Here is a 72,089-nt window from a genome sequence, read left to right as displayed (position 1 = left end):
ACGTCGTCAGGCCGATCCATCTCAGGTACTCGCCCAGCTCCCCGCTGTGAGGCCTCAACAGGAATAGCAACGGCTCTCGGGTCGCCCAACTGCGGATTCGGAGACAAAAACCTCTTCCCGTGCTGACTCCACCAATCCAAGAACTGATGCGACGGACCAGGGTCAGCAACAACATCGAATCTCAGCACGCTCTCCGTACGGTCGTCCCAATACTGATGCCACTTCTGCAAATGGGACGGGAACCATCGATCGCCGCCTCTGCCGTCCTTCGACATCAGAAAGTCGATGTTCAGGGCGGCCTGTGGACGGGGCTGCACCCCTCCAAACTGCGGAAGAACCCTGTCTACCTGATGCCACTCTATGACGGCAAAGTAGATAAGCAATGTAACAGACCGCCACAGCACCATATGCCGAGGCTCCAAAACCTCAGGATGCACTACCTGAAGTACGTTAGGGCTACTGTACGGCATCCAGATAAACTGCACCCAAAACGATACAATGTCAGGGCAACCCGTGATCCCAACTCGTAAATCGTGGTTAAATAAAAAAACTTATTAAGTAACATACTAACCTCTCTATCCTGCAACCGGTCTATCCAGAGCCTCCACGTCTGAACTCTAGGACCCTTCTCGCTACTAGAAGGGATGTAACCTGACCACCTGCAACATGCACATGTGTTACCGCTACTTATATGTGTGCTTAGGGTTTCCAATACATTATGAATGAACACGCGGTTATGTGTAGTAAATTGAAATAGACAAAGATTAGTAAAGTACCTCGAGGCCAATGGCCAGCTGAACGTCTCAAATCCTGCAGGCCTAAACCGAGGAAATCGCCAGAAAATCCATGACTGAAGTAGCTGAAGTGGGCCCGCTAGCTTGATAACATTTCTGTTCGCCACATGGCACATGCACCGGTACAACCATGCCAGTGCTGCAGAACCCCAGCTGTAGGTCCCCATCTCCTCCAGCCTAGCTACAAACGGAAGCCATCTGATGTGAACGCGGTTGCCCGACTTGTCCGCAAAAAGCTGCGTGCCCAACAACATCATGATGTACGCACGGGCATAACGACGCACAGTATCCTCATTAGCTCCCTCCGGGCACTCACCAAACGTCTCCTGAAACCAGCTGCAGTTGACCGCGTACTTCTGAACCTGGCTAGGAGGAGGTACCACTCCAAGCAACTCCTCGAACCAAACCCAGGCTGGACGGCCACCATCGATGTATACATGGAACTCTGATAGGCAGCCGCTGACGTAACGCCCGTCCACTGGCAAACCCAGCTGGTATGCCACGTCCTGCAGTGTGATCTTACACTCTCCGAACGGCATATGAAATGTGTGCGTCTCCGGACGCCATCGCTCAACAAACGCACTGACAAGGGCCTCGTCCAACCGGAACCATCTATCATTCAGCCTTGCAAGATGGTAAAGACCAGCCATCTGCAGGTACGGAATGTATCTGTCATCCAGGACCATGCCCTGCTGCCGCCGCATGCTCCTGATGCATCGCTGAGGCTGCGGAAGAAATGAACCGCATTATTAGAACCAACTTAATTACCGGTGACAAACATAATCAACACGATAATCCCTAAACCAAAAAATCTTACTATGCATAGCCGCTTAAAAATCCAAGAACGAGAACCATTTGCATAAGAAACTTAAATTAGAAACCACCATAGCCTACTGACATCAAAGATCTAACATTATAAAACCACAACTAAACCACTTACATAAACCACTAACATAAACCACTAACGTAAACCGTTAACGTAAACCGCTTACATAAACCACATACATAAACCACTAAGATAAACCACTAACATAAACCACTAAGATAAACCACTAAGATAAACCACCAACATAAACCACTAACAAAAACCACTAACATAAACCATTAACAGAAATCACTAACATAAACCGCTAAAATAAACCACCAACTAAACCAACATCTAACCCGCATGCCAAACCACTAACTCACATGTACCGGTAAAATAAAGTTATTTTCGTACTAACCTCTTCGTTGATGACCCCAGCTATATGGGCGACTCCGTCCAAGCGATATAACCGTGCCGGATCGTCCCCCATGAGCAGAGTATTCCGTTCAGGTCTTTCTCGGAGAGAATCTGTGTCGTTTTCTCTGAGATTTGGTGGGGCAGGGGAAGATGAGAATGGTTCGAATGAGGCTGATTCGAACTCCTTATATAGCACAATCACTAGTAATTCGAACCAGGGTGGTTCGAATTACTAACAACCTAGCTTAAGCGTAATTCGAACCAGGGTGGTTCGAATTACATGAAGACCTCATTTACCCATAATTCGAACTGGAGTGGTTCGAATTACTTGCATACCTAGATCGAACCAGTCTGGTTCGATTTACTTTCAATTTTTTCTTTAAAGTTCGAACTGCTCTGGTTCGATTTATTTGTAGATGAAGTTCGAACTAGCCTGGTTCGAATTACATAAAAATATGATCTGGCTTATTGCTGTATCGATTTTCATTTTGGCTCATATAGGTAAATTTGGATTCATGTTGGCTTATTATAGTATTTTGCCCTAATAAAAATTATAATAAAAAAAATAATTAAAAAATTCATCTGAACTTCAATCCCTTCGTATTAAAAGTTTTGAATCTTTCCCGAACTCAAACCAAATACCTTATCATAAAAAAATGTAACCTAACAATTTATTTAAAGCAATCAAATAACATTTTCTCAGATAAATAAACTTCTATTTTGATAAATTAGTATATTTAAAAATTATTATATTTGCAACGGATGCCAGTAATTTTTTTTGTATTTCATTCGTGTCCATTAAATTTATTAAAAACAGATAATTATTTACAATTACAGAAAATATTATTGGTCTATTGGATGGATTTACGTACGAAAGAGTTTAACTTTTAAAACCATATTTTTCTTGATAGGAAAATACATTTAAAACGAAATTCTTTATATATTATGACCACACTATATTACCACACGGCTACCCAAATTATTATTTTGTTTCATTAAAATAAAAAGTAAAACCTTTCTCGGTCCTAACTATTTACGAAATTAATCTGGCATTCTCTCACCATTAAAAATTAACAACGCGGTCTTTAATCATTCTCTCCGTGTGACCAAAAGAACGCTCTTACTGATACTTCCGATTAAGAGGGTCCTTTCGGTCACACGGAGAGAATGGATAAATACCATGTTATTATTTTCTAATGGTGAGGGAGCGCCAGATCCTTTTCAAGATGGTTAGAGACCGGAGTTGGATTTTACTTAGAATTGGAAAATAAATAAAAAAAGCATTGTTTTAAGTTTTGTGTCTAATGCATTCTGCCATATTTTACATGTGGACGGAAAGCAAACAACGTTAAACTTAATAGATAGCACGAAATCATTAACAACGAGACTTAACACAAAAGTGATAATTATTTAGGTTGATTAAGTATTATTATGTCTTGGATTCATGGTTTTAAGAATGACATGTATGTTCTATGTTGTTGAACCTAAAACAAAAAAAAGTTAGTTCAAGATTATTATTCCATACACTTTTTTCTAGAAAAATTAAACTACTTTTTTATTAGTGAAATTAAATTCATCAACTATAATTTTAATAGTAGAGTTATACATAGAGACTAAATATTCTTTTTAGATTTTTAGAAGTGATATTTGCTTCATCCAAATGTTCGTGATATGACGAATTAATTTTAATTTTAATTTAATTTTATGTATTTTAATTTTGTTTATTTAGTTTCTAATTTGAATTTTATGTAAGAGGATTTAGAATTTTCTTTATTTAACCTAAAGTTGAGTGAGTTTTTTCGATTTAATTTCCAAACCAGTGAATAAATTAGATTGAGGTATTTCTTTCTTGTTGCATCAAGAAATTGAATAAAAAATTAACTGATTCTCTTTGTATTCAATTTTAAGTAAAATCTCTCTCCAATCCTTGACTATTAAAAAATAACAACACGGTCCTTATCCATTCTCTCCGTGTGACCGAAAGGACCCTCTTATCGATTTTCGGGTAAAAAATAACCGGAAGTACCGATAAAAAGGTCATTTTGGTCACACGGAGAGAATGGTTAAAGACTGCATTATTAATTTCTAATGATGAGGGAGCACTAGGTCAATTTTGTAAATGGTTAAGAACAGGTGAAGAATTATATTCTAAAATAAAAAAGAACAGTTACCCTCCGTTAATGATATAAATTATTTTTTTAAAATTAATAATATAAGTTATTCAATTAATTTAAAAAAGATTAATGTACTGTTTCATATATACTTCTTGTTCATACCCTGGCCCAATAAATAGGACCCAGGATCCAAGCGAAGAAGCCCAACCCAAAGGGGTTGGCCCTCCCCCAGTACCGGCCTTCATCCCCAGAAGTCGGTACTGAACACGACCTACTCCAAAGAAGTCGGATACGAGGGTTAGCTGGCAGATAACACTCATTCGAATGAGTAACCGCCCCTAGAAACTCTCTAACCACTTCATAAAGCCATATCTTAACCTCCCTAAGATATGGGAACGGTTATCCACCTAAAAAGGTGGCACTACTTCAGCGGTGGTTATTGGTTCACCATTATAAATACCCTGACATCCCTCAGGTATCACTAAGTCCCAATACATTCTCAACTTGCTCACACTCTTGCTAACTTAGGCATTGGAGTGTCATTGCAGGTACCACCCCCCATTCTTCCAGACGCACAAGTCGAACGGAGGAATACCGAGTTTCAGGTGCACCAGCTGGCCACCTCCCTCACATGTTTGGGTCAACCAACGTCATCCGGCCCACTAATCTCCGGTTACCCACCGTAACATTGGCGCCGTTGCCGGGGACCCGAGAGATTGACCAGTGATGGCGGAAAGATCCCCTGAAGAAGGTCATGTGGAGACAGATTCTGATCAAGAGAATTTGAACACCGGAAACAATGAAGCAGATCAGAACCTCCACCAGGAAGCTAATGATCAAAATAAGGAAGGTACTTCCGGAATCAAAAATCCGAAGGCAAACTCCTCGGAGGGGCGCGAGTCAGAAAAAGAAGGACCCCCTCTCGCTAGTGAGCTTATGGGGCTAATTCATAGCCGCCTCGAGCAGCTAGAGCAGGAGCGGGAGCGACAAAGGGAAGCTGAAAAGAACCTAAAAGAGAAGATGGAGCGACGAAAAGAGTTAGAAAGAAAACTCTTAAAGTTAGAATCCTCCCTCAAGGGTCGGAATCCCCAAGGCGATAGAGAAGATTCTCCCTTAGGAGAGAAAGATCCGTTTAGCGAGGACATAATGAGGGCAAAAGTTCCGAGAAACTTTAGAAGCCCCGATATGGACCTCTACGATGGAACCACCGATCCAAAGCATCATCTGAGCAACTTTAAAAGTCGGATGTATCTGACCGACGCTTCAGACGCTACGCGATGCAAAGCTTTCTCGACAACCTTGTCCAAAGCAGCGATGAAGTGGTTCGACGGTCTCCCTCCGAGGTCAATTACCAGTTTTGAAGACCTCTCAAGAAAATTCTTGATGAGGTTCTCCATCCAGAAGGACAAAGTAAAACATGCACCAAGCCTCCTGGGAATAAAACAGGAGGTCGGGGAGTCCTTACGGGCCTATATGGAAAGATTCAACAAAGCATGTTTGGAGATTCAAGACCTGCCCACCGAAGCGGTCATCATGGGGCTAGTCAATGGTCTTAGAGAAGGTCCCTTCTCACAGTCCATATCAAAAAGACACCCCGCCTCTTTAAATGATGTACAGGAAAGAGCTGAAAAGTACATCAATATGGAAGAAAACGCTAGGCTAAGAGACCCGAGTTTGCGAATCGGGCCCCCTCCCTCAACGAAAGAAAGGGAGAGGGAAGCGAAGAAAAAGGAAGAGCTCGGCCTTGATAGGCCAAGAAAATATCACTCTTATACTCCATTGAGGGTTCCTGTAGTGGACGTATACAGAGAAATTTGCAATACTGAAAGGCTGCCTCCCCCCAGACCCATCAAGAATAAAAAAGGGGGGAGCCGCAGTGATTACTGCGAGTACCATAAGATATATGGACACTCCACAAACGACTGTTACGACCTTAAAAATGTGATAGAAAAGCTAGCCAGAGAAGGTCGGCTTGACAGATATCTCATAGAAAGGTCGGACGGTCATGGAAAAAGAAAGCGAGAAGATGCGGATAGAAGAGATCCACCACCACAAACTCCGGAGAGACATATCCATATGATCTCAGGAGGATTTGCGGGAGGGGGACTCACAAAATCCTCCCGAAAAAGACACCTCAAGAGAGTCTACCAGGTCGAAGAGGGGTCCCCCGATCTTCCAACCATTTCATTCACAAAGGAAGACGGGCGAGGAGTAATCCCTGGGCACGATGACCCAGTGGTAATTACTATGATCCTGGCAAATGCCCATCTACACAGAACCCTAGTAGACCAAGGAAGCTCAGCAGACATCCTCTTTAAGCCCGCTTTCGACAAGCTAGGTTTAGATGAGAAAGAGTTAAGAGCCTACCCCGACACCTTATACGGATTAGGCGACACGCCGATAAAGCCACTAGGATTTTTACCCCTCCACACCACCTTTGGAAAGGGGGAAAAATCAAAAACTCTGAGTATAGACTTCATAGTCATCGACGTGGGGTCGGCTTATAATGCTTTAATCGGCAGGGCTACCCTTAATCGACTTGGAGCGGTGGTATCGACGCCCCACCTATGCATGAAGTTCCCGACCTCGTCGGGAATAGCGACGGTGAGGGGAGATCAGAAGCTGGCAAGAAAGTGCTACAATGAAAGCCTAAACCTGAGAGGAAAAGGCAGAGAAGTCCACACAATAGAACTCGGGGGAGCAAGGGTTAAAGAAGAGCTACGACCACAGCCCGGGGGAAAAACTGAGGAAATTCAGGTCGGCGAAGAGGAAGGAAAAAACACTCACATAGGAGCCAACCTAGGGGAAACCCTAAGACAAGGGTTGACTAGGCTCCTAAGAGATAACTCCGATCTCTTCGCCTGGAAGGCCTCCGACATGCCTGGGATAGATCCCGAGCTCATGTCTCACAAGCTCTCGGTCTACTCAGGGTCTCGATCTGTACAACAAAGAAGACGCAAGCTCGGCCCAGAGCGAGCCCTAGTAGTAGAAGAACAAGTGCAGGCGCTCCTAGAAGCCGGCTTCATCAGAGAAGTCAAATACCCAACATGGCTAGCCAATGTAGTGCTAGTCAAAAAACAAAATGGTAAATGGAGAATGTGCGTCGACTACACCGATTTAAATAAGGCATGCCCCAAGGACCCTTATCCACTACCAAGTATTGATACCCTTGTAGACTCCAGCTCGGGATATCAATACTTGTCATTCATGGATGCCTACTCGGGGTATAACCAAATCCCGATGTACGAACCAGACCAGGAAAAAACATCATTCATCACGCCCAGAGCCAACTATTGCTACGTGGTCATGCCATTTGGATTGAAAAATGTAGGGGCCACATACCAGAGGCTGATGAATAAGGTGTTTGCCCCCCACTTAGGGAGCTTAATGGAAGCCTATGTCGACGATATGCTGGTAAAAACCAAGGAAGAAGTGGACCTCCTATCCGACCTCTCACAAGTCTTTGATACCATAAGGTTGCACGGGATGAGACTAAACCCTGCAAAGTGCGCCTTCGCAGTGGAGGCAGAAAAATTTCTAGGATTCATGCTAACACAAAGAGGGATCGAAGCCAATCCCGACAAGTGTAGAGCTATCCTAGAGATGAAAAGCCCGACTTGTTTGAGAGAAGTCCAACAGCTGAATGGCCGACTAGCAGCTCTCTCCAGATTTTTGGCAGGATCAGCATTAAGATCCCTTCCACTATTCTCCCTACTAAAAAAGGGGCACCAGTTTGAGTGGACCCCCGAATGCGAGGAGGCGTTCCAGGAGTTCAAAAAGTTTTTGAGCTAGCCTCCTATCTTGACCCGACCTATAGCCGGAAAAGACCTCATCCTATACCTCTCCGTGGCAGACAGGGCTGTCTCAGCAGCCTTGATAAGAGAAGAGGAGGTCAGGCAACACCCAATCTACTTCATCAGTAAAGTTCTACAGGGCCCTGAGCTAAGGTACCACAAATTAGAAAAGTTTGCCTACTCCTTAGTAATAGCCTCTCGAAGGCTACGGCCTTACTTTCAGGCTCACACAATAAGAGTCTGCACGAACCAACCCATGAAGCAGATCCTCCAAAAAACGGATATTGCAGGAAGAATGGTACAATGGGCAATAGAGCTCTCCGAGTTCGACTTAAAGTATGAAACTCGGACGGCGATTAAAGCCCAGTGCCTCGCCGACTTCGTTGCTGAATATGCAGGGGATCAAGAGGACAAACCGACTACCTGGGAACTCTACGTGGATGGATCCTCCAATAAAACAGGAAGCGGCGCAGGCATAATATTGGTAGATGAAAGGGGAACCCAGATAGAAGTTTCCCTCAAGTTCGAATTCCAGCTTCAAATAATCAGGCAGAATACGAAGCCTTGATCGCAGGATTGAAGCTGGCTGAAGAAGTCGGTGCTACGAAAGTGATGGTATACAGCGACTCCCAGGTGGTGACCTCTCAAATAAGTGGGGAGTACCAGGCAAAAGACCCAACTATGAAAAGGTACTTGGAGAAAGCCTCGGAGCTCTTGGGGCGCTTTGCAGAAACCGAGGTGAAGCACATAACTCGGGATCTAAACAGCAGAGCAGACGCCCTATCCAAGCTAGCAAGTACCAAGCCAGGAGGAAATAACAGAAGCTTGATTCAAGAGACCCTCCAGGAACCCTCAGTGGTAAAAACAGAAGACACACTAGAAGTCTTTGAAGTGGTCGGATTAAACCTCGGATGGATGAACCCCTTAGTCGAATACCTAAAATTCGACATCCTCCCTAAGGAGGAAAAAGAAGCCCAGAAAATCCGAAGGGAAGCACAACATTATACTTTGGTGAAAAATGTTCTCTACAGAAGGGGGATATCAACACCATTGTTAAAGTGTGTACCGACCTTAAAAACCACCGAGGTGTTGGAGGAGGTACATAGCGGAATCTGCGGGAACCATCTCGGAGCCAGGTCATTGGCCAGGAAAGTAATCCGAGCTGGATTTTACTGGCCAACCTTACAGAAAGATGCCACAGAATTTGTGAAAAAATGCCAGCCATGCCAAATGCATGCAAATTTCCACGTGGCCCCCCCAGAAGAGCTCATTAGTATCACTTCTCCATGGCCCTTTGCAAAATGGGGAATGGATTTGTTAGGTCCTTTTCCCCAAGCGCCAGGACAAGTTAAATACCTAATAGTGGGAATAGATTACTTCACAAAGTGGATAGAAGCAGAACCACTGGCCACCATCACTGCACAGAGGAGTCGGAGGTTCCTCTACAAAAATATAATCACAAGGTATGGGATACCTTATTCCATTACCACAGATAACGGAACCCAGTTCACCGACTCCACCTTTAGAAGCCTGGTAGCCAGTATGAAAATTAAACACCAGTTCACCTCGGTGGAACACCCACAAGCCAATGGGCAAGCCGAAGCAGCCAACAAAGTCATTCTGGCAGGGCTGAAGAAAAGGTTACAAGACGCGAAAGGGGCTTGGGCTGAAGAGCTCCAACAAGTACTATGGGCTTACAGAACAACTCCCCAATCCGCCACTGGAGAAACACCCTTCTGACTAGTCTATGGCGTAGAAGCCATGATCCCGATAGAGGTCAATGAGCAAAGCCCAAGAATAATTTTCCACGATGAGATCAGGAATATACAGGGACATAAAGAAGAACTCGACTTGCTCCCTGAAGTCCGAGAAGAAGCTCAGATAAGAGAAGCAGCATTGAAACAAAGGATAACTACAAGGTACAACAAAAAAGTCATTCGAAGGAGTTTCACCCCAGATGACTTAGTCTTAATCAGAAACGACATTGGGGTCAACAAATCTGGGGAGGGAAAGCTCGCCGCCAATTGGAAAGGACCATACAAAATCAAGGAGGTCTTAGGAAAAGGCTATTATAAGGTGACCGACTTAGGCGGCACCGAGTTACCAAGGTCATGGCATGCTTGTAATATGAAAAGGTACTACAGTTAAAAGCAAACCCTACTCCCTGATGTACTCTTTTCTCAGCTTCATGATTTTTTCCCAGAATCAAAGGGTTTTTTTTCTGAAGAAGGGTTTTTAACGAGGCATCACAGTAGGGGCTAAGGGAAATAAATTAGCAAAAGCCCTTAGTAGCAATAAGGTACCTCCTCAATTAATAAAGAACTCTTTCATTTTAAATATCTCTTTCAAAATTCCCTTTTAAGTTTTCTTCCTACGAAACGCGCCGATTTAAGCTCGACAAAACGTAAAAATCCCATGAACCAACCTAGATGGTCGTCAGGATAAAACGACGAGATACAAGTCGGTGTAAAGAGGCTATAGAAGTCGATCATGATAAACTCGGGATCGGTCCGACTCACAGAGCGGAATGCGAAACCGAGTACAATTAAAATGAATCGCAAAAGTAGCCTAAGTCACGAAAACTCAATAAAACAAAATTGAGTACTAGGAATACCAAAAGAGATAAGGAAAAACTAAGAAAAAGGCTGCTTTGAGAATCAAGGAAATTCAGAAAAGCAAGCAAGTCCCAAAGAAAAGGTTTTCTCCACAAAAGATCAAAGAGTCAAATAAACCACGAAAAGCATGTGCGCATAAGGTAACTCAAAACCCTTATCCAAAAAGGGCATTTATTTAACGCTAAATTAAACCCCTATTAAAAAGGGGCATCACTGTTTTGTTTACGGCCCTAAAAGGCCAAAATTGTTCAAAACACCAACAAATAAAGTTAAAGAGTTCAAAAAGAGGGGCCCACAAGCCGGGCCCCGATAGCCAAAAATCACTTTTTTAGATCACCACCAGCAGGATCAGGGGGAACGCCAGGGGTAGGAGTTGAAGAGGAAGTCGGAGGAACGGTAGAAGAACTCGGAGCGTCCTTAGAGCGAGGAGGGGACTCTACGATCCTCTGCCCCCGAGTCTTTAAATCAGACTCAGATTCCACTATGGGGACAGGAGGATTCACGATGGCACCATCAATAACAACCTTATCATGGTCCAAAGGAGAAAGGTCCAAGTCAGGAGCAATAACCCCGACCTGTTCCTTGAAAATCCTCCAGGCTTCATCAGCACCATCCGCAATAGAGTCCTCCAACTCGGTGTAGGCCTTCCGAGCGTTCAGTAAGTCGTTCTTTACGGACACAAGATCAGCAAATAAACTATTGTAGCTGGCTTGCGCTGCCTTCCTCAACTCCACCTCCATGTTGCATTGGGCTTGCAACTTCTGCCCCTTCTCTCGGAGGCTGTTCCTCTCCCCCTCCAGTTTGGCGACTTTCCCCTCCAACTCCTTCTCATGCTCCTGATATATACGGAGCCTACCCTCCAGCTCCTCGACCCTCGAGGTCGTCCCTAAAGAGCTGATGGGAGTCTTCTCAAATATATCCAAGAGTTTGCCACAAACCCCCGCCGTCCTGAGACTCTCCTCAACCACAGTAGTGAGGTAGTGCCGAACAGAAACATCATCCATACTCATACGAGCATGAGGATAGATGTTCTTTCGGACGAACGCAAGAGCGTCCGCCTCACCAGAAGCGCCAGACTCTAAGGTCTTGCGCTTCTTTGGCTCTGGTTCGGGAGTAGGTCGGACGGAAGGGGGTGGCAGAGAGGAAGCAGAGGAAGAAATTACAATAGGCTGAGAAGGAGTCCCAACGTTCCGAGGAGCAGGAGGAGGAGAGACAACCATCCTAACACCTCCAGACCTGGCTCGAGACTTTGCCTTGGCTTCCTGAATCCTCTGGTAAGACTCTTGAGCGTTTTTCTTTGCCATCTCTACAAAAAACAAATTGGTAGCCAAAATCAGACAAAGTCGGTAAAAGAAATTGCAAGTCGGAAACAAGCAAGAAACGCAAAAAGCTACCTAATTGTGACTGGACAAAGGACGGCGACCCCTGGAGAAATTTTTTAGTATCCAAGTATGGGGCCCTCCCCCACGCTTCTCGGAGGAACCCCACAATGGCTGCTTCTACCTCAGTTAAATCATCCAGACCATATTTCTCGCAAGGGGAGGCCTCCAGCCAATATAAAGGAAATCGGGGAGAAGAATGATCATCCAGAAAAAAGGGGTGGTGACCCTCTACAGCTTGCACTTTGAAAAAGTAGTTCTTGAAGTCATGAAAGGACTCGTCAAAAAGGGTAAAAAGTCTCCGACCTTGTATGGCTCGGAACGACACCCACTGTTGTTTATTGTTTAGCCCACTGAAGAGTTTTGTCATATGGAAAAGATGGAAGAAAATCTTTAAAGAAGTCGGGAACTCTAAAGCCTGGCTGACAAATTGATAAATTTTCAAAAAACCCCAAGAGTTGGGGTGAAGCTGGGTGGGAGCGACTCGACAGTGACGCAAAATAGATATCTCAAAATTCGAAAAAGGAAGAAAAACACCCAAACGGGTGATCATGCACTCATACATAAAGAAAAAATGAGGGGCCGCCTCATCGACTCTTCCAAAACAAACCCGGTCTTCAGGACCCGGGACTACCAATTCGTATTTTGGTTCGTCATCCTCAGAAGTACAAATTCTGTGATGAGTGCGAAGGTTGGTAATGAACTCAGAATCGACTGAGGGCTCCTCCCCTAAGACCGTGACATCAACCCAGTGAGAGAGAGCATCTACAGAAGCCATTTCTTTTTATAAAAAAGGGGGGTAACAAACCTACAAGGGGAAAAGAAATGTCACCAACGCGGTCTCTAAAGGGAGGAGGATGCGAAACTAAAGTCTACAAATCAAATTTATCTACAAAGGCATATTAAAGAACTAACCTTTATCCGGAAATAAGGGTTGGAAGCAAAAAGCCTTTGAAGACGCAAGAACGCAGCACGAACGAAGGCAAGGAAAATTCGAAAGATCGCAGAAACGAAACAACGAAAGAGAGGGAAAATATTTATAAGAACGTTAGGGGCATAACGGTAAAATCGGGGCAATCATTAATGAGGATGCACCGTTACAAGGCTATTAAATCCCTACGCACACCCCTAACGGACACGACGCTTGATTAGACGTAACTGTCAGAACCAAAAGGTCACGAAAAATCACGTCGGTTCTCAAACCATCACGTCGGTCCTCTCACAAATCGGCTACGACCCCGAGTTGAATACTCGAACCCAACTCTTAAAAATAAATTGGGCTCGAGTAGGGGCACTGTTCATACCCTGGCCCAATAAATAGGACCCAGGATCCAAGCGAAGAAGCCCAACCCAAAGGGGTTGGCCCTCCCCCAGTACCGGCCTTCATCCCCAGAAGTCGGTACTGAACACGACCTACTCCAAAGAAGTCGGATACGAGGGTTAGCTGGCAGATAACACTCATTCGAATGAGTAACCGCCCCTAGAAACTCTCTAACCACTTCATAAAGCCATATCTTAACCTCCCTAAGATATGGGAACGGTTATCCACCTAAAAAGGTGGCACTACTTCAGCGGTGGTTATTGGTTCACCATTATAAATACCCTGACATCCCTCAGGTATCACTAAGTCCCAATACATTCTCAACTTGCTCACACTCTTGCTAACTTAGGCATTGGAGTGTCATTGCAGGTACCACCCCCCATTCTTCCAGACGCACAAGTCGAACGGAGGAATACCGAGTTTCAGGTGCACCAGCTGGCCACCTCCCTCACATGTTTGGGTCAACCAACGTCATCCGACCCACTAATCTCCGGTTACCCATCGTAACACTTCTATTCATTAATTATAATATATTTGATTAGTATTACATATTTGTACTGTTAGAAGACAAATAAAAAACAATCAATTTAAACAACCTAAATTTATTTTATTTAATATTTATGTATCGTAATAAAATACATTAAATAAAATTAAAATTAATAAATTTTAATAATTTTTTATTAATATTTTTTAATTATAAAATATTTTCGTTAATTTATATGCTTTTGTCCAAAGTGACCTATAATCTATATTCATAAAGGAATGGAGTATTGATTAGTTTAATTGCTCTTTTAGAAAGAAATCGTAATCATAATTGTGATAGACTGATCGGCACACTGGCACGCAAAGACATTATGAAAAGGGTAAAATGGTCACTGAAGAGAGAGAGAAAGAGAGAAATGTCGCGGCTTTCTATTACTGGATTGATCGCAAATGCGCTTGCACGCACATGGTAGATGCAACACCCACTTCATTTATTGATTATTATTTCTATATTTTTTTTTATTATATATTGATTGAATAAAGAGTTTTTTTTCTATAATAAAATAAAAAAATATTATTTTTTAAAATATGATTTTTGGACTTTAATTCTTCAGATACAATTTTTTTTTGCATTTGGACAAGTTCGCCAAACCCCAACGAACTCTATAAAAATTGATAAGTTTGTCTTACTCCGACGAACTCCACTCAAGTTTTTTAAAAACAAATTTTTAACTTATATCATCGTCTAGAAAATAATATATAGATCTACAAACAGCATATAAAAGTACACAAAAATACACGAACAACAAGTATGACTTCTTCAAGTATTTTTTTAATTATAAATTAAGAAAAAAATAAGTCATATTTAACAATAGCAACCATTGAAGAAGTCATGTTTATTGTTCGTGTATTTTTGTATACTTCTATATACTATTTTTTAGATAATGATATGAATTAAAAATGGATTTTTTAAAAAACTTAAGTGGAGTTGGCCGTGGTAAGGCAAACTTGTCAATTTTTATAGAGTTCGTCGGGTTTGACAAATTTGTCCAAATACAAAAAAAAAATCATATTTAGAGAATTAAAGTCTAAAAATCATATTTAAGAAAATAATAAATTTTTTTATTTTATTATTAAAAAATGCATTAAATAAATCATATAAATATTATTATCCTCCTAAGATATTATTAATACTAAGATAATAGGTAGAACATTATTAATGTACCCATGTTTTAAGGGGATTTTAATTTTCATGGTAAAACTTGTTGTAAAATAAATAAAGATATATTAAATATAAAATAAAAATGAATAAATAGAAGACTTTAGTGTTAGCTCAATAACAATAATTCATATATGTATTTACTAATATTATATGTTGTAAAGAGAGAGAGAAGTATTCGTAAAGAGAGATAATTGATTTGTTTATTGTTGTATCTGTGTATATTACTTTATATCAGGTTCTCTATTTATAGGCATACATGGGCATTATTTTCAAACTTCATTAAATATGATTCCCCTTGAAAACCTGAGCTTTGTGGAAAATGGGCATCCACCTCAAACAATCTTATCACAACACTTCCCTTTGGATGACCATTTAGGAATATGCCTCATTAAAACCTTACTAAAGAAAAATTCAGTGGAAAAAAGCTTTAGTGAAGGAAAAAGATTACAATATTCTTTGTGATGGGGACTACCTCATTAAAAACTTTGTCAAGAAAAATCCAATGGAAAAAAACATGACCAAGGGAAAAAGAGTACAGTCTCCCCCACCTGTCGATATCATTTAATGTCTCGAAATCGGCGCATCCCAATCTCATGTACCAATCTTTCAAATGAGGATTTTGGAAGTGACTTTGTGAATAAATCTGCCAGATTGTCACTTGAGCGGATCTGTTGGACATCAATTGTCCATTGATTTTGAAGATCATGAGTGAAGAAGAATTTGGGAGAAATATGCTTTGTTCTATCACCTTTGATGTATCCGCCTTTAAGTTGAGCAATGCATGCTGTATTATCTTCAAACAGGACAGTTAGAGCTATCTTATGATCAATCAGTCCACATAATGACAGAATATATTGGATCAAACTCCTGAGCCAAAAACACTCGCGACTTGTTTCATGAATCGCTAGTATTTCAGCATGATTATAGAATGTTGCTGCAATTGTCTGTTTCGTGGACCTCCATGATATAACTGTACCACCATATGTGAATAGGTATCCTGTTTGATATCTCCCTTTATGTGGATCAGACAAGTATCCAGCATCTGCATAGCCAACTAATTGTGACTTGGATCCATAGGGATAAAACAATCCTATATCAACTGTTCCATGAAGATATCGAAAGATTTGTTTGATTCCACTCCAATGTCTTCTGGTTGGAGAGAAACTATACCTTGCTAATAAATTCACAGCAAATGATATATCGGGTTGTGTATTATTAGCAAGATACATTAGTGCTCCAATGGCACTAAAATATGGTACTTCAAGACTAAGGATATCTTCATTTTCTTCCTTAGGGCGGAATTGATCATTTTCCACATCAAAAAATCTTACAATCATTGGGGTACTCAAAGGATGTGATTTATCCATATAAAATCTTTTCAAGATCTTCTCTGTGTGTGTTGTTTGATGAATAAAGATCCCATTTTTTATATGTTCAATTTACAGACCGAGACAAAATTTAGTTCTTTAAAGATCTTTCATCTCAAACTCTTCTTTTAGAGTTTTTATAATTGTTGGAATCTCTTCAGGAGTTTCGATGATATTTAAATCATTAACGTACACAGCAATTGTAATGAATCCAAATGCAGTTTTCTTTATGAAAACACGCAGACAGATATCATCATTCTTGAATCTATTTTTGGCCAAATACTCAGTAAGATGATTATACCACATTCGTCCAGATTGCTTTAGACCATATAAAGATCTTTGCAATTTAATTGAGTATAACCCCTGCGAATATTCATTGGATGGTTTAGACATCTTTAGTCTTTCAGGGACTTTCATATAGATATCCCGATCTAATGAGACGTATAAGTAGGCTGTTACCACATCCATTAAATGCATATGCAGTTTATGATATGCAGATAAACTGACCAAATAATGCAATGTTATCGCATTTCGCATCTACTACAGGAGAATACGTTTCTTCATAATCACCGGGTCTTTCTGAAAAATCTTGTGCTACAAGTCGAGCTTTGTAGCGTACAACTTCATTTTTCTCATTTCGTTTTCTCATAGATACCCATCGGTATCCAAAAGTTTTACATCTTCTGGTGTATGGACTACAGGTCCAAAGAGTTCACGTTTTGCAAGTGAGTCTAACTCAGCCTTCATGGCTTCTTCCCATTTTGGCCAATCATTCTTTTGTCGACATTCTTCGACTGATCTTGGCTCAAGATCCTTACTTTCATGCATGATATTCAATGCCACATTATATGCAAATATTTCATTGACAATTGTCTTATTTCGGTTCTATTTCTCTTTTGTAAAGACATAATTTATCGAGATCGCGTCATTTTCACAATTTTCAGATACCTGAACGTCTTCTGGCGTTAAAATTATATCAGAATTTCAGTTGTCTTTACTATGTCTTTTTCAACAGGAATAGTATTTACCTCTTTTCGCTTTCGAGAATTTTTGTCTTTAGAATCGACATGCTTGCCACGCTTCTGGCGTGTATTTGCTTCGGTGGTAATTTGTCCAACTAGGACATCAATTCGAATTAGGGCATTTTCCACCGGTATATAAGATTTAGTTATCCTCTTTGTATCGAAAAATGCATCAGGCAATTCATTTTCTATTCTTTGCAAATGTATAATCTTTTGAACTTCTAGTTCACATTGTGCTGATCGAGAATCTAAATGCATCAACGATAATGCATTCCAATTAAGTTCCCTTTCAGGAAGCTTATTCTCTCCCCCTAATGTTGGAAATTTTGATTCATCAAAATGACAATCCACAAACCGGGTTTTAAATACATCTCTAATTTGTATCTCAAGATACCTCACTATAGAGGGAGAATCATATCCAACATATATTCTCAATTTTCTTTGGAGTCTCATTTTGGTGCGATTAGGTGGTGCAATAGGAACATATATCGCACACCCGAATATTCTTAAATGAAAAATATTTGGTTGCTGGCCAAAAGCTAATTGCATAGGAGAGAACTGATGGTAACTCGTTGGCCTCAAACGAATAAGTGCTGCGGCATGTAAAATAGCATGCCCCAAACCGAGGTTGGGAGATTTGTTCTCATAAGTAAGGGTCTATCAATTAATTGGAGGCGTTTAATAAGTGATTCTGCTAACTCATTTTGTGTGTGAACACGAGCTACTGGATATTCAACACTTATTCCATTAGCCATACAATAAGCATCAAATGCTTGGAAAATAAATTCACCAGCATTATCAAGACGAATTACTTTGATTGGATTTTCTGAAAATTTTGTTTTTAATCGAATAATTTGGGCTAGTAATCTCGCAAACGTCAGGTTGCGAGAAGACAATAAGCACACATGTGACCATCTCGAATATGCTTCTATCAGGACCATAAAATATCTAAAAGATCCACATGGTTGATGAATAGGTCTACATATATCGCCTTGAATCCTTTCTAGGAATTTACAGGACTCAAATCCAATCTTTACTGGTGATGGCCTTAAAATTAACTTCCCTTGAGAACATGCAGCACAACAAAATTCACTAGATTTAAGAATTTTCTAGTTCTTTAGTGAATGTCCATGGGAGTTTTCAATAATTCTCCGCATCATGGTTGTTTCCGAATGACCCAATCGGTTGTGTCAAGTTATGAATTCATTTGAGCTAGTAAACTTTTGGTTTGTAGTGGCATGTGATTCAATTGCACTAATCTTGGTATAATATAACCTAGATGAAAGTGAGGGCAACTTTTCTAATATAACCTTTTTATTTGAATCATGAGTTGTGATACATAAGTACTCATGATTTTCCTCATTCATAGTCTCAATATGATATCCATTTCGACGAATATCTTTAAAACTCAACAAGTTTCTTAGAGACTTAGTAGACAATAGTGCATTATTTATTATGAATTTTGTTCCTCCGGAAAACAAAATTATAACTCTTCAAGAGCCTTCAATCACATTGCCTAAGCCAATAATAGTATTAGCATATTCTTCTTTTGGCACAAGATGGATAAAATATATATCACTTTTGAGAATGGTGTGCAAACTTGCACTATCCGCAAGGCATACATCTTCATTATATATCATTGTCATTTTCTTCAAAGATAAATAATAATAAAATGAGTAGTAATACATGCACAGTCAAATTGAATTCTTTATTGAAATTATTTTTCTAAGAAACACTGCACATAATATCATATACTAAAATTTTATTTTAAAACTTGACACATTTAATGATTTCAAAATTCATAAACATTAATATTTCATTATTTATATACATCATATTTGGAACTTAAATATATAGAAAATAAAACTTAACAATAAGTTCTTTACATTATTTATTTACATAGATACTTAACGAACACATATTAAACTATTCCATCATTGATTAAATGACCAATATTTCCTTCAGGATCCTCAAAGAAATCGGATACATCATAATGAGTGGTGGAATTTTCAACATCATTTGAAACAAAATTCGACTCTTTTTCTTTGTCGTCATTTTTCAAAGATGCTTTATAAAGATCGACTAGGTGCCTTGGGGTACGACAGGTACGTAACCAATGGCCATTTCCATCACAACGGAAACACTTATCCTGTGTTGATTTATTTTGCCCAATATTTCTTTCTTTAACCCACTTATGTTGAGATCCTCTCTTTTGAACATAATTCCTTTTCCTTCCATAATTTTTCTTGTTACTAAAGCCTTGCCATTTACCTCTTATGGGGTAATGATTTGCCGCATTTACTTTAGGAAATGGGGCTGCACCAGCTGGACGTGCTTCATGATTCCTTAAAAGTAATTCATTGTTGTGTTCAGCAACAAGAAGGCAAGAAATTAACTCAGAATATTTTTTAAATCATTTTTCTCGATACTGCTGCTGCAGGAGCACATTCGAGGCATGGAAGGTCGAGAAAGTTTTCTCTAATATATCATTATCAGATATCTTTTCCCCACATAATTTCATTCGTGAGGTGATTCGAAACATTGCCAAATTATATTCATTTATGGATTTAAAATCCTGTAGACGCAAGTGCGTCCATTCATATCAGACTTGAGGAAGTATCACCGTCTTTTAATGATTATACCTTTCTTCAAGGTCTTCCAAATATCTGCAGAATCTTTTAATGTGAGATATTCATTTTTCAATCCTTCTTCAAGATGACAACGAAGAAAAATCATGACTTTGGCTTTATCCTTTTGGGATGCATTATTTTCAGCCTTAATGGTATTTCCAAGATCCATTGAATCAAGATGGATTTCAGCATCTAATATCCATGATAAATAATTGTTTCTAAATATATCAAGAGCATTGAATTCAAGATGAGAGAATTTCGATATAATGAAAATTTGTTACCTGAGTCTTCCTAAAAATTTGATCAGAGTCTCATGCTGATAACGTATTGTAAAATAAATAAAGATATACTAAATATAAAATAAAGATGTATAAATAAAAAACTCTAGTATTAGCTCGATAACAATAATTCATATATATATATATATAGAGAGAGAGAAGTATTCGTAAAGAGAGAGAATTAATTTGTTTATTGTTATGTCTGTTTATATTACTTCATATTAATTTATTTATTGTTGTATCTGTTTATTTATAGGCATATATGAGCATCATTTTCAAACTTCATTAAATATGATTCCCCTTGAAAACCTGAGCCTTGTGAAAAATAGATATCTACCTAGGTAATCTTATCTCAACAAAATTCACTTTACTATTTTCAATTTTAAGGGGCATCAGTTTGGAGGTTTATAAATTGGATAATTCTATAATAAAAAATTTTTGGGTGGAAAAAATGAATAATAGTGTATAAGTTTAGTTTAAAAAATTAATAAAAATAAAATAACATATTTTCCTAGATAAATTTCTAATTATCTATAAGAGTAAATTTTCATCTCTTTATTTTATTTTTATCACCATAATATTTATCTCAAAAGTTTGGAACAAATTTGTTATTTTTATATCAATTTAAAGGAAATATATTTTAAAATATAATTCAATAATATATTAATTAAAAAATATTAATGGGATATACTTTATTTGATTGGATAAAATATTTTAATTTTATTTTAAAATTTTGTCCAGCCAAACATATATAAAATATCCAATTAAGGTTCAATAACTGAAAACTTTAAAACAAAATATGTAATTACTAGTCTTTCTGTGTTTTTCAATATTTCTTTTTTCAAAGAAAAAGCGAGGCAACAATAACGATAATTAGAAAAAAGAATTATCAACTAACAGTAATATTAAAAAGATAATAAATTAAAATTATTTTATTTAATTTATTATTTATAATTTTATATATAATATCTAAAATTATATATTTATTATCTTTAATATTATATATTTATTTTAAAAATAATTAATGAATATAAAATAAACAATTTTAAATCGATTTGGACTTTTTTTTATTCTTTTTCAAACATTTCTCATCAACTAAATATATGAACTCATATTCATATACAAGAGTACGTAATTAATATATAACCCCAACCCAATGATCTCCCACAAACATTAATAATCTCTTTCTTTTATTTTAGTATTTTTTTTTCCCTAATGGCCCATCCTATTCTTAAGATTCATTCACTAACGTTTATTTAAAATAACAAACTAAAAGAAAAAAAAATGTAAACGAAATATTATTAGTATAAAAAATTATATAATCAATTGGATCCTATGTTGCTAAATGTACGACATTTAATCCTTGTAGAAATATATATATATATATATATATATATATATATATATATATATATATATATATATATATATATATACTAATTAATGTTGTTATTTATAAGCTCACATAATTAATAAAAAAATTTTGTAAATACTAAAAATCAATTATTATATTAATTCACAACATATTTATATATGTTATTTTACATATTATTCTAGCAAAATATTTAATTAATTATTAGAATAATCAAACTTTTCATTATTACTAAATATATATATATATATATATATAACCAAATAAACTATTGATAGAATTAGAAAATTAATTTAAAAAAATAAATAATCATTTATTAGCACTCTATAAAACACGGTATTTTAAATAAATGAATTTTACTAATAAGTGTTTTAAGAGTATTTTTTAAAGATACTAACTATTAATAGAAAAATAAACTTTTTAAGTTTTGAGTGCATTAAATATATTGATAATGTATTAAAAGAGTCACAATTCATTGTAGTATAGCTTCTTTTTTCTTTAATCCAAATATTTAAAACACTGTGTAGCTAATTTATAAATAAATAAACCGCAAATGTGGTTGATTATAGTATACTAGTAATAAAAAAGAAGAATCACATGCTAAACAGAAGTGGGAGGTGGCGCGTGGGTCCCGCCGTGCACATGCGACGGTGACGGCTCTGAACTTTGCGCCTCCCACTTTTGCACACACACAACATGGTCAAACCTCTTATCTCTATCTCTATCCTTACCCTTTCTCTGTTTTTCTTTGCCCTATATACACCACTTTTTTTACTTCGGGGCACTCTACTATACAGATTGAGATAGTATAGAAAGAGAAAATAATTTTTTTATAGTTATTTTTAATTATTTTATTACTATTCAAAGTGTAGGATTTACTTTTTTTAATTTATCTTTCATTCAATAAAAGATCTTTAAACTTATATCTTTACCATATAATTCATCTTTTACTTTACTCTTTATTTAATCTATATCTTCAACAACCTAATTTCAAAACTCCAATTTTCTAATGTATTTAGTTATTAATAATATTTAGATTTAATTATTATAATTTTATTAAATTTATAATTAAATTTTTATATTTTTTAATTAAATTTTACAATATTTTTAATTTTATAATTAAGTATTTTTCGTGTCAAAAATATTAAAAATAACATAATATTTTTTTATAAAAAATATGTAGTAAAAAATTTAATTAAGTTCTTAATTGTGAATACTTTCAATTTGTAAAAAAATATTCTATTAATTCTAACATATTTTATATTGGCAAGAACTTAATTATAAAATTAAAAGTAATATAGAGACTCAATTGTAAAGAAAAAAATATAAACACTTAATTACAAATTTTGTAAAACTATAATAAATAACAAAGTAATTAAATCTAAATATTAACATATTTATTAAATTATTTTTTATTTATTAAATTTTCCAAATAATAATAAATATGAAATTAGTTTAGATAGTTAATATCTTAAATTCTGACTAAAAGATTTTGGATTAAAATTTTATAATAACTGAAATTGAAAAGATTTTAAATTCAAGTTTTATAATACATAAGCAGTAATGTATATAATGAAAGATAATTCAGAAAATAAAATGTGTACACCGAATCTCTCAATTTTTATTATATACAATAGATTATAAAAGAAAATAAATTAAAATTTGCTTGTTATTTTAAGGATTAATTTCTTATTGTTTAGCAAGATTTTCTACATTATTTCAAAACAAAAAAATAATTTTACATTTTAATGTTTTATGTTCTATGTTATGAAATCATCACTAACACATTTTACTTTTGTTCAAGCCTTTTCTTTTGAAAATTATTAAAACAAAATTTTAGATATTTCAAGTATAAAAATTCTGATATTATATTTATATATTATAAAATTACTTACACTAAAATTTTCAATTAAGCTATTAATATAAGATAGTATTAAAATTCTGATATAAAATTACTTATATTAAATCTTTCAATTAAGGTTCTTAATCTTCTCTGATCTCTTTGTTGCCTGCGTAGCTCCCTCTTTCAATATTCAATATCTTCAATTTGAGGAGTGGGGTTGTAATAAAATAAGATAGTGTATATATATCGCTTATCATTTTGATAATAAAACCTCATATTGATGTCAAAATTTTTAAAAAAATAATAATAACTATTAAATGGTGTATATTTAAAAACCATGTTATTAAAAATTTAGAATAGTAAAGCACTCTACTTAACTTAAAGTAGCATTTATTTTTAAATACTAAAACTGAGACTAGTTAGAGGACTGAAATTTAGTATTATTTTTTATAGTAGTCTTGAAACACAAGATTTTAATGAGAATTCATAAGACTAAAATTTGTTGTGATAGAGACGAAACTTTTAATAACATTTTTTTAAAAAATATTCTTATTTAATTTTTCAAATTTTAAATTTATCTCTTAATTTTTATATTTATCTTAAACTAAATATAATACTAAAATATAACTTAATCTAATATATTTTACACCAAATAGCCAATGAGTTATAACTCAAATGGTATAGTCTTCCCATACTCAATTAAGAGGTTGCGGGTTCGAGTCTCCTATCTTTGGTAAAAAAAAATATTTTACATCAAATAAAATATAAAAAGAAAAGTATAGGGTACCAACATATTATATGTCAATTTATTGCCAACAATAATTAATTATTATATTTTAAACACATATAAAGAGATACATCCAGAAAATATATCTATAAAAACACTTCTATTAAACACAGCCATAAAAAAGACATTTTTATTAGACACATCCACAAAGACACTTCCATTAAACACAATTATAAATAAGAGTTGGCAAAAATTGACAGAAATACTGTTGGTAACGTAACATGATTGAATATAAAAACTTAGTTTAATTTCTATCTCTTACTTTTTATCTTCTAATCTCAGTCACTCAATTTTAATTTTCCATCCAAAGGCAACCTTGTGAATGTTTAAAGTGTGTATGTAAAGAACTAAATAATAGGAAGTAGCCTCGAAAGATAAATAATAGAGAGAATTGAGGGGGACTGAGGAGCTTGACCTAATTTGGATAACATTATTGAACGAAAACAAGACAAATAATAAACATATTGTCTTCTTGTCTCAACCCTGTCTAGATTAATGAATTTACTCACAAGAATATAGTACATCTTTTTTGTATAACCATTTGAAGTCTAAACATCTTAAAATTTTCCGTTAATCTTGTCAAAGGATGTGTGATATTTAATTTACACATAATAAAATGTCACAATCCATGATGAATTATTGTTAAATTGGTTGGCAAATATTAAATAAACACTCTGCACCACCGAATTTTGATATCTGGCTACTGTAATGATATATGATTTATCATCAAATTATCACATACTCAATTATCGACCCTTTTTTCTGTTGGTTCTTATTTGTATAAATCAATCTTTCTTTAATAATCATTCTCCATATTTAACTGCATATTTTATCTTTAAACTCATATTATAATAATGAACTTGCATATAATCAAGTTAGGTTGCATATAATATAACTAAATTAAGTTGGTTTAATAGTTAATTTATTAATCTGTTTAAGTAAGTGACGAAAGTTGAAATTCTATTTTATCTACATAATAAACTTTTAAATAAAATTTTGATATTAATTTTTGACTTATTAGACTGAAAAATACCATAAATAAATTAAACAGAAACCAATAATAAACTTGCATATTTAAAAAAGGTGAAAATTTAGGTGCAGTCACACGACTTCACGTAAAATTGATAGTTGAGAGTCGTTAGATGAAATTTAGTTAAATCAATCAAATAATCTAACGGCTCTTAGTTATCAACTTCACGTGAAGTCGATTGTACCTGAATTCTACCTTTAAAAAATGATATTATAATAAATTACATATTTAAAATGACAACATAATTTTTTCAACTTCTTACAACAATATAATTTCGTAATCAGTTGTATAACTTTGAATTAAAGATTCGAACCGCACGATTAAATATTGTTGGCTAGAATAGATACTCTCAAAATATCAAAAATAAAAATCCCACATCAAATAAGAACTTTTTAACCGTAATATTAAGAAGATAATGATTAAAGTTATTTTATTTAACATAATATTTATAATTATATATAATATTTATAGTTATATTATTCTAAAAATAATTAAATAATATATAAATACTAAATAAAATAACTTTTCAATGTAGGCTATTTTTTATTATTTCTAAACATTATTACTCCTGAAATATTATTTATGAATAGTTTAATGTAGCTTTGATTTTAAAATATCTTAAATCCTTATAATCATGATAGATCCATAATGATCCATCATGTGTATGTGGGTGGGGCCAAATGGGGGAGTAGAGATGCTGTTTTTGATGTTTAAGTTCAATAATTGGAGTTTAATTATGTATTGGGTTTCTTGATTTTTCTTTTTTCTTTTTATGTTGTTAGAGATGAATGTTTTTAGGTACACTCTTCCATCTTTGGGTATTGAGATTTTTGTCTGTGATTAAAATAGAAATGTCAAAATCATGATTTAGCTAAAATCTATATATCTAAAGGAAATGTGTTGAAACCATATAATTTAGAACTTTAATTGTGCACATGAAAAATTAAACGTACTAAAAATAACATCAAAATTATTTATTCTTATAGATATAATTCTTTTACTTACCGTTATTATTTTTACTTTCTTAATCGTCAGAATTTAGATTTACTTATTTTATTAGTCTTTATAGATTCACTGAATTTTTAATTAAACCTTTATAATTTTAAAAATTATAATTGAATTTATATATTAAATAAAATTTCCCTCAAACTATCTTTAATTAAAAGATACAAAAATCTCTTCAATATTTATTTCTCTGTTTGATGCATGTAGAATGAGTTATGAAATAATATTTTAAAAATAAATATTATAGGATTATTATATTTTTCTAAAAGCTATTATCAACTAATAAAGATCTAATTATAAAGTTTTATCTAGCATAATAAAGTCACAATGCAATTACAAATTTTTAAATTATAAGAATATAAGTAAAATTAATGAAATTGTAAAAATTAACTTCACCTTAAATTTATTAATATTGTGGACAACATATATCTAAGACAAACAATACAATAAATGAAAGAAATTAAATAATTAACAAAAACCTCTTATTATTTGAAAAAAAAATTTGACAACTATAAGTCAAACAACAACCAATAATTATATATAAAAAAAAGAGTTAACATTATTCTAATAAGTAATAACCATCATATTTTAAAATTCCACTATAAAAGCAATTTCATCTTTTTTCTCCCCTATAATTATTACAGATTTTCTCTTAATATACAATAATCTTCCCTCTTCAATCTTCATTAGAAGAGAGAAAGAAGAGAGGGTCCCAGTGCCAAAGGCCATGTTCCCTTCATGGCTGAGTTGTAGGTCCCAATGGTTTTTCTCCATCACAAGTTATAAATTGTGTTCGTGTGCTGTGTTTCCTCAATCACAAAGAATATATATATAATGCTACAACATATATATAGTCTTTAACTATATCAAAATTTCTGTGGTTTTTTTTATTTAAATAAGAAATGTTTTATTTTCCAATTTAAATCCTTCTAAAAGTAATTGTTATGTATTATGGGTTTGTTTGGATGAGAAAAGATCTTTTTTCTGAGTTATGTTTTTTTAAAAGATCTTATGAAAAAGTAAAAGTAATTTTATGTTTGGGTATTTCATATAAAAAGATCTTTTTATCTATCAATTATGTTTAGGTATAATAATATAAAAGTACTTTTTGTTTATTTATTATATGAAAAACATCTTTTTTTTAAAAGATATTTTAAAAAAAGATGTAAATTACAGCTTCTTAAAAAAGATGTCTAATTTTTCTAGTATTTTTACTTTTACTATTAGAAATTTGCCAAACACATTAAAAAATAAAAAATATCTTTTTTCATTGAAGGATACAATTGGTAGATATGGAATAAATTTCTTACCTAATTCCTCCAACGGTAATTAATCTTCCCAACGTGAACGCAGAAGCTTGAAATTTTAGCTTCACGTAAACATACGTTCAGAGGTGAAAACACTTCTATATTAGGGATTCTAAAAAATTGCCAAACATAACAATAGAACGTTCAAGACGCTCAAACAGACTTTTCTATTACCAACCTGAACCCCAAACACACCCTATATCTCAATTTCACAAGCAGTTTAATTTTGCATTGCAGGCCAAACCTGCAAAGTTAAGGAACAATTATGCTAGTAAAATCGTAAAAGAAAATGTGACATGAACAAATCTAAATTTGAGATCTTATGCCACTAAAATGATTATAGTATAGGATAATTTTTTTCAAAATAATAAATCTGATAATAGTTTCATAGATGCTAATAAATTAAAAAGTTATAAACTTATTAAACATTAGAGTGTCATTTGCTGATACATCCTCACCTTTTTTTTAGTTTGACTCTAATCGCAACTATTGAAGAACTTCCGATGAAAGACTTTTCAACTGAGTTATAACTCGAGTCACCTCTTCACTTCGGCTACGTACTCTATAAAAAAAGCTTCGAACAACAAAATACATTCTCAACTAACTATATGTAAGAGATCAGAAATGCATGTTACCAACACCGAAACAAGTATAAATACATGTAAACATACACATGACTTATTTATTTGTGCAATTAAAAAGTATTTTTTATGAATAAATAAAATTAAAAATAAAAAACTATTATATCATTATTTTTTATATAAATTAAAATTAATTAATTATTCCGATTTCACAAATATATAAATACTTTTTATATAAAATTACAATTATGACTATGAGGGAAAAAATTATTTTATATAAAATGGTATTTTTTAAAGTTAAAAGGTATATTATTTTATTATATAATTATTTATTGGTATATACAAAATAATTAATAAATAAATAACTCAAAAAATAGTATAGATATTTATTTTTTTTAATAAAAAATATTTCTTTTATATATCCTTAAAGAACAAATAAACAAACTGTCACGGCCTGGCCCAAACAGCATACGGGCCGACCCGACCCGTGGACCACCCGATCCGAACGGTCGGGCTTGAGCTGCTCAACCTCCTACCCGGACACGCGTCTCTGACAGTTTCGCTACAGCTGTGTGGAGGAAGCTTCGAGGAAGGTGGGTCTGCCTTTGTGGGACCCACCTCTGACATGGTATAAATGGGGAGGGTCCTACTCCTCCCCCAAGGTATGTCACATATCATTCTCCCACTTTTCGCCTGCACACTTGACTGACTAGAGTATCGGAGTGTCTTTGCAGGTGACACCCCCTTCTCCATACGAAGAGCTCGGGACGTCGGCTGCACCCCCTTTTTTGACCCAGCAACCCAGAACCAGGCAATTTCCTCTCTCATCAACCAAAGTACCAACCCAAACCGTTCGGTACCCGACCTACCAAACACAAACTCAATGTAAGACATGATACATAGTCCATTTTGACCTATTAACATTCTGAAGACTCATAGATAGATTTGATATCTTATTGAATATCAAAGTATTCATCAGACTCCACCACATTAGAAAAGGAATATTTCAAAAAGAAAACTTGCTTTTTTAGTTTATTGGAAGAGGACAGTGTCACTCCAAAATTAATAATACTAATTTGATATAAAACAATTTACATATATACTCTTTTTTTTAATACTAAACAGAAAAGAAAGAAAAAAAATAGAGACAAAATCAAATTAATTGGCTTCATATCTAAATTTATTAGATATTGAAGCTTATTTTATGGTTAACTCCAATTTGAGTGAATGTCCACGTCAGAAGTAGCTGCTTTAGCCATATAATCTGCAACACTATTTGCATTTTTCTGAATTAAAAGAATAGAGACTCTCCAATTCCAATTCATAACCTCTTGTATATGCTTTGCCAAATCCCATTCCCAAATATCCTTATTACCAAGTGTTCTTGTATGGATACCTGGAGGGAGAGCTCAGCCTCTGGGAGTCGACGCCGAGTTATTATCTTCAATGCCGACCTTTAGGCCTTATGACAATCCGAGCTTTTACTCCAAGAGGGTGTCCAATCGCGTAGAGCTTTGAGCAAGAAACAGGGGGGAGTGTACCTGCAAAGGCACTCCGAAGCTTAAGTTAGTATTGAGAATTCAATGTGTCCTTTAGAATAGAAGATCATACCTTTTTATAGGTGATAATATATAAATCGGTTATGTTCCTACTTTATTGCCTGTATTAAAGAGCAATAATAAGGGTAAACGTCAGGTTGGACGTTTCATATTTGTGAAGCCGTTCGTTAAGCTGATTTGTAACGTCACTTTTTAATAAATGACATTGATTGTCGATCAGTAACTGTAACGCCGATTAATAACGTTGAATGCCGATTAATGACTGCAATGCCGAACTATAACGCCAATTTTCTGAATAATGATGTGAATAATGCCGAGTTATGAATGATAAAGCCGATTTATGATATTGAATTTGTAATGGCCGGACCACAGCCCCCAAGCTTAGCCTGGGAAAATGTTTAATGAAGCAGGTTGAACTTTTAATGATGTATGAGTTGGCTGCTGAATAGTTCGGCGTGTGGTTCTGCCTTGTAGCCCCCAGGTCAAGGTGCTTTATTGAACAGTTACTGAGACTATAGGCATTCATGATTAGGATAGAGAAATAATTAAATGAAGGTATTAATGAGTTTGCGTGTTTCCAAGGTGGGTTAATTGGGTTGGACGTGACTAATTTGATGGGAAGTGAAAGCGAGATTTTGGGTTAAAGTGTGTGAATTAAAGTTTTAGGAATTCTGGAGGTTTGCATGGTTAGAGTTTTATTTTTTCTCAAGCGTTTTCAACCAAAACATGAGTAAAAGAGGTGAGTGTCTCTTAGTTCTTTTTTGGTTTTTCTGTTTAATCATTTTTTCTTCTTCTCCTTCTCTACTTTTGTTTTTCCAATGGGTTATGAGAAAGAAACAAAAGGGGAGGTAGACTGGTCTTATGACTGGGTGAATGATGATGTAAGGGATCGTGTTTCTCTATTTTTGGATGTTGGTGCTGTGAATAAGATAGATAAGTCTAATGTTGTTAGGGCTAATTCTGAGTTTCGATTGGAGCTGCTCCCCTGTATGGTTGATGATAGGATTTTTCATAGAGGGGAGGGTTTTGAGCATTTTTTATGTATAGCTGTGTTATAGAGGAACAAAGGGTGAGAATTCCTTTCAGTGATTTTGAGTGTAAAGTTCTGAAGCAGTTGAACTGTGCGCCCTCACAACTTCACCCCAATGGTTGGGCTTTCCTTCGGGCATTTGAGATTCTTATGGAATTCTTGGAAGAAAATCCATCAGTGGAGCTATTTTTCTCATTGTTTCAGGCGAAGGGTGTTTGGAAGGGTGGTTGGGTAAATTTGAACAGCTCTCCGGAGTTTGGTGTGTTCAAGCTATACAAATCGTCTTTTAAGAACTTTAAGAAAATGTACCTTAAGGTAAGTAGCTGCGAGGATGACTTTCCGTTCTATGTAGACGAGTATTTGGGGGAAAAATTTCCTCTCTGGTGGTATTCAGAGCCTCAAAACATTTTAGGGCCTGACACTATAAGTCCAAAAGATGAGTGCATAATTGAGTTTTTGACTGAGGTTGTTGATCGGAAGGAGTTGATTTCTGTTTACGCTCTGCTGCAGTGGGAGGAAAATAAGGCTGCTATTATAGATTATTTGGGTAAGATTTTGAATTGTGATTGTTGCATCATATCTGAGGTTTTTTGAACAGGTTTTGTTTTCCTTGTTTTTCAGGTGGTAAGTACCCAAGTGTATCTGCAGCGAGTTTGAGGTCTCAGGTGAAGAGCAAAGGGTTGGATAAGGAGGTATCCTCGTCGAAGGCGGATAAGGTCGGTGTTAGCGAGGTTGATCAAGCAAGGCCGGAGAGGAGGAAAGTTATTGCTAAGAAGAGAAAGGGTGATGTGGTGGATTTGTCCGACGTTTCTGATGATGAGAGGGATGATGTTCCAATGGAGGAGGTTCATAGGTTTTGTGATAACCAGAAAAAGTTGCATGGTTTTGTTGAGCGGAGTGAGGGATCGTCCCTCTGGGGGAAAGATCATCCTTTCATGATCACTGCTGATGAGGTATGCCAGACCCCGTCTGATGTTAGTTTGGCGGAAGAGGTGGGGGATGTGGCGATTGATCAATATATGCAGGTGATGTATATTTTTTGAGGTAAAAAAGTTTTGTATTTGTGTTTTTGTTTTGTGAAAAAGTAATGGGTTAATGTATGATCCTCAGGTGGTAGGTCTGCGGCTGGCGAGTTTAGGACGGAGCCGCGAAAAGATTCATCGGAAGTTGGTTGAGAAAAAAGGAGGATCCGAGTTTGAGGGAAGAGTTGGCTATAAAGGTTGCTAAGGTTTCCGAGCTTGAGGTGAAGTTGATTGAGGTTGAGAAACATTTGAAAGAGGTAAAGGAGAGCTATGCAAAAGATGTTGAAGATTTAAAGAAGAAAGAAGCTGATTTATCTTCTTTGAGTACTCGTATGATCGAGGTTACTGCTCAGTTGAAGGAGGTGGAGAAGAACAAACAAGGAGAAATTCTTGATTCCTTCTTTGAAGGGTTTGAGAGGGTTGTTCTTCAGGCAAGATTTCTGGCTCCCGAGGTGAATTTCTCGGCAATGGATCCAGGGAAAATAGTGCAAGATGGCGTTATGGTTGAAGATGATGGTGCCGCTGAGCAAGGAGATGAAAATGTTTAGTTTGTGTGTTTGTTTTGTTGCTGTTTGTAGACTTATTTTGCTCCTGGATTGAGCTTTATTTTGTGATATTATGTATGCTGCTGTTTTGTGAACAACAAACTCTTGGTATTTCAGGTTACATGTTGTGTTCTGCATGTGATGACTATAATATGATATTGTTGTTTGTATGATATGTGGGTGGTTTTCTGTTTTGTGAATGTGGTATTGATGTCGAATATAGTAGTGGTATTAATGGTGTAATACTATTAATTTGATGGAAAAGTATCATGTAGAGGCCTGATTAGGCCGAAATTGTGATGTTGAATCATAAAAATTGCATTGTGTTTTAGTGAGCGGCTATTAAAAATCGGCTAATCTGTATTCGGTTGCGAAGGATTTGTTCGGCAGTTAGTTAGTCCGACCCGCTTTTTGTTAATATTTGCGGCATAGTCGGGTTGGGATCTTAGCGTTGTGATTCTTACTAAGAGATTTGATGGTTTTGTTTAATTCAGAAATGACTGGATTTCGATTTAGATTGGTAATTAGTTTGGTAGAGTCTGTGTGATCGGCTTGCGATTAAGATTAGATATTTGTTTGAATGAATTTCCGTTATAAGGTTTGCTATCGGATTCATTGATTGTATCCGAGTATTGGGTTCCGTTTTAAGGTCGGTAGTCGGGTTGACTGATTGCATCCGAGTGATCGGATTCCATTTTAAGGTCGACAGTCAGAATGACTGATTACATCCGAGTGATCGGATTCCATTTTAAGGTCGGCAGTAAGAATGACTAATTGTATCTGAATGGTCGGATTGATAGTATAGATCGGCATTATATGTTTATGTATGAAGCGAGAGATGTAGGAAGTGATGAGTTGTTAAAATAAAATATTTATTGAAGAACCTTTGATTCCAAAGGCCCAGGTAGGCTAGCCTCGTTAAAACCTCTCCAAGCAAAACCATTTGTGGGAAAAATCTTGGTAGTAGGAAAAAGAGTACTGGCCTGTCCCTGGTTTTAACTGTAATATAACTTTAAGGAAGATACATTCCAAGTGTTAGGAAGATCTTTACCCTCTAGGGTTTGTAGTCGGTAGGCTCCATTGCCGATTATTTCTGTGACTCGGTAAGGGCCGTCCCAATTAGCTGCTAGTTTGCCATGTTGTGATGGTTTTCTAGCTTGTTCTATTTTCCTAAGCACAAGGTCATTTACACGGAAGGATCTTGGATGAAGTCGTTGGTTATATCTTCGAACAATGTGCTGCTGCATAGCTAAATGTTTGATTGCTGTGGACGATCTGAGTTCTTCAATGAGATCAAGTTCGGTTTGCCGAGCTATGTCTTGTGTAGTTTGGTCGGCCAATTCTGTGCGTAGTGAGGATTGGGAGATCTCCACTGGTATCATTGCGTCTGAACCGTAGACTAGACGGAAAGATGTCTCCTTTGTGGTGGAGTGAATTGTCGTATTGTATCCCCATATGATCTCTGGGATAAGCTCGGCCAGTTTCTTTCTTAGAGCATGTAGTATTACTTTATTTGCGGCTTCAGCTAACCCATTTGTTTGTGGGTGCTCTACTGATGAGAAGTGTTGTTTGATTTTCAAGTTCTGCAAAAAGGATATGAATTTTTGATCGGCAAACTGGCGACCATTATCTGTGATAAGTGCCGAGGAGTGCCGAATCGACAAATAATATATTTCCAAACAAAGGAAAGCATTTGTTGTGATGTAATCTTGGCTAGAGGTTGTGCCTCTATCCATTTGGAAAAATAATCAATTGCTACCATAAGGAATTTTACCTGACCTGCTGCTATGGGGAAAGTGCCGAGGATATCTATGCCCCATTGGTTGAACGGTCAACTAACCTCGGAACAGTGTAGGAGTTTGGCCAGGAGATGTGTAATCAGACTGTGTTTTTGGCAATTGTTACAGCTTTTAACTTTTGCTTGACAATCTTGTCATATAGTCGGCCAATATAAGCCAGCTCTGAGGATTTTTGAATACAGACTTCGGGCTCCGAGGTGTGTTCTACAGATCTCTTTATGTGCCTCAGCAAGTGCGAGTTTGGCTTCTGTTCTGCAAATACATTTAAGCAATGGACGAGAGAATCCCCGTCTATATAGGCAATTATTATAAATTGAAAAAAAGGAGGCTTGTCGGCGGAAGTGTCGAGCATTTCGACGTCGCCTGGCAAGATCCCTGTTTGGAGATACTGTATGTACGGGGATCTCCAATCTGCTTCCTGTGTTACACTTAAGACTTGTGTTAGTTCAATGCTTGGCTTAAGTAGTGTTGACTGATAAAGTGATGATCCATTTGGTTGAGTGTTGGCGAGTTTAGACAGAATGTCAGCTCGACCATTACTCTCCCTTGGTATGTGCTCTATTTAATATTTAGAAAATTTTGGAAGTAAATTTTGTACGACAGCCAGGTATTTAGAAAGAAATGGGTCCTTAACTTGGTATAAGTTATTTACCTGTTGGACGATAAGTAAGGAGTCGCAATATACCTTAAGTTCGGTGATGTTTAGGTTGGCAGCGAGTTTAAGGCCGGCAATTAGTGCTTCATACTCACTTTGATTGTTGCTTGCTTTAAATGAGAAGTTAAGGGAGTGTTCGATGACGTTGCCGTGGCCATCGTCAAGTATGATACCTGTGCCACACCCCTGTGGGTTGGAGGACCCGTCGACGTATAAAGACCATTCAATGTAGTCTTCAGTTGTGCTCGGTACTGAGAATTCGGTAATAAAGTCAACCAAAAACTGGGATTTGATGGATGCTCGACCTTCGTACTTGATATCGAATTCGGATAGCTCCACAGACCATTTTACTAGTCGGCCAGCCAGCTCAGGCTTCTGCAGGACTTGCCGCTAAGGTTTATCTGTTCGAACATGGATTTCATGGCTCTGAAAATATGGTCGGAGTCTCCTGGCTGAAAAGACAAGGGCGAGGGCCAATTTCTCAATGCTCGGGTATCGAAGCTCGGCGTTCTGTAAGGTTTTGCTGGTAAAATAGATCGGGAATTGTTTCTTTTCTCTTTCTGCGATAAGGGCGGAGATTATAGCCCAGTTAGTGACAGATAAATATAAAAATAATGGCTCCCCTTGTAGGGGGTTTGTAAAATTGGTGGTTTTGAAAGAGTTTCTTTGATGGTTGTAAATGCTTGTTCGCATTCATTAGTCCATTGGAAAGCTCTTTTGTTTTTTAAAGTCTGGAAAAAACATGAGGATTTAGAAGCTAGGCAAGGTAAAAATCTTGAAAGTGCAGCAAGTCTCCTTGTTAACCGTTGGACTTCCTTAATGGTGTGTAGACTTGTCATGTCTAAAATAGCTCGGCATTTTTCTGGATTTGCCTCAATACCTCGGCTAGTGAGCATGAAGTTGAGGAATTTACCGCTTTGAACACCAAATGCACACTTTTCGGGATTTAACCGCATGTTGTATTTTCTTAACTGTCTGAAGATTTCTGTGACGTCATCAAGGTGATTTTTGCCGATCTTTGTCTTGGCGACCATATCGTCGACGTAGACCTCAATGTTTCTGCCAATTTGTTTGGCGAAGATTTTGTCCATTAGACATTGATATGTTGCACCTGCATTCTTAAGACCAAATGGCATGACCTTATAACAATAGTTTCCATATTCAGTAATAAAGGTTGTCTTATTTTGATCGGATGGATGCATTTGGATCTGGTTATAACCAGAATATGCATCCATAAAGCTGAGTTTTTCAGAACCAGAGGCATTATCAACTAAACAATCAATAGAGGGTAAATGGTAGGAATCTTTGGGGCATGCTTTGTTGAGATCGGTGAAATCAACACACATGCGCCATTTACTGTTATGTTTTTTAACCGTGACGACGTTTGCCAGCCATGTTGTGAATCTGATTTCTTAGATGAAGCCTGCATTGATGAGCTTCTTGGTTTCTTCTAGGGAAGCCTGTTTTCGGTCGTGGCCGAGATTTCTCTTTTTCTGTGCTATAGGTCGGATAGATGGATCTAACGCTAACTTGTGTGATATGATGGATGGGTCGATTCCTGGCATATCAGCTGGGGTCCAAGCAAACAGGTCGGCATTTTGTTGTAAGAATGCTCGGAATGATGATTTTTCTTCTGAGGACAATGTTGAGCCAACGTATGTGAATTTTTCTGTGTTTTCTGTGAAATAGATTTTATCTAGGTCTTCTGTTGGGGTTGGCCTTTCTAGTGTTCCTGCTCTGGGATCAAGGTCGGCCAGCATGTGTTGGTCATTCATGTTGCCGATATTGTGAACCTGGGCTTTTGTGTTACGGTTAGGTCTTTTGAGACTATTGTTGTAGCACTCCCTGGCTTCTCGGGCATCACTGTGAATGGTTGCAATTGTGTTGTCCTGCAAAGGGAACTTAACACAAAGATGAATTGTAGATACTATAGCGCCGAATCTATTCAAGAAACGTCGACCAAGTATTAAATTATAGGGACTGAAGCAATCAACAACTAAGTATTGAATGTTGGAAGTTTTTGACGAGGGAAACTTACCGAGTGTGGTTTGTAACCACACAGAGCCCATAACCAGGACTCGCTCACCTGAGAATCCCACTAAGTCACCAGTGGAAGGTTGGATGACGTGATTGCTCAGTTTTATTTTCTGGAATGTTGAGTAAAAGAGAATGTCGGCGCTGCTGCCTGGGTCGAGCAACACCTTTTTAACTAGGAGATCTCCAAGCTGTAGGGAGATTACGACGGGATCATCCAGATTTGCTACGCTGTTGTCATGATCGGCTGTCTGGAATGTTATCTGTGGAGATTTCGGCAGCGGCTACTGTTGGCTTTGATCGGCATTGACGGAAAGTATAGCTCGGTAAGATCTTTTTCTTGCCGAGCTTGTGGATCCTCCACCTGCAAAACCTTTGGAAATATAGTTAATTGTACGTGTTGGTAGTTCAGGATGGCTATTGTTCGGTCGGTCTCTATCTCGGCTATGTTGTGTAACCAAGGTTTGGTCTCCTGAAGGAGGTGCTCGCCGCTGCCTGTGGCCGCTGATGTATTTGTCTAGGTGACCTTGTCGAGCTAATCGCTCAAGTAGGTCTTTGGCGATGACGCAGTCGTCGGTATTGTGTCCGTGCTTCTGGTGGAAGGAGCAATATTTTGATCGGTCAGTGCCTTCTGAATCTGGGTAACTGCCAACTTTTCTTGGTGGCTTGATTAATTTCGAATTCAAGATTTCCTTGATGATATCATCGCCCTTAGTGTTGAATTTGGTGTAGGTCTCATATCGTGAAATTGGTTTGAAATTCTTTTTGCTGTCCCATGGTTTGTCGTCGTCTCTATAGTGAGGCTTTTCTACTTTTCGAGCTTGTCGGAGTTCTTCGATGTCAATCTGTCCTTTAGCTTTTTCACGGAACTCGGCCATAGTTTTTGGTTTGGCCACAGCAATAGTTTCCTGGAATTTTCCTGGTCTTAATCCGCTTTTTATGGCGTGTAGTTCCACCTCGGGTGGAGGTCGGGTATACTTATGGCTATCTTTGTGAAGCGCGTCATGTAGTCCTTGAGGCTTTTGTGCTGGCCTTGCTTGACTGTGTTCAGGTAATCGAAGTCATGTAGGTAGATGGCTGATCCAGCAAAGTGCTCCTCAAAGGGCTTTGATATGTCTCGGAATCGAGAAATGGAACCTGCAGGCAGAGAACAAAACCAATCAAGTGCAGGACCATCTAAGTAAGATGGAAAACAACGACACAAAACTTTATCGGATGCACCGTTTACTATCATTATGGAGGTGAATTTCTTGATGTATTTCTTCGGATCACCTAACCCATCATAGGGAGTTAGGGTGGTCGGCAGAGTAAACCTTCGGGGTAGCACGAAGTTCATCATTCTCTATGTCTTTCTGAGCTTCCTCATTATGTTCGGGTTGCTCCTCTTCCTGTCGAGCAGTGTCTGAGACATGTGTTGGCCCTGACTGCTGCTCGGCTTCTTCTGTCCGTTCTTGGCGGTCATTGTTGTTTTCGATTCGAGTGTTATTCAAGTTGGCAATTTGATTTGCCATTCTTTGGTTATCCTCGGCCACAGCTTGCCTCAACTCAGTCACCATCCGGAGCAATTCGGATGGTGTGGGTGGAGGTTGTTCAGCCATGACTTCAAACGGGAACCTTGAGGCCGATGATATATGGAGAGGTTTATATTTTTCGGCCCCACGGTGGGCGCCAATTGTTCTTGTATGGATACCTGGAGGGAGAGCTCAGCATCTGGGAGTCGACACCAAGTTATTATCTTCAATGCCGACCTTTAGGCCTTATGACAATCCGAGCTTTTACTCCAAGAGGGTGTCCAATCGCGTAGAGCTTTGAGCAAGAAACAGGGGGGGAGTGTACCTGCAAAGGCACTCCGAAACTTAAGTTAGTATTGAGAATTCAATGTGTCTTTTAGAATAGAAGATCATACCTTTTTATAGGTGATAATGTATAAATCGGTTATGTTCCTGCTTTATTGCCTGTATTAAAGAGCAATAATAAGGGTAAACGTCAGGTTGGACGTTTCATATTTGTGAAGCCGTTCGTTAAGCTGATTTGTAACGTCACTTTTTAATAAATGACATTGATTGTCAATCAGTAACTATAACGCCGATTAATAATGTTGAATGCCGATTAATGACTGCAATGCCAAACTATAACGCCGATTTTCTGAGTAATGATGTGAATAATGCCGAGTTATGAATGATAAAGCCGATTTATGATATTGGATTTGTAATGGCCGGACCACCAAGCATTCTTTGGTTTACTAAGAAAAGAACTTCTAAACAATTTGTTTCATAAATAATCTCACGAAATCCACTATCCCAAACTAGAAGTAAACCTCTCCAAATCGCATACAATTCAGCCAAAAAAACACTGCACACTTCGACTTTTCCAATGCAACCTTTCAACGAACATCCATCAGAATTGCGAATGATACAACCAAAATGAGCATAGCCAAAAGGAGTAAAACAACTAGCATCACAATTCAATTTAACAGAATAAACTGGAGGTGGAACCCAATGCAAACAAAGCGAAGGAGGAGACAAAGATTGGTGCATAGCAAAAATAGTGTGGAACTCCCTTACTGAACTACGAATCAAACTCACCACTTTACTATCACTCCAAGAGTCATCTATATTAAATAAGTCATGATTCCTACTTCTCCAAATCCACCAAATGGTCGAAGAGAAAAGAAAAATATCTCCACTCTTTGCACCTATGTAGAGCCAATCACGTAAATTTGAATTATCTGAATACATGCGTAAAAAATTTCAGACCTCCTTGGCACTAGGGCACTTCCGAAGATAATAAAGAATGGATTCAAAACCATTATGACATCGATGACAGGTGTTAGATAAAGTTAAGCCATGACCCAAACGAAACTCTGCCGTAGGAATGGCGTTATGAAGACTGAGCCAAATCAAGAACTTGTATTTCTCAAGAATATGCAGTCGTCATACCCACAACCAATTATCGCGCTCATTCCAGTCCAACTTTCTTTTGGCTAGCCAATTGTACTCACTCCTAACTGAGTAGAGTCTAGAAGATGCCACACTCCACGACCAACCCGAACTCTCTCCAGTATTCAAATTCGGATTATAAACATTCAAACGCTGTTTGACATCTTCTGAAATGTTAGAGAAAACATAATGGAGATTCCATTGACCATCTTTCCAAACGTCTCTAATAGTTAAATTAGAGTCAGATATATGTACAAAAGGGACATTTTGAGCAATTGGGTCCTCAATACTCCAATTGTCAAACCAAAAAGATTGATCAAGTGACCCAACGCACCAAGAGAAAACATCCTTAAGAGCACCAAAAGCCTTTGAGATACTCTTCCAAATATGAGACGCGTTGCAAGGGACAAGGCCATCTAAAACTCTCTCATTCCTCAGATACTTCGCCCTCAATAGAGCAACCCAAGGTTTGTCCTGACAATGAAAAAGTTGTCAAACCAATTTACCAAGTAAAGATATATTAAGTTATTAACACACGCAAGATCTCTAACACTCAGGCCACCAAATTTCTTTGGAGTGACCACGGTCCTCCAATTAACAAGAGAAATACCCTTGCCATCAAATTAACCCTTCTAAAGGAACTGTCTCATCATAGAAGACAATTTATCACAAATCCAATTTGAAAAAAAAAGATACCTGCATATGATAGATAGGAATGGATGCTGCAACAGAATTGATCAGACAAAGTCTTTCTGTTTCATTTAGAAGCTTTCTTTTTTAATTAGCTAATCTTCCCCTCATATTTTCAATCACTGAATGAAAATAAATTCTACTAATACGAAAATGATTAAGGTTAACTCCAATATATCTTCCTAAGTTCAAAACAAAAAATTACACATATACTTTATAGTAAAAGTAATATATTTCAATTTAAAAGTAATAATTATCAATTTGACAGTAACAAAACTTGTATGCTCCTTATTTATTTGCATATATGGAGGATTTAATGTACAAGCTAAGTGACAATTCTTATGAATGACACTAATAAGAAGACACCCAAGAAAAAATTCTAATGAACGATATTGGATCTGGAGTCAAATCAATACAACATGATTAGCTAGTGAAATATTATTCATACTTTTCCACCTTATGCTCAAAAAGAAAAGGCTAGAAACAAGCATAGAATCTCCGATCCCACAGTCCCACACAAGTAGGAATGAAAGAACATTGTCGAAGCCTGATGAATGATGATCATGTTTTAATTTAACTCATATATATATATATATATATAACTCATGTTTTAATTCACGGATTGAGTTGGTTAAATTTAGAGAAGAATAAGAATTAAACTGATAAAATTTATTCGTTTCGTTTGGATCAGGTAATAGCTCAAATGAGTAATATAAAACTAGTAAGTACATATAAACTATGTCTTTAATTAAATATCATAAAATAAACTAGTAAGTACATATATTTTATTTTTTAAGTGTAATATAAAACTAATTGAATAACTAAATTAGTTTGAATTTTGTAACTATAAAATTAATATTTAAATCAATTAAGAACAAATTTGATTATATAAAATTCAAATTACCCAACAAACATAAAATTAATTAAGTTGATTTTAATCAGATAATCGAATTATTCATATCGATCAAAATTCCTACCAAGTGATGGTCTTTTTCACTTTTGAAAATATTCTCTTTTTTTTGTTAGATTTTTTTAAAAATATTTTAAAATAACACTAATGTTATTATGAGAATTTAGGTAGCATTTGGTTGATATTCATATCTCAATGAGGCATGGATACGATGACAAATATTTGCTATGTTGATTTGGTGAGACATAGATTTTTGAAAAAAGCGAAAAGATACAGATGAATACAGAAACATCAAATTTGTGTACCTTTAATTTGGTGAGATATTGAGACACAACTTGTGAGACACTAATTTTTTACTCTTTTATCCTTATTCAATTTTTAAATTTTCAATATTTGACGTCCTATCTTCTCAAACCTTTCTTTTTTCTCTTTCTCTTTCAGATTCTACAACTAACCACCTCTTTCTTTTTCACTAGTCACAAGTCTCCTCCTTCTGCCTTCCTCAACCCCTCACCCACCAATGGAAATTCAATTGTCGTCTCTTCTTCTTCTTCTGATGTTGCCGTCCGATTTACCGTTTGCTGTCGCATTACTCCGCCTATTCCATGGACGCGCATTCTTCTGCGTTCTGTCTCATCACTGTTGTCAAGGCTGCCTCATCGCATTCTCCCTCTTTTAGATTCGTTTTGTCTCTCCTCCACACTTTCTATATCCAAGCTCCATTTTTCAGATCTGCTTTGTCTCTTCTTCTTTCTCTCGATTTGTCTCTTTCGATTCTACTTCTGCCTCTTTTTTTTTAAGTAGTTGTCTCCGTCATTCTCTTTTTTGCTGTCTTCTTCTTCTAATTTTCTGCTTCTTTCTTGTAATCATCTTCTTCTTCTTCTCTTTCTAATTTTGGGCTCTAGTTTTTTTTTTTTTAAGAAAAAAATTATACATTTAAGTTTTTATTTATTTGAATTTTGATTAATTTTTGATAAATTCTGGATTTTGATTTTTTTTTAAATCGTATAGTTAATATTTGAATGATAATTTTGAGATGATATTAAAAAAATAAAAAATATGAAAAAAAAATAAAAATTCAATGATGATATTAATATTATACCATGTTTAGAGTGATAAGTATGTAGTAATAATGATAAAATTTGTGATTAAATAAAAAATAATTCAATCTTTTTTAAATATTTATATATCTTATTTACTATTTTTGTCAAATATAATATATAAATATAAATATTTTATATCTATGTTTCATTTTGTATATCAAACTAAACAGAACCTTAGATAGTATAGCACTATAGCCACAAATTAAAGGTTTGTGTATATATATATATATTTTGTGCAGGTTTTTTATTTTAAAATAAAAATAGATAAGCTTCTTTAATCGAAAAAAAAAAAAAACTCTCAAATATTTGTATAAAATTTATAAAATAATCAGAATTTTAAAAAAATAAATTCGGATTCGTTTGGAAAAGCAAAACCACTTTTGATTATAATTTTTGAAGCACGGACACTTCGCTGCCGTGTCTGTGTGTCGGACATATTTTGGATACGACACTCACCGACACTTGTTCGACACACGTGTCTGTTGTGTCCAACCGTATCTTGATAGAAAATAAAAAAAAATTTTTCCGGACACGTTTGGACACACCTAAATACCATCACGTGTCAGCGTTTTCAGTCTTATTCTTAATATATATTCTTAAAATAAATTTAGATATAGTATATATCATTATTTATTAAAACAAAAAATATTTTAAATACTTGATATAATTAAAATAAGACATTAAAAATAATTAAAAAATTTAATTTATATTTTAATATCAATAAAATATCAAAATATCATTACAATTTATCTAAAAGATACTTTATATTTTATATGTATGTGTGTTCTCGTGTCATATAAAATTTTAAAATTTACGTGTCGACGTGTCTCGTGTCGTGTCGTGTCCCGTATCCATGTCAATGTCCATACATAATGGATTATAATCGACTTTTTTACTCAACTATATATATATACATAAAAGCGAAGTAGAGGATAATTATTAGTATTTAATACCTAATGTTAAGTTTAAAATTTATACAGAAGACAAATTACCAAGTTGTACGGATAGAGTCCACCATAAATATAGCCAATATAATGTAGATCAATTAATTTAAGTTAGCCGAATAATTAGTTTATTGAAGTAAGTGTTCAGAGTTAAAATTTTATTTTATGTATATAATAATTTATTGTTTAATAATAAATCTTAAATAAAACTCAAATTAATAATAAATTAATTTTTAATTTATCAAATTAAAATTGTATTGTAAACAAATATATATATATACGTACGTTTGTTTGGTAATGCACAAGAACAAAGATTTCCTATTCATGTCTCCCTCAATTTCAAACTATCTATCAGAAAGATTTATTACATGTGTTTATTTAATTAAATGTAAATTCAAATATTATTACAACTTATTTATTATTATTTTTTTTTGGTGACTTCAACTTATTTATTATTTGTTTATATGTGTAATTTTTGGCGAAAGCTAGTGCACTCCAAACAAAGTAGGGAGTGCAGCACTCTTTAAAAGTTAACCTATTATTAAAAGTGATCAGATAAATTAAATTTATTTATTATTGTTATTTTTTTTTGTCATGGGTTGAACAAACAAACCGACACTAACAAAAAAAACTAATTCGCTCGTTTAACACAGGACTATCTTTACACCAGAAAAGTACTCAGAAAAAATTGATCGAATTCTTCCACTATTGTTCTGTCTAGGCACAGATTTTGACGCTATTGAACCCACCCCATTTCACCTCTACCATAAATTGACCTTCAAAGCCCGAAAAATTGCTGCCATAGAAAAGAAAGACGTTGTCTATCGCCGCTGCTGGTTGGCTAACTCCAAACGTAAAATTGATTCTGTAGAAGAACCTGGTCTCCATGAAGGCGCCATGATTCTCAGATGACGAGGCAGTCAAAGCAAATACATGACAGTTACAACAAGTCCATTATTTTTTATTTCAAATTATCCTCAACGTGTACGTAATAGAATGAAAAATTAAAATACAATTATATTTAAACAATTATTTGTATTTTTTATTAATTTATTCAAAAAATAATTAAATTTTGAAGCTAATTGGTATAAAATATTACAGATATAAAACTAAAAAAATTTTTATTTGTATAAGAATGAGTCTAATAAATAATTATTCTATTTAATATATAATTAAGAGTATTTCTTTCTTTGTCAACGAGTTATAGTTCAAATGACATAGTCTCTATATTCACCTAAGAGTTGGTAAAAAAAAAAGAATACTTCTTTTTTTTATTAACTTTTTTAAACATTAGTTATTTATTTTACATACAATATAAAAATAAATGAATATAATATTTATTGAGTAGACGCAGTTACGTAAAATTTTTTTATTGTCATAGTATTTGAACCAAAGAAAAGAAAGTATTATTTTAAGAAAAATTAATAATATATTTTTAATAATATTCTTAATACAAAATAATAAATTTTAAATATTTTTTAAATAATATATATTAACTAAAATGATATAATTATTCCAAATAATATATTATAAATATAGTAAAATGACATATTTCAATAAAAAAATTGTTAATAAAAAATTATATGAATTTTTGTTTCACACAAAATAAAATTATTATATGTTTGTTTGCTTTTTACGTTGTATATATGTTTTTTCAATTAAATTAATATAATACAAAATCTTTTATCATTTTATTCATATTTAATGTTTTAATTTTGTTTCTCACAAAATAAAATTATATATATATATATATATAAAACACAAAATTTTTTATTATTGTGTTTATATTTAATATTATAATTTTATTTCACATAAAACAAAATTTATTTAAATTTTAATATTATATACATAATATATATGTAACACAAAATTTTTTATCATTGTGTTTATATTTAATATTATAATTTTCTTTCACACAAAACAAAATTTAGTTAAATTTTAATATTATATACATAATATATATTTAATATTATTTTTTTAAGATTCTAATATATCTTTTTTTTTCTAGATTTAGTACATAAATTTTCAACTTATTTTTTATGTATTATTTATTTTAATTATAAAGTCCAATAACTTTTTTTTTGTGTACAGACATATTGTTTTTAATATTTATATACTATTTTTTTATTTTGAACTTCAGTCCAATATCTGAGACTTACAAAAAAAATCTAAAACTTGAAAAAAATGATTAACCTGATTAACAGGTTACCTTCTTAAATCCAGACCATTCAAATAAAATATAATAAATGAAGAGTTCAGATTTAATGAATTCATAAGGTGTGCAGCACTCCATACTTAGCAAGGAGCATTTAAGGATGAGCCGTAATTTTTCTTATTTTATTTTTGAAGGTAATTTTTAAAAAATTGTGAAAAAGAGGATAAAGGTTGAAGGGCGGTGAGCGTGCACCGTAAAGCAGCGGAATTTGCGGCACTTTTGACGGATTTCCAATCCCCACGTATGCCCAGTCCCCTCATTGAAACCACTCATATCATGCCACGTGGAATCATGCATAGGGTATACTTCTTCTAATCCTTTTCCCCTTAAATTTAATTAAATGATGGTTTTTAAAAAAAAAATTTGTTTTTTAATATGTTGACTGTATAGAAAAATTGAATAATTAACCTTCCTTTTTATATCTTTCAAAAAATTATTTTTGTCGTGGTATAGTTAAAAAAATTTCTTATTAGCAGAATTCTTTTTCTTTTATTATATTTTGAACGCATAAAATAATCACATCTTGAATATCCATAATTAAATTTCGGACAAATAAAATTTGAAACATGCATTAAATATATTCTACAAATACATAAGTATTTATCAAGTTTTAATTTATATTTTTATAAGCATAAAAATAATACAATAAGTTAATTATTTAAAATTTAAATCAATTATAATACTTTAAATTCTATTAAAATATACAAGAATATTTATTTTATGTATTAAAGAAGTGTGCAATTAGATATATTATTAAGAAAACAGATGATAATTATATTTATCCTTTAATTTCTAAAAGATACTAGAGTAATTATCTTATAACTTTTCCGTTGTTTCGTTTTACTAAATTCTATATCTTTTTTTAAACTCTTATATTTAAATAAACAAAAATATTATTTATACACTAAAATTAATTATTAAAATCAGCTACTAATATATTTATATATAAATACATGTATGATTTAATTTATTTTTAATGTATATTTATATTCTAATATATATTTTATATTAAAAATTAATTTTAGTATACACATAGCATAACAACCAATACCTAAGCATAATTATATCCACAAAACCTTACATACACTTGTTCAAACAATTACAAAAATAGGCACAAAAATAATTAAAGGAGTAGCTTTTTCAACTTAAAAGGATAGTAATTATGTTAAAACACAAAAAATTAAACTAGAGCGGTAACCGCTATCCACTAACCTAATAACCACCGTACCCTAATCATGTTTAATTTGTGATTTGTGTTTAATGATGATAAATGTAAAAAGGTGTGGTTATTAATTATTCTATTCGCTTGATGAATAATGGGGTAGCACTGTAGATTTGGATATGTTACGAAATAAATAGTGCTTGCTTGTTAGCTATGACTTTATAGGATTATTATTAGAGGAGTGTTAGAAGGCCAAAAATATTGTGTTTATTGGATTGGATTCTTGCTTTGCAAACAGTTAAATTATTAAAGCTAAGAAAACAATTAAACAAACACCGCAATATACACACCTGAGATAGAGACGCACCACAAATATTTATCACTTCTCAATATATGCATTAATTAAGAATCAGATACACATTCACAATATAGCCATATACTGTTATTGATTTCTTTACAAATTCTTATAATTTTTTTAAATTTTTAATTAGAGTTTTATAATTTAAAAATTTGTAACTAGATTTGTATATTAGATAAAAATTTTGTAATTAATAAATTTTTAAGATTATAATTTAATATTTATAACTTAATATTTAAGATTATAATTTAAAATTTAAAATGAGTAGCGATAGTTGACTAGCTGATAACAAAAAGTGAAGTTGTGGAGATTTTTTTCAATAATAAAATAAAAAAATTATTATTTCTTTAAATATGATTTTTAGACTTTAATTTATTAAATATAATTTTTTTTTGTATTTGGGCAAGTTTGCCGTATCCGGTGAACTCTATAAAAATCAAGTTCTTATCCCAACAAACTCTACTCATATTTTTTGAAATTCGTACTTTTAATCTATATTATTGTCTAGAAAATAGTATATAAATCTACAAATAGTATATAAGAATACACAAAAATACACGGACAATAAACATAGCTTCTTCAATAATTTTTTAATTATAAATTAAAAAAAAAACCATATTTAACAATAGCAACCATTGTTATCGTCTCTAAAAATACACAAGTACATCGAAATAAGTCATATTTAACAAGAATTTTTTTAATTATAAATTAAAAAATAATTATTTTCCAAAAATAACAAGAATTGTTATTCCCGTGTACTCTTATGTATTCTGGAAACGATAATAACGGTTACGTTAAATCTGATATATTTGAAGTGGATTATTTTTGGAAAATAGTTATTTTTTTTATTTATAATTAAAAAAATTCTTGTTAAATATGGCTTATTTCGATGTACTTGTATATTTTTAGAGACGATAATAATTGTTGCTATTGTTAAATATGGCTTTTTTTTAATTTATAATTAAAAAAATTCTTGAAAAAGCCATGTTTGTTGTTCGTGTATTGTTGTGTACTCCTATATACGGTTTGTAGATCAATATACTATTTTTTAGACGATGATAAGGATTAAAAGTGCAGATTTCAAGAAAGGATAACGCAAACTCTATAAAATTTATAGAGGTCGTCGGGGGTAACGCAAACTTGCCAATTTTTATAGAGTTCGCCAAGGATTTGTGCAAACTTGTCCAAATACAAAAAAAAAAAAAAATCGTATTTCGGAAATTAAAATCCAAAAAATTATATTTGAGAAGGTAATAATTTTTTTATTTTATTATAAAAAAAATCCAAAGTTGTGGTGTTAAAAAAAAAAGAAATGAGAATAAATAAGATAAATATAAAAGTAAAAAATAATTTATAAAATTAATTAATATTTACGAAAAAAAATTCTAATTGAACTCTTCTTCTATTCATACTTCATAGCATGATTGATGAGCTCATTTTATAGGGTATATTTTCTGAAGGGCAATATTAGGGGCAGTAACTTTTGTGATTAGTAGTCATTAAATAGTCATTAATAATGATCTAATGGTGTGAGATTTTATCTAATGACTCACATTTTTCTATTGATTATATGCTGGCCAAAATTCACAAAAACTGTTGGCCCTAGACTTTCCTTTTTCTGAATACGGAGTCATATACATACAAATTAGGACACCCCGTAACAAAATAATTGAGCCAGAGTTTCCGGGAGAAGATATCAAATTATATAAACAACGTACAATTACCACTACTATATGGGATTGGAAGAATTTTAAGTATATCAGCTATCTGCTACATTAATATTTTAATAATTTTAATTATTAATTTTAATTATAAAAAATATATATTAATTAAAATTATTAAAATATTGATATTCTAAATATATAGTATACGTCATATTTAAAAAATAATGTCTAATTTATTTAAAAAAAATTAATATTTATTTTAAAAATATAAAAATAAATTATTTTTAAATATTTATTATAAAAAATAAATTAGATAAAATTTAGATACTAGTTGATATGTATTATAGAATTGGCCTATAATATATACTAATAATTATTAATACATAATTTTTATATATTTTATCGATATAGCAGCTGTACCTCGATGGGAACATGGTTTAGTTGGAATTAAAATTTATTAATGGAGCGTTGTATAATTTGGACAATTAATTAATTAGAACGATGGATCCACCACTGCATGTCAACAATCAAAATCTCGATGCAAAAATAATACTTATATCTATGCATCATATTCTTTATTTTATATTATTTCTTTCCTGATTTCCCGTGTGAAGTAAAATGTAGAAGATGACGTTTGCCCTTTTTCATCAATATTATATATGTATGTACTTCTTTTTATTTAATTATTTAATTTATATATAAATAATTAAATATGAATAATATGAGTATATGACAAGGATTCAAACGACCTTGTTATGAACTATGCTCCGGTAGGTAGTACTGTAGTAGTTTGGCTTGGACCCGCTGCTACTTTATTTTTTAATTATTATTTTTTTAATAATAATAATAATACGATCATAATCAGTATTTAATTACTATTTAGAGACTATTAAACTCTTGAAAAATTTAGCTTTAACTGGACCTATCTAATATTTAAGTAAGTTTTCTCTCTTAATATATGTTTTGTTAGTAGTAAAAACGAGGTAGAAAATTTTAATTCATAAAATTTTTACCCTATTTTGTACCTCCCACTTGAACATATTACTTTTTCTTTACAAAATGTAAATAATATTACTTAAAGGAGCATACACAATTTTTTTTTCTGTTGAGGAATAAGAAAAGTAAATTTGGAATTGAAGCAGTAATAATATTACATTTTTAATAAATTGAATAATAATGTAAACTTTTAAAGATTTTCATTCTCTTAATTAATTAATTTCTTAATTGTTAAACTCTTGCAATTTTAACTAAAAAAAAAAAAAAAGTAGCCATGTTCCAGTGGACCTGACCGTATTCGCCCACCTTTCTTTTTCCACTTCCATGTTCCATCCATTCAAATCAAGAGGGAACTTTTTTCCTTCTTTTTTTTTTTCAAATAAAGAATAAAAATTAAAAAATACATTTAAATGATTATAAAGTAGTTCGATATATTCAAAAAGTTATTTTCACAGGTTAAAATTATCATTCTTTTATCTAATTTTCTGTTAGTCCGAGATAAAATTACAATTATATATTTTTACAATTTTTCAAATCGTTGTACAACAACTTAAAAGATTATCTTTGTCTCTAAATCTATCACTACTGCACAATTTGGAGGTTATTTTTAACTCGTAAAAACAATTTTTGTAGTGATCAGACTATTTTTTAATTTTTAAGTATATTTTTGTTTGTTTACTTTTTTTTTTTCCCCTTTCCCTCTGTTCCTAAAATAAAACGTGAAACTTCATTAAGTTAACATAGATCTTAGAAGAGAGATATATAAGACAAACAGAAAAAAACAATTAGAGGATATAAATCAAGTCAAAAAGAGACGGACAAATTGAAGTAAATTTAATCAACTTAGATTTATCGAGTAGATATCTCATTCATCCCTTTAAGTAAATATTGAAAGTTTAAATTCTGTCTTATACATGCATTAATTCATTGGTCAGCGACAAATCTTTAAATAAAACTCATATTCGCGACGTATTAGTTCTTAACTTATCGAATTGGGAGATATCGTGGACAAAAAAAAATTAAATCGAAGTTGTTTATGCCAGCTTACGGGCGTTCATATTGGCTAATTAAGCTTAGTTAATTATAATTAGACCATAGAAATATTTTATTAATGCCTAAATTATATTATTTCTGTCATGTGTTACAGGAATCCAACATTTTTTTATTAGAGTAAATATTGCACAAAAATAACGAAGAAAATGCATTTTAGTAAAACAGAAATATATATAGTAAGTAGTACTTGTTGAATTATGAGAAACATCATTGTCATTGAACAACATTAAATGTGTCTTATGTTACCTTAGGAGAATTTGGAACATGATCGATAGAACATAGAAGACCAATTTATTATACTATTAATTTAATTGAGTAATTTGACTCCCAAGTTGTTATTACTTATTACAGGGAAGATATACATGTCAGTTTGGGTGTTTCTGTGTTTAGGGTTTAATTTGGTCGGTTTTTAATTTCAGCTATGCACACACACGTGGGTTAGTTGTTTTGGTAGGGAATCATTAGGAGCAGTGATACAGAATGATATTCCTCACAATTTTACTCCAAAGTTATTAATGTCGGCATTCTCACATAACTTATTTTCTTTACTCTTTTTAGTTTTTCTAAAATATTCCAAATCGCATTAGTGGATACAACAAAGTTAAGAGTGAGAGCCTCAAATTCGTCATTTCTAAGTGAATATGGAAAGATTATGTCATTTAAGTTATAATTCGTTAACGTATTATTCCTAAAATTACTAATGTGAATTAATTTTTATTAAACTTACTAAAATATTCTCTATTATCCCTAATTTTTCTAACTATAGTATTGTATTTTTAGAGAGTATAATATTTTTTTAGTTTTTAATATTTAATTTAATTTTTTTTTGAATTGAAAATACTGAAATCTGGAAGTAAAACACCCAACCACATGCTAAATTCTGAATATTTTCATGAGCTTCTTCCATCCACACCAATCTAAGAGTTATTCAAAATATTAAAAATTAAAGCAATAGTTATATATATAAAGAAGCAATGCAAATATCACTTATTTCAAATAGTAAAAAATTTAATTTTAATACACTGATAATATAAAATATTTTATACATACAGTTATATAATTATTATGTTCGTTTCTTTAGATGATCATTATTAAAATAATTATTTTTATTAATGTGATATTATATAATTAAATATATATATATATATATATATATATATATATATAATTATTTTATATTAGTAATACATTAAAATTAAATTCAATAATAGTAAAACATGAAATGTGGCAAATTAGAAATAATCGAAAATAGCATTTATTTGCTGATAAGATTCATTCGCCCCAGACATTATCAGTCGTCCAATACGACCCCATAAGTTGTTAAGTTCAATCATTTTCTTTATTTTTCTTTCTCTCTCTTTTTAGACCGATATAACACACCATATGATATATCATTTTCTCGTTGATCCATTCCAATTCAAAATTAAAGCAGGAGTGTTATACAGACGAGAAAAAAGTTGAGAATTTTGTCAAAAGCGTGTGCCCTTTTCGCCCTTTACAAGTTAGCTACGGGAATATATAAAAGAAACACAATTAAAGGGCAAGTTAGTAGTTGACACTTGATAGGTATATTAAATTATTAATTACAATTCTTTTTATTTAACGTGAATGTTTAGACAATTGATAAGATAATAATTCTAATCCAAATCTCTTATTATTGTGTACCCATTGAATATTAGTAATCTTATAAGGTTCTTGCCATAATTTTTTGCTCTTATAATTTCAATTATATTTCTTAAATATTTTTAGCCGAAAGTTCAATTTTTTAAGAGAAAGAGCTAATAACATGATATTTGAGTCTTTATGATGATCAATTTAATTAAAAAAAATCAATTTTTTAATTTTCGTGTTCTAATTCTTTTAAATAAAAGTTAAATTTCAACACAAAACAAGATAAATTTATTCATTCTTTTACACTTTAAGATTAAAAGAATTTTCTTACATGCATGTATAAAGTGACATGTTTAATTAATACAACATTATTTGTTATTTTTTGGGGGAAAAATTCTTGATGCTAACTTATTTCTTGTTAATAACTAAAAGTTTAAAATTTAAGTTAGACTCACTCCATTTTAGTATAAAGTATAATATTTACTAAGTTCAAGAAATTTGAATCTTAAATAATATATAAAAAAAATGTGTTATCTAAGCTTAAAAGCATTGATGTCTTCTATTCATATATAATATAAAATCTCTGAAATATTGAATTAGTTAATGACAACTGAAAATTTGTATTTTTAAACAAAGAGTTAGAGATAGGATATGGGTGGATATTATAAAAAACATTTTGATTTGTATCACCTTATCCAAGAAAAAATATTTAATACAATTTTTTTTTAGCTAATTGAAAAGAGAGAGTGGGGAGAAAAAGAAGGAAAACATCAATATTGATTGAAAAATGTAAATTCCTAACTTTCTGCTATGCCAAAAATTGATCATTTATTTACACCAACCACACGGTCTATGTATTCTTAACCAAGGCATCAAGATTCTTGAAACCAATTAAGAATAGAATGCTTTAGCTACTTTCTTATATTTTGAGGGAAAAGAGAATGAGAATCTTATGCCATTCAAATGAGACAAAGTGATAATGGTAAGTCCACATTATTTGTTGGGTGTTAAGTATAATCATTATAAGGTGCTTATTCTAATACATATTAATAATTAATAAAAATACAGAAAAAAAAAATAAATGTCATATTTTATAATTTTTTGTTCTATTTATTCTACATGTTATATACTTTTTTACTCTTTATTTGAGTATGAACTTTAAAGTAGTATTTGTTTTGAGGTATTAGAACAGAAATTAAGAAATTAAAACTCAATATCATATTTGTTAACTTAGAGATTGATACTAAAATTTTAGTATTTGTTCTTAAAATTTTAGTATTTTCAGTACTTCCAACTTTACTCTTTCTACAAATTAAATTAAAACTTCATTCTTATTTCAATCTTTATCTCTTATTTTATACCAAATACAATACTAAAATTTATTTCAATTTTTATTTTTCCATCTTTATCTTTTAATTTCAGTTTCTCTTCTAAACGCTACCTAACATAATACCATGCTTGAATATTAGAGCTAAATAAGAATATGATATATATTTATAAGCCTGTCAATCAAAATGCACTATCAAGAAGCAATGACGATAAGATAGAAGATAAAAACAAGTGAGCTTCAAAACCAAGCATGGATGTGGATGAATTGGTGGGTGGTAAAGGTGTCATCAAACCGACAAGACCATAAAGACCCACATAATCTACATTAGAAACTTTTAGTGAAAAAAAAAAATTAATGTCATAAAATATTATGAGTTCAATACCAATTAATTTACTAATATTAGAGTATATTCAAAACTTAATATAGTATTTATAGAATTAATATTTAGTTAAAATGTGTCTTAAGATGACGTATGATTAGAAGAATATTTTAATTACATTCTTAAACATTCAAAAACTTTAATTGGAATGATTTTACAGTATAAAATTTTTAGAAATTTTAAAACTTTTCTTGAATCAACTCTTAAAAATAAATATTGAGGTTATCAATAAAAAATAATTTTATAGAAAATATACAAAGTTCAAATTTTTAATAATTTTACTTACCAATTGTAAATTGACAAAAAAGATAATTATTTGAAATAAGAATTTAATATATTTAAAATTGGATAACATATTATATATAAATGATTGTTTGGTTTCTTCGAAATTAAAGTCTTTATTGAAAGATCCTCTCTAGAATATGCAAACGACATATCCTATAGGGAGGAAGATAAGCCAAAGGAGGCATTAAATACAAGGCACATGGTGTGTTATGAGTATGACAATGGAGTTTGTTGGTTTTGGAACCCACAACCACAAAGACAGGCTATAGTCATCACCATGAACAAGTTATTATAGAACACTAGATTAGAGTTTAGACTATCCAAAGTTTCCAATTATTGATGAAGAAAGTGACACCAAAAATTTAAGGTTTAGTTGATAGTTTGATACAAAATAATGTTGTTCCTCATCCGTGCACCTGCCATCCGATGCAAGTAAATGTAAGCGAACCACTTTTTTTTTTTTTGGTAATTGTAAGCGAACCACTCTGCCAAACAAACTTAGCTACAAAATCTTGGGCCTTGTTGGCCCAAATTATTAGTGCTATTAGGGCCCAATGTGGTTCTTTTGTTTGTTATAATTATTTATCTATGGATGACCCAATTGCATTAAACTAGTGGTCAATACAGACCATGTCCTTGACCAATAAAAACAAAAGAGAAACCCAAATCTACGTGTGTTTGAACTTTTGTGAAGATCGAGACCAAAAAAAGTAAACTCAAGTACAAAATCAAAAAACGATATTGGGTGATAATTGACCAAAAAGAAAATAGTTACTTCATATATATTATCATTATATATAAGAACAATCATACTATTTGTACACAAAAAATTAATTATAAAATTAGTCACTAATATAAAATATATATTAAAATATAAAATACGATTAAAAATAAACTAAATAAAAACATATATTTATACACAAATATATAATGACTGATTTTTTGTGTGTATATAATATTTTTTAACTTAAAAAGTATTATAGTTAGTTGGAATTATTGTTAATTGTTTAACCAACAATAAGAGAGTTTTGTTTTATTGTGTTTAACTTAAAATTTTTAAGCAATTAGAGATGTGTTTATTTTTGTACCTTTTGTTATTAGAATATTTATACAATTATACGAATAGAACAATAGATGTTAATAATGAAATCTTTTTAAAATGAATAGCAATAGAAAAGTTCAATCTCTTACTATTATTTACTGTTAAACCACCTATTCAAATGTTCAATAGTTCAATGTTTTTATTTGAATCAAAACCATATGTTATTTGGCCTCTGCATTGTTATTTGCATTATATTATTCTCCCTTGTGTAAGAACTCAAATAAAAGGAGAAAAAATGATAGAGTAGAGACAGATGAACACAAAAAGTCTCATGTTGGATCACCGCCACAATTTTCAGATTAAAACATTGCTTTTGAACATGGTTCTGTTGTGGGGTAAGCACTCAGTTTCAAAAGATCAAGTATCGAAGACATTGCAGAAACTCAACTTGTACAAATGTAAAATGCAGTTCTAGGAATACCAAGATATTGATCTCATCAATAACTCCATATTTGGGGCAAAATCAGGCAAGAACGCAACATGCAAATCGACTGGTTCTTCAATTGAGACTGGTAAATCACAGTACCATCTTCTGTACATTGTTTTATGGGCTCAGATTACACTTTGAAAGGTTATACAACTTTCATCTTCTGTAGCAGTTCATTTTCGACAACATCATTTCGTGTTCTAAACAAAAAACTGAAAACCTATTTCCCTAATAACCAGAAAATTTTACAGTAAGTTGCAATCTGTCTACCCAAAAAAGTAGCGAAAAAAGGAGGCTATCATCCATCCAAACAATACGCAGAGATTTTGATCAGCAGCCTTTAGTTTCCACCATTAACTTCTGAGTTGAAAATCTTCATTAGCATCAGGCACATCCTTTTGGAGTGAACTCTCAGTCGCTCGCTTCTTTGTTGGTGGATTGAGAGGGTAATCATCATCCAGTACAGCAGCGAAAGGGACAGGTTTTTCTTCATGCAACTTTGCAGTGTCTTCTGGTGCGGCCCATGCTAGTGGACTCACTGCAAAATATCAGCATCAGCATAACAATAGCTGTAAGCATGTAACAACAACCAAGTCTCATCCATTTGAGTAACGTAAGTTAGGATACACGAAGCAAATGACACCGGTGTTCTAACGTAAACAATCTCTGTTGTTAGTAAATCGTTAATCTAGATGCTTTTGCTGCAAGGATTCTAAACAAATCCTTAGTGTGTTTGTCTGTCTGATTCAAATAGGTTGCTATATTGACAGATACTTGCATTGCTGCATTCCAAACTAAAGACGAGAAGTTAATGTATTTCAAATCAGATGTCAAGCTTTATGATCATGGAAAGATATGGCAAAAATCACAAAATAGAATAATTTCTGGCACCAGGGTTTAAGGACTGATTGTAAAATAATATAAAAATAAGAGAATCTAAACCAAAAGATATGACATAGTTAATCAATAATGCACCAATCTCTACAAGAATATACTGAAAATAAGATTATAGTTCAGAATTGTACAATTTTTATTGAAATCAACTTTGGTGCATCAAGTGTTAAATGGCATATATCATTCAATCATATATACACTATCTTTCACTAATAAAATATACCTTGTTCAGGTTCAACCGGTCTGCCGTCTTCATATGAAGATTTAAGTTTCAGGGAGCGCTTCCTCACATAGTTTTCTTGCAATGGCTTTGGTATTTGAAATGAGAACTGAGAAAGAGTTACCCCATCTCTTATATATTCCGGGTGCTCCAACAAGAACCTAAAATCACAGATTCACATACAAGAGTTTTACAAGAAACATCAAAGCAAATGTTTACATAAAATTATGAAAATAGTAATAAAACTCAAACGGGGTGGTAAGTATCAAGGTCATTCTGGTAAAATAGTAAAACAGAAGTAGCAAGAACATACTTTTGGACCTCTACCATTGAGCGGAGTCTCTTGCCATTTGGCGCTACATAATATCTGAAATAATAAAAAAAACAGATTGATGGTTGAAAAATGAGAATCAGAACAGTAGCATGTATCTACACCTAACATTTGGGGAAAAAAATGACAAATAACACGTGCATACACATCTGCAAATTTGGTGCTTCCTTCGGCTCTGATCCGTAGTAGTCGCTCCCAACCAGCTGGAGGCTGTGCAATGTTTGGCTTATCAATAGCCCAAACCCGGCTCCCATCCTGAGAAATATCCTCTGGATCATCGCAAGATACATCCGGCCGCCACTCACGAGCTTTTTGACAAATGAATGGCTGTTCAAGTAGATGCTCCCGTATTTCTTCATATTTTTCCTTTGTGGGAATCAGCCTCCATTTAAAGCAGGATGCACATTGAACAGTGAAAGCACCAACTGACGGCAAGATTCTGGGAGTTGTACTTGGAGGTTTGCTTCTTGGAGGCAACGGAGGTGTACACTGAATAGCACCAGGAAACAGATCAAGTGTGTTGCGACCACTTGCCGTGGGATCATAAAGGACTAATTGTTTAGATATGTCATTATTAGAGGTGTCATTTTCATCATCTGAAGAAGAAAGATCTATGGGATCTGATGGGTTGCTATGCTTGTAACTGGTTAAATTTGAACCCGATAAGCCTTTGACTTCATTCCTAGGTGTTAGGGAAAATTTACCACGATGCATCTGATTTCTCCCAGAAGTCTAGTGGCTGCAATATTCAAAAAACAAATCAACAAAATACTGAAGAACAAAACCTTGATATTTTCACAGAACAAGCCTAATGATTTTCCAATTTGTCATGTTTCATGTGATTCTATTAATCCTCTAAGTGCCACACATTTTGTATTCGGATGTTCAGGCTTAACCACTGACATGTCTTGCCCTACTATAAAATAAGGCTAAATAGTCTAAGAAATAGATTAGGAAACAAATTTAAAACATAGCAAACTGGATTCATGTAACAATGCAAAAACTTGTAAAATAGGTAAGTTGTTTTGACATGCCAACTTCAGTCGTTTGCCAACAAGCTAGCTAAGAATAACGATACATCCTCCTAACCACATTCTTAAAAATCCTCCTAATTACTTAAAGAAAGTATTATAAAACAATCTTCCCAAGGCTATGGCCCGATTGCTAGCATAACAAAGTAACCAGCATCTGGTTTGAATAAAGTTTACCCTAAAATTCCAACAGGTTAACCCATTTCTTTCAAGACTAGTTATCTTGGACATACCTAAAGGCATTTCCACATTCCCTCTAACAATAGCACATCCAACCACGAGAAAACAACCAGATTTTTTTTTTATTAAAAAAAAAAACCGAAAACAAAGGTAAACCGGACATTTACCTAAGCTACATCCCCAACACAGAAAGCTAGCAGGGTATACCAAAGGATCCAGAAACAGCAGCTATCAGCTGATTAGGCCATAATTCTCAAGTTTTAAGACCCTTCCATAGAAATGGATCTCAAGCATTTTTAGACAGTTGACACAAACTTAGTCTTGCAAGTATAAGTACTCTTGTTCAACAACAACAACAACTCTTGTTATATATAACAGAAAACACTTTCTGCAATAGCTTTTCTCTTTATCATGGGGATTATACCAGATAAGCATCAAATCATGCAATTCAAACCCTCAAGGAACATAGATCATCATCAAAAGAGGGGAACAATAATACAAAAAGGGGAGATTCTACTTAAAAGTAAATAGCAAATAGGAATTATATTGTAACGTTGCAAACATGTAACGTTCTTTTCTGTTGAAAAAGAAGGGGAAAAAAACACAAACACACACAAATTTCTGAGGAACAAAAATGGATGCATTTTATGCAGAAAAATCAAATAGCTGAGCTACCTAGCTAGCTTCTAAGACAATCAAACAACATTTTATTTTCTTTTTTTTTTTTGGAAAAAGGAAGAATCTGAGATTGGAACGACGAAAAATTGGTTACGAACAATGTGTTGTGGTTTTCATCACTCTTTTTCTACGAAGTATTTCTGTTCTATGCATTAAATCTATGATCCGAAGAGCGAAAATTAAAAATATATATATTAAAAATTGGAAATGGAGAATAACGCAAGAAGAAACGTACAAGTGGATGTGAAGGAAGGATCGTTGGCCGAAGAGAACAAAACCGTGCGATGCAGAGAGAGAGAGAAATTTGTTTTGTTGTGTTCTGAAGAAACAAAGGAGAAGGAAGATGAAAGAGCTCAATCTCAGAATGAACAAATATATTTATTATTGTTATCGTTTGTCGAAAAATCATAAATTCATAATAAATTAATTAAAGTAAACTCTCACTTCCAAAACATTTAAATTTTACCAAAATTGCTTGTAACAAGATGTTTGGTTTTTCGTAGTTTTAATTTAATTTAAATTTTTATTATTCGCATACAAAACTAAAAAAAATATTTAGCTTAAAATTATTAAATTTTAAAATTAAAAGTTTTTTTTTAAGTAAATTTTAGAAAACTTTTCGTAGAAGTTTGATTTTTAAATTAATTAAGATGTTCACAAACCATGCAATGTAATATAATTTAATCAATAAATTGAAATTGTATCCCCTAAATTTGGAATTAGCTAACATAATTAACTTATCTTATGATAGATTTAATTTCATACACCATAGTATTTTTCAAAAAAATTATGCAAAATGTTTCACTGTTAAAATTATAAAAACCATTTTGCTCTTTGACCTTTCATACACTATCAAATTGAAAGTTTTTTTTAAATAAATAAATTAAATTTCATATTCACTTATATATATATTTTTAAAATTATTTATATTCTTGCACTATAGTTCTTATTTCTGCATATGAGATAGGCATAAAAAAACAAATATACGAAGAAATCATATTTATACATATTTTATTTACTAGGTACACCATAAATATGTTTGCACAAAAGCAAAAAATGTTTGAAAAGTAGAAGTGTTTGCAGTACTCTTTATACTAATTTAAAAGGTAAAATACTATGATTTATTATGATTTTAATTATATTAGTTTGATTTTTATTTTTTAATGTAATTTAATTTCATTCAAAATATTGAATTAAATCTACCGTGATTTACATTAGATTGGTTTATTTCATGTTGAAAGAAAAAATTAACCGTTTAAAGAAGATGGAGGTAGTTAAGAGTGATGACAGTTTTTAAAAGATGATGTCGTTGTAGGAATTTTATAAGAGTAATTTGTTGTTGTTCTTGCGGCTGTTACAGTAAGGTTTGGGAGAGGGAGGAAGTGACTTTTATTGTTGTTGTGGTTGCTTTGGAAAGTAAAAGAGGACGAAAGAGAAGGCGAGAAAGAAGGGAATAACAGAATTGGTTCGATATCTCGGCCAATTTTAATAATGAAATATTTTTATATAATTAAGTTTTTTTACAGGTTTTTCAATATTTAAAAAGTATTTTTGTAGTTAATAAAAGTAGAGATTATTTTTTGAATATTCTAATAAAATTCTATTTAAATTTACAGAGTTAAGTGATCAGTGGAATAAGTATTTTACGAGAGAAAGACTCTAAAAAAAGAGAAAAAATAGTTGAGGAATGAAAAATTTTATTATTTTTATTATTATTATTATCCATATATATATATATATATATATAAGAGTATTAGACATTTTAACTTAATAAATATACTCTATTTAATTATCTATATACATTAGAGTACTTTTAGAATATTTAAGGAGTACCTAAGTAGTATTATAAAATACTATTTAATATATAATCTTAATTACACATTTTTTAAATTCGAGAACCGAATTAATAATTTGTTCTCATTATTTTAAATTTAAAATTCAAACTGAATAGAGAGAGATTTGTTTAGTTAGTGTTCTGAAGAAACAAAAAAGAAGGAAGACGAAGGAACTCAATCTCAGACCAAACAAATATATTAAATATTTATTATTGTTATGGTTTGTCGAAAAATCATAAATTCATAATAAATAAATTAAAGTAAACTCTCACTTCCAAAACATTTAAATTTTACCAAAAACAAGATGTTTGGTTTTTCGTAGTTTTAATTTAATTTAATTTTTTATTATTCACATACAAAATTAAAAAAAATATTTAACTTAAAATTATTAAATTTTAAAATTAAAAGTTTTTTTGAAGTAAATTTTAGAAAACTTTACGTAGAAGTTTGATTTTTAAATTAATTAAGATGTTCGCAAACTGAATATAATTTGTTTTGAAAAAAAATAATAATTAAAAATTTTAAATTATAAAATTTGAAATTTGGATATGATATAAACGGATCTAATCCAAATTATAGTTGCTTGAATCAAATAGGACTCAAAATTAATTTTAAATTAATATAATGTAAATGACAATCTCTTTAATAAAATTATATTAGATTGAAAAATAAAAATCAAATTAAAACAATACAAATTATAATAAATTATTGTTATATATATATAATCACAGGGAATAAGTAATAGAATAAAAAATATAAATAATTTAAAATATACACAAATATAAATATAAAAATTTAATTTTCTTGTTTAAGAAAAGCATCAATTTGGTTATGACTTTGTGAAATGTCAAACTTAGTTCGTAGAGTGAAAAAAAGAATCTAAAGATGAGATTTTCATTAATTACTGTACAAAAATTTAAGTATCACAACCAAATGTAGTGGTGATCTGCTAAATCCATGGCAACAACTAGTTGAATTAGTTGGTGTTTATTGATTTTTATTTAATTTATTTTTATGAATTAATTTCAAATATTATATTGGCATCAGTTAATAGGTGTCTACAGTAATTGTTAGGTACTAAGGACATTTAACTATTTACATCAATATTTTATTAATAGATATAAGATAGAAGTTTGATACTAACTAAAAAAAGCTATATTTTAAATAGGGGTGTACATGATTCGATTCCATTGAAAATTCGATTCGAACCTAAATATTTTAAAAATTAATTTGGTATAGTTTCATCAGGTTTATAAATTGTATAAAGTTTTTGTTTTGGGATTACCTGAAACAGTGATTTGCGCCTGAACGTCTAATTTTTTTTGGAGGCGTCGCTGTTCGAGTTTCTCGCGAGAAAATGGAAGTGGTACCTGCAAAAAAAACTCTGATACTTAAGCAAGAACTTTAAGTAGATTTTAGTATATTGAGACTTATATATATTTGAGAGTGTCAGTGTATTTATAACAAAATAGATAATGATTTTTTTTGAAGTAGTTCTAACTTTATTGGTTGGTTGATAGCCGTTGGAGTTTATTGGAATTTATCTTATAAATGAGATAGAGATAGTAGGAGAGATTTAAGGGAGTAGTTATTCGGATAAGTAGGGCTTGACCTCCCTTGTCGTACCGGACCCTGACTTTATGTTTTGGGGACATGGTATGAATAGGTCTCAAAAATAAACCAGTTATTATTTAAGGTCGGATCTAGATCTAGGCGAATTCGATTTTACCCGATCCCATATACACCTTGAGTAGTTAAGTGAACTAAAAAGGTATATATGTTTTAGGTAAAGTACGATATTGGTCTCCTACGTTTAGACGTAATCCTATTTTAGTTCTTAAAGTTTAAATATTTGAATTCAAAAAAGTTTCATTTAACTTTAATATAGTTCCATCGTGTGGTCAAAATTAATAATTAACAAATGTCCTACATGACAGCAATATAAAAACAAGGTTGAAAATCTGTAGTACAAGCTCCAGAAATACAAAATTAAGGATTTGGATCCTCTAAAGTTTGAATTTCACTTTAGAGAGTAAAGTGTGATCTCTCACCATTGATTTCATAGGTGGGACCAATAATAAATATGAAAGAGAAACTATTCAAGGGGAGAAGATCACACTTTATTCTCTAAAGTGAAATTCAAACTTTAGAAGATCCAAATCCCAAAATTAACCATAGATGCATCAATACATTTATTTATCATTTTTCTTACAATTTAAATGAAATATTTTCTATAGAACTAAAGAGAATACTAAATAAATGTATTGATGCATCTACGGTTGATTTTGTGTCTTTGGAACTTGTACTTGTTTTCCAGATGACCTTGTTTTTGTACTGCTGTCATATAGGACATTCCGTTAATTATTTAACTTTGACCTCACGATATTGAAACTAAATAAAACTTTTTTAGATTCAAATAGGACACTTTAAACCTTAATGACCAAAATAGGATTACGCCCAAATTTAGGGGACCAATTTAGTACTTTACCCTATGTTTTAAATTAATTTCAATATTATGTTATATTAATTATAAGCTTATTGTTTTATTTTTAATCATACTTGTTGAATTAAAAAATAGACCAAAGAAGTATAAAATTAAAATTTATGGACAAATTCAATTCATAAATATTAAGTACTAAACTTTAAATCCTAATAATATGAAGGATTTATTTATGGGTAAAACACTTATATAAACCAAAAGTAACCTAATATTACATGAATCACCCAAAATAAAAAACGTTATTTGAATGTCTTTATGCATATATTTATGTAAATCGAATTAATGTGTATCGCATTCCATGGAGCACTATATTTAAACATAAATCGAATTCGTATAATTCGAATTAGCTATTGTAACACTAAATCGAATCTAGTTGATTCGATTTACATTGCACATATATAGTAAATTGAATCAACTTGATTCGATTTACTATCTGTACAGATTATTGACATTTACTACTTTTAAGTTAATTATTTATTTATTTTATATTAACTTTAAAACATAAATGTCAATAACAAAATACTCCATTTGAATTTAATATAAAAAAAATAGAAATTTAGCTTCTTTGTTTTAGTTCAAATTCCAGAAAAATCTACATCTTTATAAACTTATAAATTCAAAACGGACTTATAAACTATTTCTAAAAATTTTAAAAATGATCATTTGACTCATTAACATCTAAAGAATCATTAACGAGACTTTTGATGTTGAAAAAAATATAAAGTATAGCCCTCCAAGGTGCCATAGAAATTAAAAATTGGATTTTTTCTTAACAGATAGTTATGCATTATAAAGTGACCAACTATATTTATACAATATGTAAATTAAAAAATAATTAAAATGACTAACTACATTATAAAATGACTAACTATATTTACATATTGATATATCAATATTATATCAATATATAAATTGATATAATATTTTAATTATAATTTATTTGATATAATATTTTAATCATTATAATATAGTTGGTCAATTTTTTTTTTAAACAAAGAAAGCTCAACACACTAAAGTGGAGCAGCAAACAAACAGACTCACAAAGCAAATCCAAGTATAACGGTTATCAATCCCTTATCTTCTCTGGTATTGCCATCAACAACCAAGAGCTTCATTATCAACCTACTCCTTAGAGCTCAAAAACGTCCTTTCTTGTATAACCTCAACCTCAACACTTACTTCTTTATTCTTAAAAACTCTGTCATTACGTTCTCAGCAGATATTCCAAATCACTGCAAAGAATCTAACCCCCCTCAACCCCCGAATATTCCAACAGCTAAAAATCATTTAAAAACGTTTTTACTCACCTTATTGTGATTTTTAGGCTGACTCCTTCGTGCTTTTTCTTTTTGTTTCGCCATCTTTCTCTTCACCGCTAGTTCTTCATTCTGCGCTTACAAAATTGCCATAATATCCACTTCTTCGTCATATAACATAGCTCCCCGAATCCATTGCCAAAGTCCAAGTGTCCTCATTTTCCTTTAGCTGATCTTGTTCCGTTATGCTGACCTCCTCTATACCGTTCCGTCGCTTTGCCTCTGTATCGGATCTAGCATTAGCCGCAAACCTTCTCTCTCCATTAGCAACATCTTGTATATCTGCAACTATACATGTGACCAGTTCCGAAGCTCTTTGAACCCTACCCACTTGTGCCAGGATCCCCGAACCATTTTCACAAGAGAGACAGACCTCCTCATCTCCTTTCGGTTCCTTCGGCTCCGGTGTCCTTGTTGCCGCACCCAGGATTGTCACCCCCTCCAGCCGCGACGCCACCGTACCTCCATCAACAACATCACCGCTCGTTGGATCGCCGCACCCTGGATCAGCCATGGATCCTCAAACAGAAGCCGCCAAAGGTTTCTGTTCGAGTGGCTCATCCGTCCCCGTAGCGCCAGCATGAGAACCAGGAGTTGCTGGGTGGCCTCGCACGTCCCGCATAAGCGGCGCCCTATCGCGCAGGCTTTCTCTTTCAGGTTTCTTTGTGACCCGCGACCCTCTAGCCTGCCCCGATTCAGCTCCCACCAAACCCACCCTATCCACATTGTGTAACTCGTCAACCTCTTAGCCCAACATCCAGCCCATTTCAGCCCCTTCCTCATTCTCCCACTCCACTTGCTGGATCCCACTAGACCGAGGCCCATGTTTCATTCTTTTTAGTATTGGGCCACTTACCCCCAAGCCCAATTCACACCCACCAACCTTACATAAATTAGACGTGCACTTAAAAGAGTAGCCCGTTTGTTGGAAGTCACAATTCCTTGTATCCTCATGAACAACCCCACCTCCACACACGTCAAAAACTTGCTTCTCTTCGACCCCACCTCCTCATTCAAGTCATATCCCCTATAATCCTCCTTTCCATTTTTCTCGGTGTAGCTAACAGAATCAATCATCTTAAATGTATTATTCAAATTTGAATAATTCAAATTTAAATCATTCAAAAACATCTCCTGAATGACCATTCTATCCTCCTCATCATCGATCACCTTTGTATCCAAAACCATCAGGTCAGTCCCCGGATCCCACGGTACTGTCCCCTTCGTCAGGCTACTACCACCAGAACCAGACATTCCGACCACAGTACAATCAACTTGGCCTCACATCGTGCTTTTTATATCACATACATCAAAACCTACCTCTTTCACAAAGATATCAAAACTACTAATACCAACCGAGATGTGAACCCAATCACTAATGACGTAAAAAATGCATGTATCAACTTGAACCCGTCCAGTTCTAAGAGATGATCCTACTTTTGTGTCTACCTCACACATAACCACGTCTCCCCAAAGTCCTCCTATGGTTTTAAACGTTTCTGATGACCAGACATGTAAAGGCACCCCATAGCACTCCAACCAAACTCTTCGAGTCTCACACCATTCGGACTCCTCCCACCTCCTGACCTTATGAAAAAATTGCAACATCCTATCCAGTTTAAAGGTAAACATCTCGGTTGCATGCTTTGCAGTATCAAAAGTCACTAACACTTTGCAAGCACCTATTTCTCTTACTTCTACAACTTGAGGCATATTTTTGCAAATTGTCATTTTCAACGATTAGAGGTCTGCAGGTTTCAAAGTACTTCCTACTAAGCTCCGCACTAACCAATTCATATTCTCTTCCGCTATTGACACTTCAACCCTTTTCGTCCGTCCACTCCCATGTTGGTCAGCTACTTGCGTATCATTCTTCGTCACTTCCACCTCTTGTACGATCACCACCTCTTTCGCACTAACAGATTTCTTAGGTTCCTCCTCATGTTGAACTCTCGGCTCCACATGCATCGGACGCTCCTTCCCCTGTGGAAGCCTTCTAAATTTAGCTTCTCCTGCTGATACTATCTTACCTTGTAGTCTCATATGATTCATCTCCGAAATAGCCTTCAGAGTGCTTCCTTTCATCGTGTAACGTACAAAAGCAAAGAGATAGATCCTTCCATTTTTACGTTTACGGGAAAGATAAATGTCGTTAATTCTTCCCGTCCTGCCGAACAAGTAATATAATTCCCTCTTCGAAATATTCTCCGGTAGATTATCCACAAACACAGAGAAATATTCATTTTTCAAGCGATGGTATTCTTCTCGATTCCAAACCTTAGGATCTTTCGTGCACGGTTAAAGAACCCTAAACCTGCCCCACCCAGTGGTTCCCCCCTCTCATCCTCTCATTCTCTCATCCTCTCATAACCATTATCCTTTCAGGAGTAGTTAGCTTGTTATTTTGGTACTGATAAATTTATTAAGCAAACCCGGCTAGCTAAGGTTTAGGGCATTGCTCTGAATTGTATTGTAGTTGATCGATCCCAAATGAATCAATTGATAGGATTTAAACCTGAGAACTTTGAGGTGGAGAGGGGAGATATGCCATGTGAACTAAGGCTCATTGGTATATAGTTGGTCATTTTAATTATTTCTCAATTTACATATTTTATAAATATAGTTGATCATTTTAATTTGTATAACTATCTGTTACTTCTGATTGTAAAAAAATTCAAGTTTTAACTCTTATGCCACCTTGGAGGGTTATACTTTATATTAACTTTTTCAATATCAAAAGACCCGGTAATGATTCTTTAGATGCTAATGAGTCAAACGATAATTTTTAATAAATTTTTAGAAATCTTTTATTGTTCTATTTTAAATTTATAAGTTTATAAAAATATAGATTTTTTGGAATTTGAACTAAAACACAAAAGTTAAATTTTTATTCTTATTCATTTTATTTTTTTTTAATATTTTATTTGGATTCAAAGGGTTATGTTTTATAGTTAATATAAAATAAATAAACAATTAACTTTATTCGATTTACTATATATGCCGTATAGTAGTAAATTGAATCAACTAGATTCGATTTAGTGTCACGATAGCTAATTCGAATTATATGAATTCGATTTATATTTAAATGTAGTGCTCCATGTAATTTGATACACATTAATTTGATTTACTACTAAAATATGTAAATCGAATTCAGTAAATTCAATTTACATAAATATATGCATGAAGACATTTAAATAACGTTTTTTGTTTTAGATGATTGATGTAATATTAGGTTACTTTTGGTTTATATAAGTATTTTACCTTTTATTTATTATGTGTCTTTGGACACAAATTAAATTTATAAAATTAAAATTTTTTTACTAAAAATATAAAAAATTTAAATTTTTAATATGTTTATTTTGTATTTATTAAATAAAAATATTTAAATTTTTTCTACTAATGATAAATTTATCTTGTATGTTAAGACACATAAATCATATATTAGCTAAGTCCTAATAAAAAACTAAAATTTTGACTCAAAATATTAGTTAATATTAATAAAAATTATTAGTCTTTTAACATTTTTGATGTCGTATTAAGGTGTTAAGCATCTCTAAATGATGCTGTTTTTTCTCCTATAATGCTAAATTTTGTGTTCATTTTACAGTCAAACAAAATTATTATTATTATTATTGAATTTAGTTAATATATATTTTAAGAATATATGATAAATTTATCATTAATAAAAAATTTTAATTTTTTATTTAATAAATAAAAATAAATATATATAAAAATTTTAATTTTTTATATTTTTAATAAAAAATTATTATTATTATTATTATTATTATTATTATTATTATTATTATTATTATTATTATTATTATACCATGGCACATTAATTTTGTCACCCGAAGACCAAAGCAGTGGTACCAACAATACATTAATTTCTGATACACATGGCTCAATAAATTAACACTGGTACCACCAAGGGCAAGTCCCATTGTAAATTTGTAATGGTTGAGGGCGTTGAGATCTACAAACCAAAAGATAAACCTATTCCCGGTGCATTCCCGATCCTTTTGCATAGAATCCATTTCTCTTCACTCTTCAGCTCTGCCTTTCATGTACTCTCTTTAAATCCTATTTATGTTTTCTTTTAATTTTTATTTTTTTAAAAAATGGTTGCTAAAAAGCTATCTCCTATCATAGACTCCAAAAATGACCAAAAAAAAAAAAAAACTAAAATCCTATAAAATAGACCATAAATTTAATATTTTTATCTAAAATTGCCTAGGTTATGTTTTTAACAAAAATGTTATTTTTTTACCAAAAAGAATAAAAAATTTAAAATAAACAAACTAGTCTATTTAACCCAATAAACTTTATTAACAGAGTCTAGACTTGTAAATATTTGAAATATAGTTAACAATTTATTTTATTCAGAGACTTTTATATATATAGTATTTTTTAGTCTGATAAGACAATAATTTATTTAAAAACTGATCACTAATTAATAAACTATTATATACATAAAATAAAATTTAAGCCTCTAACAAAAGACTAATAAATTAATTATTAGACGGACACCAATTAGTTACGAACTTAAATAGTTACTTAGATCTTTTATTAAATGTTTTAAAATAGTTATTATTTTTTTGTCAAGGACAAGGCCGGATTAAACCGACCCGACCTGGAAACAACCCAAACCCACAGTTCAAACAGTACCCCTTCCCTCTCGCTACTCTCTGAAGAACCAAAATAAGCTTAGAGACTCGCAACAATACCGATTGACACACTACTTCTACGATGAGGCTTCGTCTGCTCGGGAGGAAGGAAGCTCCGCCGGTGACGCTGCAGAGAGGACGCTAACTACCCCGGGGCCAAGCTTCTCCGCCTCGCACGGCTAAGATCTGGGATTTCGCGGATTCAAAGCCCACGAACAGCGACGGGTACCGCAGCGGAACTGGGATGTTGCGGCGAGGCTGGGTTGCGGCGCTCCGGCAGCAACGCCGGCGAGAAGAAACTGGCAAGCGTCGCTGCAGATTGGAGCTGTTACCTTCCTGGGTTCCAAAGGCACAGAAGCCCAATTTTTCCTCCCGTAAAATTTTTCCAATTTGAGGTGGGATATTGATGGGCCAGTTGGGGGCTTGGGGCTAATTTGATCTTGCATTTTAAAATATAATTTTTTTTGGGTCATGGCCAGGGCCAGTTACTTAATTCTTTGGATGAAGGTACAGTTTGGCCCATCCCGAGACAAGTTGGGCTTGATGGGCCTTCATGTATTATACAGGCCCATTTAGAGTGAAGTTAGCTGGTAAGTGCGACAGTAACAAGAAGGTGAGCGAGCAGACTGAGACGAGGAGAAAGAAGAGAAGAGAAGAGAGAGAAAGAAGAGAAGAGGAAGGGAAGCGAAAATGGCTGGAGGAATGGAAGCACACAAGAACAAGCACATAGAGGATTGGGGCGCCGCTAGGGAGAATCTCGAGTTGAATTTCCGCTGGACCCGCCGCAACTTCGCTCTCGTCGGAATCTTCGGCATCGCCATTCCCATCCTCGTCTACAAAGGCATCGTCCGTGAATTTGTAAGTTCCTTATGTTTTCGTCATTCAATCCAGTCGATTGTTCATCGTTTTGTTGATTTTCCTGGTAGATCTCGCTAGAATCCCCTTCAAATATTGCTCATTATTGTCTGTTAGTACGTTTTGATTACAGAAATGTTGAAGTGTGTATTGTTAGGGTTCATGATCCGTGACTGACATTCAATCATTTGGTCAAGAATCTTAAACTATTTGTGATTGGATGATAGGGCAAAATATTTTATGCTTACTGCGTGTTGAAGTTATTATCGGGATAACTTAGTGCCTCCTTAGGATCTAACTTTGTGCTTAGAAGAATTATGGATGTGGTTTGTGTGGTTGCAGGGATGATTACTCTGTTATCGCAATGTGTGAACTTTAGTTGGTTAATTTGAAAGGTATTTGAGGAATTGGGGATTTTATTCTAGCTTTAGGTTTAGAAAGGGGTTAGATTGAGGAAACTTGACTTCATAAATGGCTTTGTACAACTGCATTTCGAGGATTTAGAATCTGTCTAATGTGCAAGCCTTGCTTGGGATTGAGTGTTTTGGATGAGAATTGGCTTGAATTGGTTTCCTTCCCCTTCTCTTGTTTTTTTATTTTAGTGTGGGTGTAATGTCAGCAACTTAGCATAGCTGCATAGGATTTTTATCATTATTGGATTTAGGGTGATTATGGGTGTTTGGGCAATACATAATACTTAATAGTGAGTAAATGAGTTTCAGCCTTGCTGAAGCGGATGGAAAATTGTGTATTAAGAATTTAAGATTTGGAGTTATGGTTTCAATGTATCTAAACTGTGATATTGAAGTTTGAGATGCGAATTTCGGTGCTTGGTAGTTGGTATCATAAAGCTAAACTGAAAAATAAAAAAGATAACAAAAAAAAAAAAAGGAAATGTTCTTAGCATTAGTCTTCATGGGTTTCACAGAACCAATTGATTTCTGTTACTGGATTCTTGTCCTTTGGCCTTAATGCTTGGTTTACGTGTTTGATTCTTCTGTTGTAAATTTGTAATGCATATTAATTTTAGGACATATACCGTGTGACTGGTAACTTTGTACATATCATGTACGATATCCTTTGCATTTAAGTGGATCAATTTTTCATGCTTACAGCATATGCAAGATGAAGATAACGGCAGACCGTACAGGAAGTTCATGTGAAAATGTGGACGATGCTTCGAAATAATTTGAGGGTTTTAAATGTTAGACCTTAATGAGGCTACAACATATGCTTTTTATATAACTCGTAAAGGGTTGTGGTAAATACTGTAGACCTATCAAACTATTTTATGTTTGGCTGTTTTAATTGAGATTCGTGTTACGTTGTTAACTTGTTAATGTGGTTGAAAATCAATAAAATCTATTTTCAACGAGAAAAGGCACTTGATAAAAGGGCTTTTTACCATATTTGTTGTAGGTTAAATGCAATGATATTGGACTAAAAAGTTTAGATCATTGTTTGGATATTCAGTTACGGATGAGTCTTGATTCTTGTAGGACGTTTTTCATTGCTTGGAAAAGGGCATAGTTGTTGGCCTGTTCATAATTTTGGCTATGAAAAGTAATATAGTTTTTGCTTCATTCTTATGTTGCCAAACCCCAAAT

At 33.2% G+C, this 72,089-nt stretch overlaps 2 protein-coding genes across 2 annotated transcripts; one reads left to right on the top strand and one right to left on the bottom strand.

Annotated features, from left to right (window-relative positions):
- Positions 1 to 56,032: 56,032 nt before the first annotated feature.
- On the bottom strand, positions 56,033 to 59,794 carry LOC112751354 (methyl-CpG-binding domain-containing protein 2). Its single transcript, XM_025800454.3, has 5 exons — positions 59,548 to 59,794; positions 57,569 to 58,162; positions 57,406 to 57,459; positions 57,096 to 57,253; positions 56,033 to 56,516 (listed from the first exon to the last, which is right to left on the bottom strand). The coding sequence occupies exons 2-5, from the start codon at positions 58,135 to 58,137 to the stop codon at positions 56,332 to 56,334; spliced, it is 966 nt and encodes a 321-aa protein (XP_025656239.1). The 5' UTR covers positions 58,138 to 58,162; positions 59,548 to 59,794; the 3' UTR covers positions 56,033 to 56,331.
- Positions 59,795 to 66,410: 6,616 nt separating this feature from the next.
- Positions 66,411 to 71,862, top strand: LOC112751353 (uncharacterized). Its single transcript, XM_025800453.3, has 3 exons — positions 66,411 to 66,587; positions 70,194 to 70,485; positions 71,598 to 71,862. Exons 2-3 carry the CDS (start codon positions 70,318 to 70,320, stop codon positions 71,643 to 71,645), a joined length of 216 nt encoding a protein of 71 aa, XP_025656238.1. The 5' UTR covers positions 66,411 to 66,587; positions 70,194 to 70,317; the 3' UTR covers positions 71,646 to 71,862.
- Positions 71,863 to 72,089: the final 227 nt, after the last annotated feature.

Source organism: Arachis hypogaea, chromosome 15, assembly GCF_003086295.3.
Source record: "Arachis hypogaea cultivar Tifrunner chromosome 15, arahy.Tifrunner.gnm2.J5K5, whole genome shotgun sequence".
In the NCBI taxonomy this organism is placed as follows: Eukaryota; Viridiplantae; Streptophyta; class Magnoliopsida; order Fabales; family Fabaceae; genus Arachis; species Arachis hypogaea.
Note: the sequence above shows the minus strand (reverse complement) of the source record. Positions and strands in the feature narration are given on the sequence as shown.

Coding starts and splice junctions, on each gene's coding strand:
- LOC112751354 (XM_025800454.3), bottom strand. CDS start 58,137: ATGCATCGTGGTAAATTTTCCCTAACACCTAGGAATGAAGTCAAAGGC. Junction 57,460..57,568: donor AGCACCAAATTTGCAGATGT/GTATGCACGTGT, acceptor TTATTATTTCAG/ATATTATGTAGCGCCAAATG. Junction 56,517..57,095: donor ACCGGTTGAACCTGAACAAG/GTATATTTTATT, acceptor GATATTTTGCAG/TGAGTCCACTAGCATGGGCC.
- LOC112751353 (XM_025800453.3), top strand. CDS start 70,318: ATGGCTGGAGGAATGGAAGCACACAAGAACAAGCACATAGAGGATTGG. Junction 70,486..71,597: donor AAGGCATCGTCCGTGAATTT/GTAAGTTCCTTA, acceptor TCATGCTTACAG/CATATGCAAGATGAAGATAA.